Here is a 72,089-nt window from a genome sequence, read left to right on the forward strand (position 1 = left end):
ACTAACTAACCTATAGTTAAACTAACTCGACTGGTACATCTAATCTAACCTAAGTTAGAGTTAACCTAACCTAGGTGTAAACTAATCTAGCTAGGGTTAGTCCTAGGGTCAAGTTAGGTTAGGTTTTTTTTTAAGTGTTTTTTTAAAATAATAATTAATTTTTCTTCTTTAAAAAAAAAATCGTGGGGGGGGGAGAGGCATCGCGCTGCGGCCGACGGGAGGGGGATGGTGGCTGGAGGGGAATGGGGAGGGTGGTGTGGGGGAGGGTGGTGTGGAGAGGATGATGGAGTTTGGGATGAGGGGGAGGGGGATGAAGGGTGGAGGTGAGGTCGCTAGGGGCAAGGGCGCGCAGGCGAGGGAAGGAGGGGCAGTGAGGCGAGTTGCAGTGGCGAGGAGAAGGGTGCGGAGGCGAGGCACGAAGGCAAGGTGGGGAGCGGGGTGGACATTGCACCGCCTTGCCAACGGGCGCTGCTCCCCTTGCTAACAGGTAAGCTTATTAGGTAATTTAGGGTGAGGAGTGGCCGGCGAGGGGGGGTAGAGAGAGAGAGAGAGGAGAGAGAGAGAGAGAGAGAGAGAGAGAGAGAGAGGGGGGGGGGGGGAGGGAAAGAGAGAGAGGGGGGAAAAGAGAGAGAGAGAGAGAGAGAGAGAGAGAGAGAGGGGGGGGGGGAGGGGAAAGAGAGAGGGGGGGAAAAGAGAGAGAGAGAGAGAGAGAGAGAGAGAGAGAGAGAGAGAGAGAGAGATGGAGAGAGAGAAGAGGGAGGGGGAGGGAAAGAGAGAGAGGGGGGGAAGAGAGAGAGAGAGAGAGAGAGAGAGAGAGAGAGAGAGAAGGGGGCGTGGTGGAGATGGGGGGGGGGGGGGTGGAGATGGGAGGGGGGGTGTTGGAGGGTGGAGGGGGTGGTGGAGATGGAGGGGGGGGAGGTGGAGATGGAGGGGGGGGTGGGGGGCATGGAGATGGGAGGGGGGGAGGGAAAGGGGGGGGGGGAGAATGGAGGGAGGGGGGGGGGGGGGGAAGGGGTGGTGGAGATGGAAGGGGGTGGTGGAGATGGAGGGGAGGGTGGTGGAGAGGGGGCTAGTGGAGATGGAGGGGGGGAGGTGGAGATGGAGGGGGGGGTGCGAGGGAGGGGGGGGTGGTGGAGGGGGAGATGGAGGAGGGGGGGGTGGTGGTGGAGTTGGTGGGGGGGGGGGGGGAGTGTAGGGGATGGTGGTGGAGGGGGAAATGGTGGACGGGGAGGGGAAAAAGAAAAAAGAGAAAACTTGATGGACGGAAAACTTTGACGGAAATCCAAAGGGAGCAAGAGATGGTCACCTGAACGCTCTCCAAGTCTTTCTTGATGTAACGGGATTGTTGAGGGCCAATGGACGGTCGGTGGATGGCTAGGTTATTGCTGCGAGATGGGCTCGAAGTAACTCACCATGTGATGATGGGAGGAGGGTGGTGGTCGATGGAGAGGGAGGAGTGTCTTGCATAGGGCTCAGAATGGGGAAGAGGATGGAGGCAAGATGTGAAAGAAAAAGTATGAGAGGCATGGGTGCTCTTTTATAGGAAAGGAGGGGGAGCTGTGGATTTAGTCAAACACATGTGCACCTTTGAATTTGTCCACATTTGAGTAGTCAAATACATGTGGAGCTTTGAATTTGTCCATGTTTGACTAGGGAGGTGGTTTTAATTTTTCTTTTGGGTTATGGCATTTAGAACCTTTAATCATTGATTGCCCATAACTTTTGGTGGTTGTGTCAGAATGTGCTTCCATAAAAAGGAGAAATGTTCAGAATTTCAAGCTCTACACTCTGACAACCATCACATGGTCTGATTTATTCATTAAGGTGTTGTTTTTCCAGAAAACATGCATTTTCCTAAATCAGTAACGAAGAGTTTCAGCTAGGAATTTATTTTTTATTTTTTACTTGAGTTGGAAAATTTTTAGCTCTCGTAGCTCTTGAGTGATATGTTCATGAAAGTTCGAAGTAGTTTGTTTTTTACACATACCTGCGTATGTTTACTCGTCGTAACTTGAGACCCTAGTCTCCTCGACAGCGGTGCCAAATGTTGGCTCTTTTCCATGGCTTTCGTAGGAAGAGCAAGGTATTCTCAATATGCAGGGTTCCGAGGCTTTTTGTCACCTACAGATATATAGGGGTTATCGTTTGTAGTATAGGTGTAGCTTAGGACCTCAAGTCGTATTCCAGTGAGAGACATAGGCTTAAGCGTGGTAAGAAAACATAGTGCATGCATGTGTAAAAGGAATGTGTATCATCATGGTTCAGGTAATGAATGATTTTGCCTTCATTGGGGGTTGTAGGGTTTAGGAGGAGTTTAAGGGTTAGAAGGAGGTTCCGATATTTAGAAGGAGGTTCCAGGTTTAGAAGGAGGTTCCAAGGTTTAGAAGGAGGTTCTAGGTTTAGAAGGAGGTTCTAAGGTTTAGAGAGAGGTTCTAGAGTTGCATGTAGAACTCGCATGTTGTTGCACATTGCATGTAGGAGTTGCATGTAGAACTCGTATGTAGAACATGGATGTAGAACTCGCATGTAGGAGTTGTATGTAGAACTCGCATGTTGCATGTTGCATGTAGGAGTTGCATGTAGAATTTGCATGCAGGAGTTGCATGTAGAACTCGCATGTAGGAGTTGCATGTAGAAGTTGCATGTAGAATTCGCATGTAGGAGTTGCATGTAGGACTCGTATGTAGAACTTGCATGTAGAACTCACATGTAGGAGTTGCATGTAGGAATTGTATGTAGAACTTGCATGTAGAACATGCAAGTTGGATTTCTAAGAGGGATTATTTCCAGCTTTATGCAAGTACAAGCGATGCTTTGTTGATACTCTACACACACATTCTGTTCTACCTAAGTCCATGTTGGCACAGAGACAACACTGCTCCTCGGCTATTGAAAGCAAAGGTTTAGAAAAATGGGTTCAAGAAGGTTAGGTCCAGTTGAGTGGTTCAAGCCTGGGGGATTCCGAAATTCATTCCCGGAATCAATGCCTTTCCGTGGTGGGTACGCCAAAGAAAGCAAGATTGAATTTCCATTCCTTGGATAATTCTCAGTTGTAACACAAGCTAAAAGAGGACTTCTTATCTGTAACCACCCAACCACAACCTCATAGAGTTCTCCTCTTTCTTGTGTGGCTCAACTCTAATGTGAGTTACCTCTTCACCATCCTTTCTTTGTGGAGCCTGCTATCTCTAGAAATCTCCCTTGAACCTACTAGTGCATGCCATTTGGACCCTCTCGATGCCAAGTGTCCTTCCAATTGACCTTAATCTTTAACCTCTCTACATCCCTCTTTTATACTAGATCTATGTCAAGCCCTCTTTGAGAGTGCTCTCAACGGAAGCAAGAATGGAAGAAGAAGAGAGAGAGACAAAGAGCCACACAAGTGGGTGCAGAACCACCCTAATCTTCTTTTTCATTCATTTATATATGTGTTTGAGTATTGTACATAACCGGGGTAAAGGCACAGTGAGCTTTAACCCCCACAACCTCCCACTTAAAGGACAATGTGCCTTTAAGGGAGAACAACCAGTGAGCATACTATCCAATGCCCATCAATACACAACAATACTCAAACCGCTGACTAGGTAGACTCTTCGTTAGCATATCTGCAGGGTTATCATCTGTATGAACCTTGACAAGCTCTATGCGCTTGTCCTCAAGTACCTCCCTGATGAAATGGTACCTGACCTCAATGTGTTTGGTCTTTGCATGAAAGACTGGATTTCGTGCTAGCTGAATAGCACTCATGGAATCACTATGCAATGTCGGTACACCTGTATGAATCCCCAAATCTCCCACTAGCCGATCAAGCCATATAGCCTCCTTGCAACCCTCTATGGCTGCAACATACTCAGCCTCTGTGGTAGACAAAGCAACGCACTTCTGTGCGCGAGACATCCACAACACTGCACCACCTGCAAAGGTGAACACATAACGAGAAGTGGATCTCCTACTATCCACATGCCCTGCATATTCTGAATCTATGTACCCAAGTACACGCATGTCTCCTTTACCAAAGCAGATGCACATCTCCTTGGTACCCTTCATGTACCTCATGATGCACTTAACTGCCTCCCAATGCCTCTTTCCTAGATTAGCCATATACCGGCTAACAACTCCCACTGCAAATGCAATGTCTGGTCTAGTAGCTATCATAGCATACATAAGACTCCCAACCGCTGATGCATAAGGAACCTTGGCCATCATGGCCCTTTCCTCATCTGATTTGGGACTATCTATATGACTCAATTTCACATATGGAGGCAATGGAGTACTCACTGCCTTCCCCCCCTCCATATTGAAATGCTGCAATACTTTTGTAACATACTCTTTTTGTGAAAGCCAAAGGAGTTTCCTACTCCGATCACGTGTGTTGTGTGTACCAAGAATATGACCTACAAGTCCCAAATCCTTCATATCAAAGGCCTCATGCAACTTGGCCTTTAATGCATCTAGCTCATAAGTATTCTTGCTAGCCAATAGCATATCATCCACATATAGTGCCAGGATTATCAGGCTATTATCCTTAGCCCTTTTAGTGTAGAGGCAGTGATCAATTTCACTCCTTCTAAAACCCTGGGACCGAATGAAAGCATCAAACTTCTGGTACCATTCTCTAGGCGCTTGCTTAAGACCATAGAGACTCTTCTTCAGCTCGCAAACTAAATGCTCTTTGCCCTTTTCTTCAAAGCCTTCCGGTTGCACCATGTAAATTTCCTCCTGCAAATCCCCATGCAAGAAAGCTGTCTTGACATCCATCTACATAAGCTCCATATCCTCTGATGCCACTAGTCCAAGCATGCATCTAAGTGTGGTCATCTTCACAACCGGAGAGAATATCTCATCAAATTCCACACCCTTCTCTTGCTTGAACCCTTTAGCAACCAAACGGGCCTTGTACCTAGTCACATCATCACCTGTGACCTTCATTTTGTAGATCCATTTACATGGCAATGCTTTCTTTCCATGTGGCAAAGAAACCAAGTACCAAGTCTTATTCTTCATAAGTGAACTCATCTCTGATTGCATAGCATACTCCCACTTGCATTGATCCTCGCGCATCATAGCCTCTTTATAGCAAGAAGGCTCCCCGCAATCAGTAAGCATCACATAGTCTACCCTTGGAACAAACCTATCAGGCGGTCTAGACACTCTAGATGATCTTCTCAAGGGCATTTCAGCTTGCTGTCCCACCTGCATATATCAGCCACATTTGGCTCATCATTTCCACCAATAGATGATCCATCATCTACCCTTGATTGTATACCTGTGGGAGTACTTGGTGGTACCATTTCTTGCACATTTGGTGCATGGACAGCTTGCTGTCTATCAACATATGCAGGTGGATTCACATCCTGGAAAGTGATTCTCCTCATTTCCACATCCCTCATGGGTGCCTTATGCATCTTTTTCTCATTGAAGACTACATCATGGCTGCATATGATCTTCTTTGCTTCTGGATCCCAGAGACGATAGCCCACCTCTCCACTTTCACCATAACCCAGAAAGATGCATTTCCTAGACTTAGGATCTAGCTTCTTTCGAAGCTCTTTTGGCACATGTGCATATGCCTCACACCCAAATATACACAAATGAGAGAGTAAGAGGGCTTTTTGCCACTCCATGCCTCTTCAGGAATACCACCATCCAAACTCTTACTAGGTGATCTATTGATCACATGCACTGCAGTCTTCATTGCCTCAACCCAAAAACCACCAGAAAGACTTGCATTGGAAAGCATGCATTGCAACCTTTCTTGAATGGTACGGTTCATCTTTTCTACAACTGGATTTTGCTCTAGAGTACGAGGGGATGTGAGCTCCCTCTTAATCCCACGTGTATCACAAAAATGCTGAAAGTCATGAGAGAGATACTTTCCACCATTGTCAGTCCGTAGGCATTTAAGCGTTCTACCTGACTGATTCTCAACCAAGGCCAGCCATTTCTGAAATACCTGGAACACATCACTCTTCCGAGCTATAGCATAAGCCCACACTTTCCTAGTTGCATCATCAATGAATGTCACATAGTATTCAACCCCGCCTAATGACCGTGTAGGCATGGGACCACATATGTCTGAATGCACCAAATCAAGCATTTTAAACTCTTTCTTACCCCTTCTTTTATGGGCTGATTTAGTCTGCTTCCCATAGAGACAATGCTCACAAAATTCAAAATCAGAGAAACTCAAATGCGGTACATAACCCAAACGGCATAAGAGTTTCATTCCATTCTGGCTCATGTGCCCCAACCTGCAATGCCACAAAGAAGTGCTTAGCTGCTCGGTTATTGCAACAACATGATCAAATAGCCCTGATACATGTAAGGGATACAAAGTCCCACACTTGGCACCCCTGGCCAAAAGCATAGAGCCCTTCTGAATTTTCCAACTCTGAAAGCCAAAAGTGGTGTGAAAACCAGCATTATCTAGCTCACCCACTGAAATAAGACTCTTGGTCAGCTTAGGCACATGTCTCACATGTTTCAAAACAAATGCAGACCCATTTGCAAAAGAAAACTTTATGTCACCTGCCCCCACTATGTCACATGCATAGTCATTTCTAAGATGCACACAACCTGTCTTTCCACTGTCATAAGTGGAGAACCATTTCCTATGGGGAGTAACATGGAATGAAGCACCAGAATCCAAAATCCAATCCTGGGAATATGCATCATCTGAAGTGGTAAGCAACTGTGCAAATAAACTAGACATGAACAGAACATCATTGTCACTATCATGTGTGACTGCATTGATCTCCTCAATCTTCACTTTTCCTTTGTCCTCCCTTGGACTCTCTTCCTTTTGATTTGCACCCCAATTTGCATTCTTTTTCTTATCCTTTTGCTCTCTTTTCAGCTTGTAGCAATCCTTTTTCATATGGCCCTTCTTGCCATAGTGGTAACACTCAATGTTCTGTGCCCTGGATTTGCTACGAGACTTCCCTCTTTCTTGAGACTTCCCCCTGAACTGTGATCTGCCCCTTTGCACATTTAAGGCTGCATCCTGCTTGTTGCCATCCATAGACTTCCGTCTAATCTCCTCGGCCAACAAGCTACCCATAACATCATCAAATTTCAATACTCCACCAGGTGCAGAGTTACTGACAGCTGTACGAAAGGTATCCCATGAGGATGGCAATGAACATAAGAGAAATATTACCTTAGTCTCCACATTAAAATTCATTTTCTGATCCTGAAGCTGGCTGAAAATAATATTGAATTCATTCAAGTGAGAAGCAATGGAGACCCCTTCCTTCATCTACAGCTCAAACAACCTCTTCATGAGGTAAACTTTATTAGAGGCAGTTTCCTTCTCATAAGTGGCACACAGTTTCTTCCACAAATCTTCCGTAGTCTACTCATTTACTACTGTGAAATAAACTGACTCTGCAAGATGAAGTCTAATAGTAGACTTTGCTAATGCATCCAACTCATTCCAATCATCCTCAGACATATTTGCAGGCTTAGCTTCAATCCCTGCCAAGGGTTTAATCTGCTTCTTTTGAATAAGCACATCCCTTATTTGTTCTTTCCACAAAGAAAAGTTTGTCCCATCAAACTTTTTAATGTTGAAAAACTCCTTTTCAGACATGGAAGAGGACGCCATGATGCAAATGAAACAAAATCCCAAACGCTAGTGCCTGCAAGAGAGAATCACACCAAATACCAGGTGTACCCAAATGTGTATGCCACAATAGAGTGAAATATCACCAAAACTCAAAGCTCAAAGCATCAAAAGATGCATCTGACTCATGTGCATATACTATGCATCCATATGAGCAAATCTGGCCCAAAAGAAAATGCCAATAAGTGCCAAATGACTCAACCATAAACACCGTCCACTAGCATATGCATCAATAATATCTCATCCAAGAGAGCATAGCACTATCAGTGCATCACCTGCAATGTGTCAAAGCTGTCCCTCAGCATAAAATAGCATCCATGTGCAAAGCGTCCATAAAAATAGCATCCCACAAGGCAATTTGGGCCTATCAGCGCATCCAATAAGGACCGTAATGCATCCAAATGGCCTATAAATCATCCACTGCAACCCAATGCATACCACGAATGAGCGTACACTGCTCAAACTGCAACTAGAGTGATCTGCATAAGGTATGCTCAAGAAATCATAGTCCCACGGTAATGACCGCTATTGAAAATAGAACCTGAGATGCCTCAAAACATGGGCGCCATTGCATAATCGGACTCAGCAAGAAAATCTGCAAATATCTCTCTTCTGTCAGAACTCCAAAATCCCAACCGATGAGTGAGAAATGGGAGTCAACACTTCTCCATTGCCATGTGGCATAAATCTAAGGTTTCAAAACCTTAGAATGAAAAATGCATAACAGAGAGACGAAATCGAATACACAGAGATCTATAACTCTGAAAATCCTCCACCAAATCGCACAAGAACTGACAGGTAGGGGTTTTTGGGCGTCCGAAACGCAATGGGACAGACGGTTTTGGAAACCGTGGTCTCAATCACTGGGTCCAACACACAGACTGAAAAACGTTTTTGGAAACAGAGCTGTTTGTAAACTCCACCGGAGAGCGAATGATGAGCAACATAGAAGTTTTAGGACCTCTTGAGTCCACTGGAACTTACAGATTTGCAAATGGTTGCTCCAAACTTGAGTTCCAACACCCAGGCAAAAAATGCAGAAACTGACACAGTGAGTCAGAAATCCAATGAAATGATCCCAGATTCAAGAATGAAGGTGTTTCCAAGCTTCTGAAGTGAAGTGGACACCAAAAGCAAGCAATAGTTGCCTCTACAAGTCAATACGGAGTCTCTGTCATCGAACGGAACAGGGAAAAGCTCAAAAAACGACTTTTTCTTTGAAACCACTTAACAGGCTCACAAAACCACTTCGCAAAGCCAAAGTGACTTTTCCAAAGGTTCTTCCAAGGTCTCTGCATACTCGGATGCAAGTAAAGTCACCCACAAAGCTTCCCACAGAGCTTCTCCTTCTTCCCACAGAGCTGCCGAGCTTCAAGCATTCACGCACGCTCAGCTAGATCACCCGAGCTCTGATACCAGTTGAGAGTGCTCTCAACGGAAGCAAGAACGGAAGAAGAAGAGAGAGAGACAGAGAACCACACAAGTTTTGGTGGGTGCAGAACCACCCTAATCTTCTTTTTCATTCATTTATATATGTGTTTGAGTATTGTACATAACCGGGGTAAAGGCACAGTGACCTTTAACCCCCACACTCTTGGTTTCCCACCTTCTATCATGGCCTCGGTATTATAGTTAATGTAACAGTTGCATCACTTTTCTCCAAAGGCAATAGCTCGATCTAGGAGTTCTTCATGTGTCTTTGTTGGATTGATAATTTTTGGGGGTTGCAAATCCCTCTATGTGCAAGCCGTAATGAAACAAGCATGCAAGGACTTATCATGTTGGTGTGCTTAGCTAATTGATGAGGGACCACACTCCTAAGGCAAAATCCTGGATGGAAATAATCTTTTTCTACTTCAAGTCTCATCAGTATGCTAGTATGGCCATCAATATGTTGGGAGAAAATGAGAGCATGAACTCGCCTCTAAATTCAAATCTCATCCGCCACCCAGCATGTCACAGTGTGGTGCATCGTGGCCCAAAAAATAGTTCTCTAATTGCATACACCCAATCATGCATCGACCCATTCGGGTAATATGGTCTCTCTATTACATGTGGCTCAACAGCTACATCCCAAGAAATAGCTAGCTAGTGGAATGGCTACTCCTTTTGTTGGCAATGAAATAGAGAAACCTCTCTAGAAGCACCTCGGGTTCATCTATTACACTACAAATGATGCTCTTGAATGCATGGGAACCATCTCTTAACTCTTGAGGGCTTGTCATATGATGTGGATTCGATGAGACATATCATAGAGGATGGTTGAGCTGCTTCACATGTCATTTCATCCATAGAGGATTTCTCGTATATAAGTGTGGATATGATAATATACATCATTGTGGATGATGATTTTCATGTCATCTCATGCATGCAACAAGTCATTCTTAGGGACTTTTACAAGGGTTGTTTCAAATATTCTATTGCTAAGGTTTGGATTAAAAAGACAATATCATATAGGATCTAGAGTTTTCTATGCATGAGTAGTTGTAGTTTGATTGTAGTAACTAGATGCTTGATTGCATGTATCTAGTCCTAAGACACTGCAAATCAAAGATCCGAGATGCGGTGAGAGCTGGTATACAAAGGCCACCACATGTGCATAAGATTGATTGAAGTATTCCAAGAATGATCTATGAGATGACCTTAACAAGTTCAATAAGAAAATGAGTAGTAATAAGGTCTTGGATTGCTTGGATTGAAAAGAAGGGTACTTTTCACCTTGCATGTAGTGACAAGGATTGCATAATATTTTACTATAACATTTTTCTCAATCTATGCATTTGTAATTTTCTTCCCTTTGCACTAAATAATTCACTGTCTCATGAATAACTCTTCTTGATTCTAGCATCATCCATTTCCCAACCAAGGAGGAGTGTCATTTTTTTCCTCATAACAACATGCAAAGTCTTTTTGACGAGTTGTATTTGGAGGAAGTATAGCTTGATTGGGTAACAATGCATAAGGAAAGTCTTCAACCCATGCTTTCTAACCAAGATACTTTTACCTTACAAAATGTTGGTTTGCTTGAGAAGATGTTTCTTTCATGATGTGTGTAGGTTACCCCATCTATTAGAAAGCATGAGCATGACAATCAAGGTGAGTGTGAGGGATGGGGCTCTAGTCATGATGAGGGATTCTTGTAGGACTTTACTATGTATAGTATAGTCTCCTTCTTGATGGTAGTCATATATAAACATTGCTCAATTTCCCTTTTCTTATGGGAGTATGGTTTTGTATTCCTTTTGAAAGGATTTTTTGTGTCCAGCTTAAACATTCATGTGAAAGTACTATTTTATCTCTCTTTTTGAAGTCATTTTTATAATGCATCATGACTTGTACTTTCATACGTATGTACACATTGTAGCATCCTACTTGGGTGCACTCCATCTCACTATTGTGACTTATAGTGGGGGAAAATGGGGATTTATAGGCCCCATTTTCCCCTATTTTTTTGAAAATATATAATACAAAAACCTGATGTTTACAACGATGTGCATACAAACATTAGTTTTGCTAGAAAAAGCCATTAGAAACAAATGATAATGCCATCCTTTTTTAGACTTTTATTGATGTGTATACGCATGGTTTCAAGAACAAATTATTCACAAATTCTATTGAGATATGTGTCAAAAAATGGCCAATATCTCGAAGTGTTTTTAACTCATACTTACCACCAATTGGAAAAGGCATAAAGAATTGTTGGATTCTAATACAGTTAATGATAAGATGCTTTGTTGTTGCAACTCATTGCATGGATTTCTAGGCTAAAGGGTAGTGCTAATGACCTTAAAAGTAAATAATATAGATCCATCTTAGAGTTTTAGTATTTTCCATTCTAAAGTTTAAGCAATTTCAATGATAGGAGCACTAAAAGAACACACGTGTAGTGGAGTCTATGACTTGGTAGGTGTACTTTATGTTATTCTAACTTTATGGGTTCTGTAGCTTTGGGCACATTATATCTTAGTAAGTGTTGAAATGGTCTATAACGTGAAGTCAAATCTAAAGCATGTGTGTAGTAATGCATTGCCATGAGACAATGAGCATGGGCTACTTCTCTCTAGTAAAAAATCATAGGTGATTTTGTATTGTGCTAGGAAAATTTTCATCAATGTATTCATTTTTCAATGGTCTTAAGGAACTACATTTTTTGGGATCCTACAAGGCCATTCTGAATGATACCAAAAGCCATCAACATCTGGTCAATGAGATTTTGGATCTATTCCTAGCATAGATTATTGATATATGAACATTATAGGAGCAACTGTTATCTATGATCTTTAAAAAGATCAACACTGTGTGATTATGGATGAAGATATAATGCAAGTTTCACATTCATTGTGCAAAGAATATGTGCATAAAATGACTTGCCATATGCAGCCTCGGAAGTGGGAACAAAGCATAATTCACACAATCATAGAGTCCAGATGAGTCCTAACCTCCAATTTAGGGGGGGGAGGGAAAAAGGTAGCATCAGATGAGTCCTAACCTCCAATTTAGGATGAGGAAGGAGAGTTTGTATATCTAGTGGGAGAGACAAAACTCAATAATATTGCAACTAAGGAGGAAAGACAAGGGGACTAAGATGATGAGCAGCAGAGCTACTAGAGACCTAGAGTTTTATTGCACTGCTCATTGTATTTGCACGAAGTTTGGATATGTCGTTCTTAATATGAGGTCTTTTAATTCAATATGACATTATTTTTTATGTCAAAATGAAGGTATGAAAGGAGTAGCCTTCTATGCATGCAATGTCAAAAATGGAGATGTTTCGTTGCATCTCTTATAAACATTGCATGAGCATTTTAGAGATTAGTTTTCTATACAAAAGGCACATTGCTAGATGTTTGACTAAGTAGTCCGCATCTTTGAGGTGCATCTAGAATTAAACACAACAAGTCGTTCTCAAAGAGAGCATAGTACAAACTCTTGAAAGAAAGATGTGACATTCCTTGCACTCATTGCATTCAATGGTTTTTGTCTTTGCTTGGTTGTTTCTAAAGACTTTATGAGGCATCTAGCTAGCATTTTTTCAATTACCAATGTGAACATCATCTTTTATTTGAATCCACAAGATGTAGAAGCAACAATATAGCAAACAGGGGAAGAGAAAAAATTGTGAAGAGCAAGTTTGCGAAGTGTGCAATAAGTTACTTTCATGTTAGGTGAGAGTTATCCCTTGAGTTCTAGGAAAGTTCATTATTTAATGTATGCATCTTTCAAGATTGTTGACATGCAATCAGTTACTTTCATGTTGAGTGAGAGTTCTCCCTTGAATTTTGGGAAAGTTTCTTATTTAATGTATCATGTATGCATCTTGCAATGAGCTTGTATAGTAAGTAGCCCATTGTTCGATTATAAAAAGTTCTTGAGAAATAGTAGTAAAGTATATGGAGGGTGGAAGAGATGAAAATTGTGAAGAGCAAAGTAATGAAGATTACAATAATTGGAGATTGTCATGTTAATTCTCTCCTACGGAGGTCACTATATGTAAAACCCTATATATCACAAGCATTCGAGGCAATTTAAAAAATCCCTTATTTGGGAATATTGTATTATGAAAAGACACCCTATTTCCTTAAAATTATTTTTGTGATACCCCTTTATAAATATATTTGGTTAAAAACATGATTTTATAATGTGCCTATGTTGAACTCATGTGATAGTCATATTTTTTATATGCGAACCCCTCGAGATTCCCCCTCCACTTATGGATAATTTTTCCTTTTTGTTATGCATATAGTTGTCATGATTATACAGCTTGACATTTACTTTTATTATGCATGTACTTGTCATGAATAAATTTGTTTTGACATGGACATTGATTAGTAGTTGATTTATTCAATCAAAGCACGTATTGTGAAGACTACAAGCATTGAACATTTCAAAGAATGTTCAATTAAAACACATATTCTTGAAGACTACAAGCATTGAGAGTTTCAAAGGAAACGGATATGCATCATGCAATTTGGCCTTATTTAAATTCATAAACACGAACTTATATAAAATTGTGTAATTCATTATTTCTTCTTAAAATATAAACCAAGTCTGAGAACACATATTGTTTTCCAGCTTTTAACTTTTAAGAATTAGGGAGAGAAATAGTTGTGAACAAAGTTAGTCCCGTTCTTATTAGAGGTTGTGAAGTTTACCCGTATGTTAGGGCTATGTTATATTTAGAATTTTTTGGGGGGAGTCTTGAAACAGGGTAACAAGTAGTTGTTCTCATGTAATATGCAAATGTGTTATCTACATAGAGAGAGAGAGAGAGAGAGAGAGAGAGAGAGAGAAAGAGAGAGAGAGAGAGAGAGGGGGGGGGGAGGGGGGGGTACGGCCGCTTGGCTCTATGGAAATTGGTGGGAGAGCATTAGTCCATGTGAGTACTTTCGTCCAAGTGAGTACTTTCGTGGGGGAGCATTAGTCCAAGTGAGTACTTTCGTAGTGATGGATGGGAAAATTAAATAAAATCTAATGAAGGCAAGGCGAGGGGCTGGAGAGGCTTGAGAATTAATGGCATCCAAGCAAGACACTTTTGATGGGAAAAATCATAAATAACCCTTACTTTTATAATTTTGTAAACTTTAGAGCAGGAGAACCAGAGGACGTTGCAAAACACTGGAGCTTTTTTTTTTGAGGTAGACGGATGTTTATAAAAAATTGGTAAACTATGTACAATGAAATTGTAAATCAAGAGAGACATCATAAAAGCCTTTTGATCTCTGGTTTTCCCCATACACAAACCCATCGCCAACTATGACGGGCCAAGTGCTCGTGGCATACATGCTGACAGGTAGTAGAGAGGACCACCATCCTGAGGGAATCGCATGCACGCAGCCAGCTCAGGTGCGTGAACTCTTGAACCGCTCAAGATGTTGCTTTTGAGCTTTTTCTACTCAGAATCTTAGAGTTTTGTCTAACATCTATGGAATTTCAAATCACAGTGAATTTGAGAGTAGTCACCGTTTCTCAGAGTTTTTCCTGATATCGACAAAATTTCAAAGAATCTCAGAGTTTTGTTTGACATCGATGGAATTTCAAATCACGGCGGTGACGTTTCTCTCAGAGGCACAGACGCACAAAATCCCAAGGGAATCATATGTGGGCAACCAGCACAGCTCAAGTGGAGGGACACCCCAACGACTTGAGCCGCCGCTTCCGAATATTTGTACCGAGGAATCCGGGAGCTCATTTAGACACCAACGGAATATCAAATTGAGGTGGGTTGACAATAGTGGCGGTCTCGCTAAGACTCGTGCACTCTTAAGAAATCCTAGGTGTCACGTGCATTCAAGGTGTATTTTTAAAACCCCTCAGCTAGATTTCTTTCTTGAATAAAACCACCCCTCTTTACTTATGAAGTAACGGATTTTTTTTTTTCTAAAATTGAATTAAAAAAACCCCTCCTATTATTGTAATCTTGCAAAAAAAAAAAATTCTGAAAGTGGGATTCAAATACCCAAATGCACATGGCACGCTAAATTTTCGGGGGTGAACCCTGCGAGTGCTGAGACAACAGGGAGAGAAGTAGAAATTATTATCGTCCACGGGGGGCCGAAAACGACCCATGGGACCCAAAAATTTGGACCATTTCTCGATTTGTGCGTGTCACCCTTGCGCAGGGGCCATGCTAATCTTCTCTATATCATTCCAATTTTATCAGATGTCTCCGAAGAGACATCTGAGCAACAATGACCGAGTCAAAAATTCGAGGATGAGAAGGGAAAGAGAGAGGGAACACAAAACAAGACAAGTGCAAATACAGAAGAGGGGCACCAAGTTGCTTGTATTGGGAGGTAGCTATAGCTACAAGGATGCATGCATTGAATCCTTTGAGAACTTGAACTATGAAGATGAAGATGAATAAAATTTCTTCATTTTCATCATCTTCTTCTTCATGTTCATCTTCATCTTCTTCTTCTTCTTTTTTCAGTTTCTTCATCTTCATCTTCATCTTCTTCTTCTTCCTCGCAGCAGCTTCCTCCACCACCCTTCCTCACCATGGTTTGTCCTCCCCCCTTTCAATCCTTTCGTTCTCCACAACAGCACACACAATCGAGTACTTTCTGCTCATTGCTTTGCCGAATCCATCTTCCTTGCGCAGCAGATCGATACCGCTGCACAGTTTTCGCTGCCGTGACCGTTTCCTTCACTCTAACATTACCTTAAATTGTGGCCTAATTTGTTTGTCGTAATCGGGTTCAATCTCAGATTGCTGTCCGTTACCGGCCGCACCGACTTAATTTGTGTGTCGTAAACAGAAGTTTGCACTCCATATGTTGCTTAATGCCACTTCAAATTCGATGAACGATTTCCATCTGCATATGTGTTTTCCAACTTCTGGTTCTCGACTGAAGCTCCTGCTCCGATCGGGTTGAAATGCAGTGACTGCACTGATTGCTTTGCACACAGCGTGGTCTTCGAATCCTTCGTCATGGGACACCAGCACCGATCCTTGTCAAGATAAATGGGTCGGTGTCGTATGCGACAGCACCAACACACAAGTCACTCAATTGTACAGTTTTGCATCCCTTTCCTTGGCAAGCCTAGCTACTTTCAACTTTGAAGCGCCTGCATTACAAAATTAAAAGGATGATCCTCGATTCCAGCTAAATCGGACGGAAAACTGGATGATTTGACGAGGCAACTGACAATTTTGTCAAATTTTCATCTTTCATGACGGCAGGCTTCTCATTAATCAGGCTCTAAACGGAATTCTTCCTTCTGCGATTGGAAACTTGACCGGTTTGATGGCTTTGTACGGTTCTAGCAACTTGGGTGAAATCTTTGCAGTTATTTAAATATCGCATGCGTTTATGACCTTACGGATTTCCTGAAATCATAGGGACGTGTCATCTAATCCAAAGCTAGGAGGGAGTCTTCCCAATGAGATTGGTAAATTGACGAATCTCATGCAATTGTAAGGCATTCATACTCTGTGTTTTTCCCATAATTCTTCGGCAGGCTCTTTTGCTTCAAAATTGATCTGCAGCAGTCAGGCCTAATTACGTCCTATGATTGTTTAGTCTTGTGCAGTTCTGCAATTTCTCCGGCCCAATTCCATCAGAAATAGGGAATATGACGAACTTACTATTCTTGTACGTATACGTCCCAATCTTCGTGGATGGGCGAATAGATGCTCTCAGGTCTTTGCTGATTCTACGCTAGCCAATACTGGTTTACTGAATGTGCAGTGGCTTGTCTGGGAACTCTTTCACGGGACCTTTACCTGCAAGCATTGGTCTGCTCAAGGAATTGCTTTGGCTTGATGTATCGAACAATCATCTCAGTGGAAGGCTGCCGGATTCAACGTCGAGTGGTAGCGGAAGCGGCTTAGACAATTTAACAAATGCACGACACTTGTGAGTGAATACAATGAATATTGCTGGCTTTGGCAAACGTAAATCGCAATTTTTAGTATGAATACGAACTCGCAGGGATTGGGGGCACGAATTGGTAACTCAGGGTCTGATTGTGTCATGACTGTAAAATGGAAGCCATCTAGAACGTAATTTCTTCTCAGAAAGCATTCCATCTTCCATCTTCAACTCACAGATGCAGCTCGTACACGTGTAAGTGGATCATGGCCTTTTTTCTCTGCATTGCATAGAGTATAGAGCTCAGAGGTGTGACCGTCGAAACATTTTGCGAAAGCTTCAGGTTGCAACGATTAATTTTGGAGGCCAGTTGCAAACCATTGATCGTTTGAATTTGCATGACCAGATTGCTATACAATAATAATTTCACCGGAAGTATTCCTTCTACGATTGGTGATTTGCAATATGTTACAATTGTGTAAGTATATTAATGGTGACTGTACTCTCCTCTTCCTTGAAATGAGATGAGGCAAGAATGCCCCGATTTCTCGGTTCTGTAGTTGTGTTGGTTGAACAATCGTCTAGTCTTCACGGTTTGCTTTCTTTTGGCCAGGCGATTGGATTCCAATGAGCTCAATGGCCCAGTCCCAGAGAGTATCAGTAGCATTCAGAATCTCACCACATTGTAAAGTCTCAAAACTCTCACCAGGGGCATAAGAATACTTTGTCCTCATCTCTAATTACAGTGCTGATCTCAAGCCCTGTACTCTTCGTGTAATGAGAGGCTGACATATCTCTGTTTTCTTCTGTGGGGCAGGCAGCTAAATAACAACGCCCTACGTGGTCACCTCCCAGACCTTTCTAACAATGCGAAGCTGCAAATTCTGTAAGGAGAGTTTTTTTACAAGTAGCGTGTGGAAGACACTGCTTTGCATTATTGTAGATGTTCTGCATTTATATAGTGATTTTGTATTCATTCTAAATTCATGGCTTCGTCCTCATCCAGGGACCTTGGCAATAATCAGTTTGACTCTTCAACGATTCCAGCTTGGATCACAAATTTGACAAGCCTCTACTCGCTGTTAAGACATATGTTTGTTTATTAGCGTATTTGTTTGTGTAGCCATTTACAGGTATGATTTTGCCAATAGGAAAGCAAGATTGCTCTTAATAATTAAAGGTGGGAAGATGTTTCTCTGGTCTTCATTTTGTTTTCAGATCTCTTCAATCTGCAAATTTAACTGGCAAAATACCCGCTGAAATTTTTACACTCTCCCATATCTCCAGCGTGTAAGTTTCTCATGACTTCAATACATCGACTTTCAAATTCGGACGCAAAATGAAGAAGCTGAAAGAAAATGCATATTTGGTTAACTACAGGACACTTGGGTCTAACAGTTTGAATGGCACGTTGAACCTCAACGCATCAAGTCGGACACTTCTTCTGGTGGATGTGACGAACAACGATATATCCAGCCTTGATAAAGGCAATTACGGACACAAATTACTGTGAGAGTTGCGAGACCCCCATTTTCTGTGAATATATGCTGGTAGTTATGTACGATGGTGTCTTTGTTGACAAACTTCTCCGGTGCTTCACATCCAGACTGGATGGGAATCCCTACTGTAACAACAATCCAGTAGTTTGCACGAGTGCTGCACAATCTGGCACAACGCCTGCTGTGCCCCCAGTTGCTTCTGCCTCTGCATCAGCTAATTGCACAAATGGATGCCAAGATGAATATGCAATCAATCCAAAAGCTTCTGGCCCTGGGGATTGCCAATGTGCTCGCCCGGTTGTGGGGAACGTTACGTTTGCTGCAACAAAAGTCCCCCTTCTGGTAGATTCCAACATCTCCATAACGATGGAGCAACTATTCGCAGAGGGGCTGAGCATGATGAACGATGTTGGAAACCTTACATCCCTGGAGACCCAAGTAATGGTGCAGGTCAGTGTTAACACAGTAAACATTTCCATTCAGTTCACAAACTTGCAGGCTTTGAAGAAGTAATTTACATAGGTTTGTAGGCTTTTACAAGTAGTGGTGCAGGTGAGTGTTAATGTATAACATTTCCATTGATACTTTTGCAGGTTTGTATCCAGGTTTTCTTTGTGACACCCAATTTTCCTTTAATCGGGTCAAAACTAAAACTTTTCCATCACCTGACAGGTTTTTCGTGAACAATGCAGGTCGTCTCGAATAGTCAACTAACGGTTTTGGTGTTCCCACCTAGCAGCACAGATGTATGGGATCCCTACGATGCAGCTCTGATATCTGCCTCACTCAAAGATCAGAATCCTGATGTCGGACCATATCTTTGTGACTTTAATGCCCACCCTTACACTTCAGGTTATTCATAAAAAATTTATATACCTTGTCTCATCCATGTGTGCTTTAAACGTACTATCATTTGTTATGATTACACTCTTTTCACATTGGACTATTGATTTGTGGATTGATGGCCGGCCCTTATCTAGTATACCCACACCATACGAGAAGTTTGATGGAGGTATCTTGCTTTCTCCAGTTTTAATTTTTCTACACTGTTAGTAGCTGCTAATGGATCCCATTTCATGATGCAGTGGTTGTTGTAAACAAACTCAGCACAGCTGCAAAGATCGGTATCGGAGTCAGCATATCATTTTTTGTGGGTGCAATCACAGTGTTTGCAATTTATGCTATCAAGCAAAAAAAGAGAGCAGAAAAAGCACAGAAGCAAAATAAACCTTTCAGTAAGTAATCTTGCCATCTATGATCTCACCCGATGATAGTTCTTGGTTTCTTTCTTTAAAATTACTACATATGCATTAGAGCTGATGGGATACCATGGTGGTTATTTCTAGCTGCTTGGATTGCAGCCACCAAAGGGGAGACATCAGATTTTCCTCACTTGAAAGGGGCCTGCTGTTTTTCATTGGATGAACTGAGAAAATGTACCAATAATTTTGGTTTAAACAATGTGATCGGTGAAGGAGGATACGGAAAGGTATCTTTCTGTCCCAAAACTGTGGTTTTGAATCTTTTTCCTAGAGGCTCTTCCTTGATAGTGTAGTTTGTATCAATTTCATGTAGAACATGACTATGAGCATGAGTTCTTAAAATCCTGATGGCATGTTTCTAATGAATAAAGAAATCCAAGCATTCTGTACTTGTCCAAAAGTTTGTCATGCCTTAAGATATGTTTTTATTTTCTGTATAGGTGTACAAAGGGTATCTTCTATTCAGCAAAGAGCAAGTGGCAATAAAAAGGGCAGAAGTGAACTCTTTACAAGATGCAAGAGAGTTCAAAATCAAGATAGAGCTTTTGTCTAGGGTGCACCACAGAAACCTGGTTAGGCTACTTGGTTTTTGTTTTGAGGAAGGAGAGGAGATGCTAGTATATGAGTATATGCCCAATGGGACAATAAGAGAATGCTTATCAGGTATATTTGGAGACATGTGCGAGATTCAATTTGAGCTCAAGTCTGCAAATTCAATTTAAGCTCACATACAAAAGTAATTATGTAGTTAATTACTTGGGATATTCTTGAGTTATCCAGGTCAAACTGGACTCCACATGGACTGGGAAAGAAGGCTTGCAATTGCGCTTGATTGTGCAAGGGGTATTTCGTACTTGCATAATGAAGCTAATCCACCCATCATACATAGAAGCATAAAATCAAGCAACATCCTTCTGGATGACAAACTTGTCGCTAAGGTGACAGATATTGGCCTCTTCAAGCTTGCATCTGTCGAGGATACTGGCACAGATTTCCCTCTGTCGGCACTTGAACTGAGATCAATGGTGGTATGTCAGCTGAGGCATTTAACCAAGCTTCTTTTTACATATGAAAATGATTTTGGATGTTAAAGTCAATGTAGCATCTTGCAAATGTCTCATCTTGCAGGAAGACTAGTTTCAGCTAGACACTTTGCTTTTGTTATGCAATTTAAACAGCAGCTTAATCCTGATGAGAAAATGGCAACATGTTGCACAAACACTCTTGGGTCGACTTGCTTTTGTTAGTGAAATTAGAAGGATCTAATGATGGGATATTGAATACAGGGATACTTGGACCCAGATTACTACATGACCAACCGACTCACTACAAAAAGTGACGTTTATAGTTTTGGTGTGGTACTGTTGGAGCTGGTCACAGGCAGGATGGCATTTCAAGGAGGCAAGCATGTGGTGCGTCAAGTGAGAACAGCTCTTGCCCAAGGCGAAATGGTTTCTGTATTACAATCCATGGTGGATCCCAAGCTCACAGGCTATCCGCCAAAGGCAGTTCAAAGATTTGTAGAACTAGCGCTAAGCTGCGTGGAAGATGATCCAGAATCACGACCTAGCATGACTGAGGTGGTTAAAGACCTTGAATCTCAAGTATTGGATGGGCATTTGCTCTCCATGGATATAGAAATCCAAGAAGATCAGCCCAAATTATATGTGGAGGGGTCAACATATAATGAGATACTACCTTTTGTCAATTCATTCAAGTATAGTACAAGCTATGCTGCCATGCCAAGATGAGGGTGGTTACACACTGAGGGTGCCCGCCAAAGATGTACAGTTCCAAATCTTGGTGGGCAGCCAATCTTTTTGGCTGCGCACGGCTCGCTCAAGCTGGGGTGTCCATGTGGAAACACCCTTGAGCAAAAGTGATATCTCTGGAAGCAAGTCTCATGTCTCTCATGTGCTTTCTTCATGGCCTCGCTCTCTCTCTCTCTCTCTCTCTCTCTCTCTCTCTCTCTCTCTCTCTCCCCCCCCTATATCCCATGGCCAAACTGATCAACCACATTCTTTGATCAGGAGATTGGCAACCACTCGTCTCCTCACCTCTTATACCCCACTAAACATGGATCCTATATGGGAGCTTATGCATTCAATGCCACGAAATGACTAGCTTCTTTGCCCAACTTTTTCAAAAGGCCACACTTCGGCTTCGGAGCTAGTGAGGCTGCAAGGAACACATTGACCTTAAGCAAATTGAGACAGGTGAGCATTGATCACAAGAATATCAAGTCCATCTCTCACCTTAGCACCTGGGATCTCTCATTTTTTACTAACTACACTTAAGTTGTCTCATGACCTTTTTGGTCATTCAATAATAACAATAATCTCAATCTCTCTCTCTCTCTCTCTCTCTCTCTCTCACACACACACACACACACACACAAATTGTGTAACACACACACACATATGCCCGCGTGTGCGCATAGACACATCCACACTTTTTTAATAGCAAAGACACTATTTACAGTATTGAAAAGGAACGAATACAATAAGAGAAACCCTCATTGTGAGGGATCAAGAAGTATGAAAGTCAAAAACAGTACACAACCACATAAACTGATTCTGATCAATATGACCTAATTGCAAACAATCATGTTGAGATTGTTGCAAAGAATGCCTAAAGCAAGAGAAAGTGTGAAAATTCTCATTCCACGATTCCGACACAACCAAATAGTCCAGAGAGCCTACAATCTGATCCAATGAAAAAGTGTTCAATGGCACATATTGCCTTGTAACTTCACAAACAATTAGGCTAACTTGCTCAATCATTCACTGCAAAAACGAGTTGAAGAACCTCTCAAAAACTGACAAGCAATGAGGCATTGCCAAAGCAGATGGGCATTGTGTTAAGATGGAAACCACAAGATGGGAAAATAGAAGCTGCTATATCTTGTCTTGTAAGAAATTCACACATCGCCATAAGAACACCTTGCGCTTAAGAGGAAACTTTCTTCCAAACAATGGAAAGTTGATGTAGCCACCAAGGAAGAGGCTTATCCATATGCCACACTCGATTAGCATGATGATACACCCAATGTGAAGAAAGGGTTGAGAGATAGATATCATAGCATCTAATACCAATTGGGCTATGTGTACTTAAGTGGAGTAGGCTGTTTAAGGTTTTCGTTGTGTGCTAGGCTTGTGACATATGTGGTGCTATGTGGCAACTAATTTTAATCACCTCCTTGCATGTGAGACACTTGGAGGGCGGGTGCCTAGTACATGAGAGTGGATTCTTCCTCTTACATATTTAAGGTCAATGTGCGAGAAATCTTTCTTAGTGATCAAAGGTCAATGTGTGAGAAATCTTTCTTAGTGATCAATATTGTTGCGTTGCTTTGTGACAACTTTCTCTCATGCTTATTCCACATTTGGCTTAGTCTCTCCGTAAATTTTATCATGTATCATGGCCTCCGTAAAATTTTATCATGTATCATAGCATTTTTTAGGTTCTTTCAGCCTTTTCGAGGTTAACTCCTCTAGTGCTCTTCTCCATTGTTTTGCAATACTGCAGGTCTGTCATCTGTCCAAAATTTGGTACCCATTTCCTTCTCTTCCTAGCCTCCTCCTGCAAGCTTCTTGGCGCATTTTGCTCAGCGTTTGTATACTCCCTATCGCGAGTGTTTTAACTACCTTTGGCAACATATAGCAATAGCGTGAACATCCTAGCCTCGTAGCTAAGTAGCCTAGAGCAACAAAGCTCAGCAAGCGCAACAGAATGAAAGTGTTAGCAATTTCCTAGAACAAGCAGGCAAAGTTAGTAGCGAAGTAGAACAAAAACAACAGAGGCTAGCGCAACAGAGGACGTCTTACTCTGCTGCAACAAACAACGGCAGTAGCAAACAAGAGATGTGACGCAGCTAGCAGCCAAAGTAGAGCAGACTAGCAAAGTGAGACACAACAATCAACATAGAAGCAAAACTAAATTAGTAGCATAAGTAGCAGGAGAGTAGTTACAAGCAAAAAGTGTAAGCAGCCACAAGCAGCTGATGACCAACACAAGAAACTCATCATTGTTTAGGAAGCATTTCTACACTGAGATTGTCTGCGATTTTTGAAGATGCAAGTCCTCAACTATCTTTGATACAAATTTCGATGTCAGGCTTTGACATTGTATCTGTGATCGAGAAGATGAGCTAATGCCAAGAAGATGTTTCTATTGGGAAGGTAGTGATTCAAAGAAGGTTAAGTCTACATCAAAGCTATCAAGTGTCCCTTCAAGAAGGAGATCCATACTCCTAGATGTGTTCCTAATTCGAATAAAAAATGGACTTGTAGAATGCCATTAATAAATCACATTAGCCATGACTCAAAAGAAGAGGAGCATCCAATGATGCTAAGTTGAAAATTTGCTAAATCATTGAAAGCCTTATATGAGAGTTATATTAGATCATCATCAAACTTTGAAAAATAAAAGAGGAATTTATTATATAAAATATCAAAGACTCTAAAGTTAGCAACACCTCACTTCAAAAATCAAGAAACTTTACATAGAAAAACATTTCAAAGTAGAGTCAAAGTCTGCAACAGCAAGTATTATTTGTGAGACTCAAAATGGAAGAAAAGAGTGTATTCCAAAGAAGTATATATTGATTTTTTTTAAAAAGTCAATTGCAAAATATACAAAATTGATTACAAAGTATGTCAAATCTAAAAAGCCACTGCTATAGTAAATACTTTATCAACTTTGCAAAATAAGATCTCGAAATTTGCATTAACTGCAAAAGCAACTTTCTTGAACAAAAAATACTTCCCAAAAACTACAAAGAGTGTTCCTCCTAAAAAACTTTGTTGTATTCTACAAGAGGTGAATGTTATCCACTTCTTAAGTACCTATTTTAGGCTAGTAGTGAAACAATGTGACCGTGATGTTGATTGAAAATGTGCCAACTTTTTTGAAAGCTCCGAGTGTCACCTTTGCATTCAAAGATCTTTTGGAGTACTATAAAAGAAAGGGTTCATCAAGAGCAAGGATTTTGTCAACTTTGATTCCTTGGAGCAGAACATTTGATTGAGAGGAATCACATATTATGATTTTTCCTTGTAAACTTGGGAATTATGTGATTGCACTATGCTGATTACAATGGTGAGACAAAAATGTTTTTTCCCCTACTAGCTCACCTTTTCACTTTTACAATTTTTGCAAATAGACTCAATCTTAATGCTATTTAAATTCACTATTTCAAGTGTCCCAAATACCTACAAACATTCAATGATCAGCTGCTAGTAATATGAGATTACAACAAATCAAAAGGATATGCAATGTTATGCTCTAAAAGGTTTACCTTTTCCCATAACCTAGCTTTGAAATCTGCTTAGACAATGCTTCCATAAGCTGCTATTCCAATTGAATAGTGGGAAGAGTTGTTAAGATTATTCCATCCATCATAGAGAGGTTGCTACTCTTTTGATTCCACACTCTAAAGCGATATACATTGCTGAGCCCTTTTTGCTTAAATTCATTCACTATGCGATGATACTTATAACATCTCTCTAGCACATCAAAGGGCCCTAACTATTCAAAATGAAGTTTGCTAAGAAGATAATTACAAAAAGCACATCAAAGGGCCCTAACTATTCAAAATGAAGTTTGCTAAGAAAAAAGAGAAGCTAAAGTCGATGGATTTACTATTGCTTGATCTATTGAGACGGTTCCAGCAATGATTGTAAGCTGTTCAAGTTGGCTTCCAGTAGCCTTGGACATAGTATCAATGGAGACTACCACAAAAGTAATCGTTGTAATCTCAATGGCATTTGGGACTATTGAGACTTCCAACAAAAATTCATTTATGGTTTTTTCTATTAGGAACCTTATTTGGCATGGAAAAAGTTCATTCTTTATAATTGTTGTAGTGGCATCCACATGCAAAGACAAATTGCACATCCCATCGTTGTTATGGTTTTTGGCTCTTACGACATCCCCTTCTATGTATAAATGAGCATCAACCTCTATGGCATGTGCAAATCTTGGTAGGAACACTTCAAAAACCACTATGGTGATAGTTTCTTCTTCCCTCCAACCAGTACTATCAGCCTTTAACAGCCTCGGCAAGGACCCTTTGAAGCACGTATTGTGCCATATTTAACCAATATTTTACCTTCAAATGCAAATCTGAGTGCACTCTCACACAATTGGTTTATTTCCAAAACCAGGAAAGCTTCAACACATTGTAGAGGTTGGATGAATTCAATAACAACCGTGTCATCAGAATTTTGATTGAATTCCCATTCATAAGGTGCAATAAAAGATTCTCTACTGCAATTGTCAATCCTTGAACAGACTTAAAGACTTAGCCACAAATAATGAAATCTTTATTAATATTTAAATTATAATTTCAATCGAAATTGCAAGACTAACCTTCCTTAATTGAAGCAAGTCTTTCTTTGTATCCAGTAGCATTTTTGAGAGATTTTTTTATAGCCTGGGTACACTGTGGATGCTTATTTGAAGTTTGTTGCTTCAAATCATGCTTTTGAGGAGTTCTGGGTGAACTAGACTCGCCTCCTGAGGTTATGATATATGATCTAAAGCATCAAATGCTTTACATTACTCCTAGATTGTGCGCTAGTAAGGCCCTTGTCAGAATCTAAGAGAAAGAAAGAAAGTGTTGCCATGCAATATTTCAGATTTTGTAGATTGAGACTAGTTTCGATCTAAGCAATTCAAAGTAAGAGTCGTTCACATTTCAGGTAGGATACCATAAATTATATCCATAGGTTGGACATCATCAAAGATCTCAGCATTTTTTGCTACCATATTAGCATGATGACTTTGGTGCTCCATAGAATAAAAACAAGCCCACAATCACTTCTCTCTCTATCTTTGAAATCTCAGAAATTTGACTCATTCTTGGAACTTATTTTTCTCTGCCTTGAGAAAAAAAACATTTGCTCTACATGATAAAATCCTTATCATTTTGGAAACCCAACAAAATTTTCCAGCTTTTCCAAAGTAGTTTCTCATTGCAGTTGAAATTTATAAAGTTGTAGTTAAAACAATCTCTAATCTTCCTCTTTAAGTTCCTTTCTACAAAAATGCATTCTTCTTTAAAAGTTACTTCCTTAGCTTTGAAATTCCAAAGACAATAGGGAACACAATACTTTGTTTTCTCCACACAACTTCTTAGAATAGTAGACCATTTTTTTTCAATGGAAAGAAGTGAAGCTTACAATGAAACATATTTCTAAAGGCAGAGATACTTTTTTTTTCCAATGAAGCAGTTTCCCAAAAGATTGAAATAAATGCAATAGCTATTTCTTCCTCTTGCAAACAATTTATAAAATTTGGAAATACAAGGGTTTCGTCTACATTTCTAAGCTTCCTCATGTAGTTATTTATGTTCTCCACACTACTTAGAAAAGTAGAAGCAGAGATACTTTTTTTTTTCCAACAAAAAGAAGGAGCTAACAAAAAAAAAGCTTTCAAAAAGTAGAGATACTTTTTCTTCTCAACAATCAAATTTTCCAAAAGCTCAAAATAAACACAGTAGTTATTCTTCTTACTACAAACACTTCATGAAATTTTGAAATGCAAGAGAAAATATTAGCTGTCAATCTAGACCTTAGTCATAAAGCAAAGACTTTTTTTCTCCAATGAAGCATCTTTCCAAAAGGTCGAAATGCACCAACTATTCCTTCCTACTGCAAACACCTTATGAAGTGTACTTCACAACAAATACCTTCTACTTGAAGCATCACCAAATAAGTTCTACTTCAAGCCTCTTAAGTTAAATAGAGAAAATTCAAAGAATCAATGAAGACCATGCTGCTTGTTCTATTGGGACAACGAGAAAATGAGAAATCCCAGGCGATCGATCGATCAAAAATAGTCATGGTAGTGGCCATGGATCTGCTTCATGTGGTAGAGACAACGAGGATGCCCACTAAAGATCCGATTCTTCAAGGAGGTCCAAAAGATACACACAATGAGAAAGCATGAGAGAAGATCTAGAAGTTTGTTATGGATGAAAGATTTGCGAATCACATGTAATAGACAGAGTACCGAATTTTTTTGCATAGAGTAACAGCACATGGAAGATACTTGAACCAAAAAGCATATACAAAAGATTTTTTGATGCAACAACACTGTCTCACATTTAGACACACATGCAAGGATGCAACCACATACACCAAAATTGTAGATACAAGGACTAGAATTGCAAGAGGCACATATAAACAACCTTGAATGAAGGCATAGAGAAAGGGAGAGGGGACACCTTTGTCCCTCGCCTTCATGTGGAGCGAGCCACATGGCGTATACTAAGCTCGGGCAACTATTGCGGGTTGTTATCATTTTGCAAAAATTTTGATCTAACAGCTGAGATCTATTTTCTAGTGACCCCAGACCCCAGTCCTTGATGGGAAAGGAACAAAGGAGGGAAGTATAGGGAGGAGGGGAGCGCACTAAAAGATAGGTGGGGAAGCTCATGGAGCTACCCCACCTCCATAATAGTGAAGAGGAAGGGCAACTTGAAATGATAACCCTCTAAGGTTATGCTTCCATCATGTACCTTAAAAGTGAACCCTAAGACCTAGCCCTCTCTTCACACCTCACCCTTAGATTATGCAACCCTTAAATCCCCTCTTATGTTACCCTTCTATCATAGCATTCTTTAAGACCCTTACACAATTCCCATCATAAGAGAACTCAAAACAAATGCTAAGGCTTTACCTTTGGCATGCCAAAACATTGATGCTAGAGCGACTTTTGAAGTGCTCCAGAATGAGCGATCTAGTGTCGTGCAAAAGTAATCAAGGGTGTCTGCTTTGGTCTTTCATTGGCATGATGGCAACTAACGAACTATTATTCCTTTTGTAGTACCTCAAGTACTTTTCCCCTTATTTTGAATACCTGAGACTAGTGCTCATCCCTAAACTGCAAGAGCCCCAGACCTTAGCATTCTAGATGATCACGAGAGAGAATGACACCATCGGGCTTTCGAGTTCTTGTAATTGTGTTTCCACGGTGCTCTTCTTCCTTCGTAGACAAGCATTCTGAATTGGGGCGTCATCGCTCTCATCTATGCTAGTGTGGTGGTGGTAGGAGTTGACAGTATATGAAGAGGGGAGAGGAAGAGAAGAGTGGAGATGAGGAGAGAGGGCACAGCTAGAGAGCACACCACAAATGACTAACTGTATACTAGATTTATTGAAAATGTAGAATATATACAAACCCATTTAGGGTTAGGGGCTAGGGCATCTAACCCTTTCCTTTATAGCACTCTATTGGGTTAGTGTTGTGCACATATGATCACATGATGTTGAGCGTGAACTTTCAACACCTTCCCTCAAGATCAACATCATGAAGTAGGCCTTCCCTCAAGATGATGATTCTAGGGAATCGAAGAAGGAATGAGCATTACATTCCATCACACCCCTTTAATGGGAATGTCCTTCGCGTCAAACCCAGAGCTAGTCGGTGTTTCTCAAAAAGCTCTTTACCGAGTGGTTTTGTAAAGATGTCTGCAAGATTCTCTTTGCTATCAATGATGTTGCCAAGTCACACTCTTTCTCTGATGAAGTGCTCTCTGACATCAATGTGCTTTATCCTGGAGTGGTATACTGGATTCTATGCCAATGCTTGAGCCGATTGGTTATCATAGTATATTGTAGTTGGCTTTGACTCATCAAAGTAATCTATTTCTGATAATAGTATTCTGAGCCATATAGCCTCACATGCACCTCTAGTAGTGCTCTATATTCTGCTTCAATTCTGCTTCAATTGAAGAAAAAAAAACAGCTGGCTATTTGTTCGACAACCATGATATAGCACCTTGACCAAGGAAAAATGCATATCCGTGTGTCGATCTCTTGGTCTCATGATCTCCAGCATATTCATTGTCATAGTATCCATGCAACCGTGGATGACTTCCTCTGTTCTATCCCAAACTGTCTTGTACCTCTTACGTATCTCAAGACTCTTTTGGCTGCATTCCATTGAGACTGTTTTGGATTTACCATAAACTGTGCAAGTGAACTTACTGCATAACAAATATCTAGCCGTACGATAGTTAGATATATAAGAGATCTAATGAGCTGCTTGTAGTATTTGTCATTAACTGTAGGCTTTTTTGAATCTTTAGTAAGTTTGAAACTCTGTTCCATGGGAGTGGCTGCAATTTTGCAATCTACCATATGAAACTTCTTCAGGAGACTGTCAACATACTTGAGTTGACTCATGAAGGTGCTGTCTGAATCTCTCCAAAACTCAATTCCAAGACAATAGTGCATAAGTCCAAGATCTTTCATGTTGAACTCTGCAGATAAGTTTTGTTTTAGCTTTTTGATGAAGCTATCCTTGCTTCTTGTCACAATCAGATCATCTACATACAAAAGGGCAGTAATAATGTCTTCCCCTTGAACTTTGTAGTAGAGAGTATGATGTGCATTGGACTTCATGTATCCCAGATTAGCAAAATACTTATCGATTCTATTGTACCAACTTCTGGGTACTTGTTTTAAGCCGTAGAGACTTTTCTTGAGATGGAAAACCTTATTCTCCTTTCGCGGTTCAACATAGCCTGTTGGTTGTTGCATGTAGACTTCCTGGTCTAGGTAACCATTGAGAAATGCATTCTTGACATCGAGCTGATATACATTCCATTTGCTGAGTGTCACTAGTGATATCAAGAAACATATGGAATCCATCTTTGCTATTGGAGCATAAGTCTCATCATAACCTTGACCATATTGATGTGCGAATCCTTTTGCAACTAGTCTAGCTTTGTATCTTTGAATACTTCCATCTGGATTGTACTTCACTTTGTATACCCATTTGTTTGCTATGGCCTTCTTTCTTGGTGAAAGGTCACATAATTCCCAAGTATTATTCTTGTACAAAGCATCCATTTCTTCATTCATAGCAGTTTGCCATTTTGGCTTGTCTACTGCGTCTTGGAAGTACACTGGCTCTTTTGTAGCCATGATGGTAGTCATAAGAGCATAGTTGGTGGTTTCAACGTGAATTGCTTTGCCTTTCTGAGCATATTCAATCTCGTTGGAGGTTTGCTTTCCCTAGTAGACCGTCTGAGCTGCTGCAGCTCTGCTTGGGGTGTTGCTGGCAATTCTTGCTCTTCTTCATCAATCTTTTCTGTAGATGACTAAGTAATTGGTGTGCCTATCTCCTGTGTATTTGAGGTTTTCCATTCTGATTCCTCATCGAAGATTATATCTTTGGAGATAATGACCTTGGGATTAATAGGAACATACAACTTGTATGCTTTGCTTTCTTCACTGTAGCCAACCATGATGCATTTACGTGACTTCACATCCAATTTCCTACGATGATCATCATGTATGTGGGAATATGCTATGCAACCAAATATGCGGAAATGCCCAATGTGTGGTTTGTGTCCAGTGAATGCTTTATAAGGTGTCATACCTTGAATCGGTTTGGTCGAGAGCCAATTTAAGCAAGTACTTTGCAGTGGCTATTGCTTCTGTACTGATTCAGAAGATATGCTTCTTACTAAGCATGGCTAGCACTTTCTACTAAAGTACCATTCTTCCTTTCCGCTCTTGCATTTTGCTGAGGAGTATTTGCACAAGTGAATTGTCTTTGAATGCCGTGATTTTTGCAAAATTTCATGAATGCTAAAGACATGTATTCACCTCCTCTATCTGATCTTATGACTTTGATCTTTCTGCCTATCTGGTTTTCTACCATGGCTTTGAATTCTTGAAATCTAGAAAACACTTTAGATTTCTCTTTCAAAAAGTAGACCCAACAATATCTATTGTAGTCGTCGATGAAAGTCAAGTATTAAAGTGAACCATTGATGATGTAGGTCCGGGCATAACCCCATACATCTGTGTGTATTAGATCAAGAATACCTCTTGTGGGGGTTAAAGGTCACTTTGCCTTTACCCCGGTTATGTACAATACTCAAACACATATATAAATGAATGAAAAAGAAGATTAGGGTGTTCTGCACCCACCAAAACTTGTGTGGCTCTTTGTTTCTCTCTCTCCCTCTTCCGTTCTTGCTTCCGTTGAGAGCACTCTCAACTGGTATCAGAGCTCGGGTGATCTAGCTGAGCGTGCGTGAATGCCTGGAAGCTCAGCAACTCTGTGGGAGGAAGGAGAAGCTCTGTGGGAAGCTTTGTGGTGACTTTACTTACATCCGAGTGTGCAGAGACCTTGGAGGAACCTTTGGAAAAATCACTTTGGTTTTGCGAAGTGGTTTTGAGAGCCTGTTAAGTGTTTTCAAAGAAAAAGTCGTTTTTTGAGCTTTTCCCTGTTCTGTTCGATGACAGAGACTCCGTATTGACTTGTAGAGGCAACTATTACTTACTTTTGGTGTCCACTTCACTTCAGGAGCTTAGAAACACCTTCATTCTTGAATCTGGGATCATTTCATTGGATTTCTGACTCACTGTGTCAGTTTCTGTGTTTTTCTGCCCGGGTGTTGGAACTCAAGTTTGGAGCAACCATTTGCAGATCTGTCAGTTCTAGTGGACTCAGGAGGTCCTAAAACTTCTATGTTGCTCATCATTTGCACTCTGGTGGAGTTTACAAACAGGTCTGTTTCCAAATACATTTTTCAGTCCATGTGTTGGACCCAGTGATTGAGACCACGATTTCCAAAACCGTCTGTCCCATTGCGTTTCGATGCCCAAAAACCCCTACCTATCAGTTCTTACGTGATTCGGTGGAGGATTTTCAGAGTTATAGATCTCTGTGTATTCGATTTCATCTCTCTGTTATCCATTTTTCATTCTAAGGTTTTGAAACCTTAGATTTATGCCACATGGCAGTGGATAAGTGTTGACTCCCATTTCTCACTCATCGGTTGGGATTTTGGAGTTCCGGCAGAAGAGAGATATTTGTAGATTTTCTTGCTGAGTCCGATTATGCAATGGCACCTATGTTTTGAGGCATCTCAGGTTCTATTTTCAGTAGCGGTCATTACCGTGGGACTATGATTTCTTGAGCATACCTTATGCAGATCACTCTGGTTGTAGTTGTGCACTCATTTGTGGTGTGCATTGAGTTGCAGTGGATGATTTACAGGCCATTTGGATGCATTGCGGTGCTTATTGGATGCGCTGATAGGCCCAAATTGCCTTGTGGGATGCTATTTTTATGGACGCTTTGCACATGGATGCTATTTTATACTGAGGGACAGCTTTGACACATTGCAGGTGATGCACTGATAATGCTATGCTCTCTTGGATGAGATATTATTAATGCATATGCCAGTGGATGGTGTTTATGCTTGAGTCATTTGGCACTTATTGGCATTTTGGATTGCCATTACAGTTGGCATTTTCTATTGGGCCAGATTTGCTCATATGGATGCATAGTATATGCACATGAGTCAGATGCTTTGAGACATGAGTTTTGGTGATATTTCACTCTATTGTGGCATACACATTTGGGTGCACCTGGTATTTGGTGTGATTCTCTCTTGTAGGCACTAGCATTTGGGATTTTTGCTTCATTTGCATCATGGCATCCTCTTCCATGTCTGAAAAGGAGTTTTTTAGCATTAAAAAGTTTGATGGGACAAACTTTTCTTTGTGGAAAGAACAAATAAGGGATGTGCTTATTCAAAAGAAGCAGATTAAACCCTTGGTAGGGATTGAAGCTAAGCCTGCAAATATGTCTGAGGATGATTGGAATGAGTTGGATGCATTAGCAAGATCTACTATTAGACTTCATCTTGCAGAGTCAGTTTATTTCACAGTAGTAAATGAGTAGACTATGGAAGATTTGTGGAAAAAACTGTGTGCCACTTATGAAAAGGAAACTGCCTCTAATAAAGTTTACCTCATGAAGAGATTGTTTGAGCTGCAGATGAAGGAAGGGGTCTCCATTGCTTCTCACTTGAATGAATTCAATATTATTTTCAGCCAGCTTCAGGCTCAGAAGATGAATTTTGATGCGGAGACTAAGGCAATATTTCTCTTATGTTCATTGCCATCCTCATGGGATACCTTCCATACAGTTGTCAGTAACTCTGCACCTGGTGGAGTACTGAAATTTGATGATGTTGTGGGTAGCTTGTTGGCCGAGGAGATTAGAAGGAAGTCTATGGATAGCAACAAGCAGGATGTAGCCTTAAATGTGCAAAGGGGCAGATCACAGTTTAGGGGGAAGTCCCAAGAAAGAGGGAAGTCTCGTAGCAAATCCAGGGCATGGAACATTGAGTGTTACCACTGTGGCAAGAAGGGCCATATGAAAAAAGATTGCTACAAGCTGAAAAGAGAGCAAAAGGATAAGAAAAATAATGCAAATTGGGGTGCAAATCAAAAGGAAGAGAGTCCAAGGGAGGACAAAGGAAAAGTGAAGATTGAGGAGATTAATGCAGTCACACATGATAGTGACAATGACGTTCTCTTCATGTCTAGTTTATATGTAGAGTTGCTTACCACTTCAAATGATGCATATTCCTAGGATTGGATTTTGGATTCTGGTGCTTCATTCCATGTTACTCCCCATAGGGAATGGTTCTCCACTTATGATAGTGGAAAGACAGGTTGTGTGCATCTTGGAAATGACTATGCATGTGACATAGTGGGAGTAGGTGACATAAAGTTTTCTTTTGCAAATGGGCTTGCATTTATTTTGAAACATGTGAGACATGTGCCTAAGTTGACCAAGAGTCTTATTTCAGTGGGTCAGCTAGATGATGCTGGTTTTCACACCACTTTTGGCTTTCACAGTTGGAAAATTCAGAAGGGCTCTATGCTTTTGGCCAGGGGTGCCAAGTGTGGGACTTCGTATCCCTTACATGTATCAGGGGTATTTGATCATGTTGTTGCAATAACCGAGTAGCCAAGCACTTCTTTATGGCATTGCAGGTTGGGGCACATGAGCCAGAATGGAATGAAACTCTTATGCCGTTTGGGTTATGTACCGCATTTGAGTTTCTCTGATTTTGAATTTTGTGAGCACTGTCTCTATGGGAAGCAGACTAAATCAGCCCATAAAAGAAGGGGAAATAAAGAGTTTGAAAAGCTTGATTTGGTGCATTCAGACGTATGTGGTCCCATGCCTACACGATCATTACGCGGGGCTGAATACTATGTGACATTCATTGATGATGCAACTAGGAAAGTGTGGGCTTATGCTATAGCTCGGAAGAGTGATGTGTTCCAGGTATTTCAGAAATGGCTGGCCTTGGTTGAGAATCAGTCAGGTAGAATGCTTAAATGCCTACGGACTGACAATGGTGGAGAGTATATCTCTCATGACTTTCTGCATTTCTATGATACACGTTGGATTAAGAGGGAGCTCACATCCCCTCATACTCCAAAGCAAAATCCAGTTGCAGAAAAGATGAACCATAGCATTCAAGAAAGGTTGCAATGCATGCTTTCCAATGCAAGTCGTTTTGATGGTTTTTGGGCTGAGGCAATGAAGACTGTAGTGCATGTGATCAATAGATCACCTAGTAAGAGTTTGGATGGTGGTATTCTTGAAGAGGCATGGAGCTTGTGGTTCTTGCCAACAAATAAAATTTATAAAGTTAATCACGGCTAATACACCCTCTTCCATTCTTTCAAGGCCTTGGGAACATAATTTTGGGCTTCCCACAATTAAGATGTGACATGACTACATTTATGTGGCAGTGGAGAAATTTTTAAAAATGGCCATTTCCATCCCCACAACCAAGCAATGTGATGCAATCACAATAGCCCATCTTTTCTTCCAACATGTCTAGATACATTTTAGGCTTCCCTCTTTTATTGTTTTTTACAAAGATTAACGTACCTCTCCACATTTTGGACCAAATTATGGTAGTCTATGGACTTAAACTCTATGGACTTAAGCATTCCATAGCTTGGAATTCTTCCATTGATGGCCAAATTGAGGTAGGTATAAGGTCTTGGTTTAGCTCAACAGACTCTATTTTCAATACAAGCTCAAGAGTTGGGACTCATTTCTTTGTTAACAATCATCGTGATTATGATCTTTCACATGTATCCATAGGAAAGAGTCCATTTGACGTTTTGCCATGGTTTCCAATATCTCTTCCCATGGTCTTAGTTTTGCAAGCTCATCACTTCAAAGCCTCTCCTTCAAGAGATATTTCTAAGGCAGAGAATTTTCTTAAACACCTTTAGGATCTCCATAATTTGGTACATACCTTGGAGCAAGATCAAGACCAACACAAGCATTAGGTTGACAAGCATAGACAACCACATAGTTTTGAAGAAGGTGACATGCCTAGCTACACTTACCTAAAGAGAGATTGTAGCATTGTCCCCATGTTAAGGTACAACCTTTGAAATGTGTTCCTTTCAAGTTTTTGAAGCTAGTACATGAAATTTCCTACATGACCTTCCCTTGGGCCTATTTCTTCATCCTATCTTCAATGTGAATTTTCTAAAGATGTATTCTCCATCTCTCCTATCTAATTATTTGCTTCCAATTTAGGCCTCTCTTCCCTCTACTGTAATACCATCATTTTTAGAATCCCATTCCAAAGGGCACCTTGGCCCGACTTGGAGAGAAAAACTACCAAAAGAGCCGAAAGGAGTTGTACTTTGCGGCAAAAAAGGATATATTTCTGCCAAGGCTACTTGGGTGGATTTGGCAACTCTTACCTCCAAATTCCCACACTTGCTTCAAACTATGTTCATGTGATTGATCTCCATTGCGTCCGTGCTCTCTTACACTATCGTGTTCTAGCATGCCCTTACCCTTGCACTCCCTACCCTTGTACTCCCTCCTCCTTCCCCATCTCCTCCTCCCTCCTCCCTCCTCCACCCTCCTCCACCCTCCTCCCCCCCCTCCTCCTCCTCCTCCATCTCCTTCTCCTCCTCCCTCCTCCTCCCTCCTCCCTCCTCCTCCACCCTCCTCGTCGTCCCTCCTCTCTCCTCCTCCACCCTCCTCCCTCTTCCTCCTCCTTCCTTGTTCCTTCTCCTCAACCCTTACCCCTCAAATCCATGAAGGAGACTAGCTCTCCACTTCTCAACCTTGGACTCCTCCTAAACCCTGCAACCCCCTCTAAACCCTGGAACTCCTAGATAGCTCTCTCAAGCCTATCCCCTTTTGGAACCCTAAAATCCCCTTCTAAACCCTTGAACTCATGTGGAGGCAAGAGCCTCCATCAATCATTATGATCAAGCCCTCTTTCTCACCCACGCACGCATGAGATCTGCTTTCCATGCTTTAGCCTACACTTCTCACCAAACAATGACCCGAGGACCTATGCTACACTTGTGAACACCTATGCTACAATGAGCAATGAAACGACTGTAGGTGACCAACACACTCAGAACCTACACTTGGGAAAAATAGAGACAATAGTGTGTGTGTGTGTGTGTGTTCCCTCTACTAATTCAATGAATCTACATCTCCACTATTCCACATTCTTAGTCATACCTATTCAAGGCCCTTGGCAACTGTTGCTTCATCAAGACTATTTTCACAATTAAGTTAATGCTTAAAGGTGCAACAAAAAGAATCAGCATGCAAAGAGAAATCCACTTGATTCGTCTAGCTACAATTTCATTTAAGAATCCAAGGGATCAAGTTTTTGTCAATTCCTACAATGGTAAAACCCTAAGACAATTTCTGAATTGAGCAAGCTTTAAGGTAGTTCACTTTCTAGTTCTAACCGAGACGTTCATGCAAGTGTGTATAATAGGGTTGAGAGTATTGTGTCTCTCATCACAAGTCACCCAAGTGTCTTCTTCAAGATTTCCAACATCCTTTACCCCCAATGCCATGTCCAAGATCCTACTTGCAAATCCAATGGAGAAGTGTGCCAACTCACCTAGCACCATCACAACAAGACAAAAGTTAGAACCATTCATCCATGTTGTGGAAGCCAGGTTTCAAAGCTGGTGCATAGTTGTTATCCATGTCACACCATCTAGATAAACAAAATTCAAACCCTGACATGTTTAATTAAAGGGCAGAGTATAAGAAGACCAACAAAAAAGCAGATGGTAATCAATTTTACAAAGGATTCCCTTCTCACGTAGTGAAAGACATTTCCGGACAGCCATATTGCAAGCTGCATATCTTTCGATACATAAAGAATCGCATTCTGACTTGAACAGAGAAATCAAAGGTGTTTATGAAAGAAGAACTATAAGAATAGTATTGAATTGTCCAAAGCATATGTGTCGACTAACTTCACAAAAGGCGAATGAGGAACTTCAAAAGAACATGAAGGATGCGCCTTATGCAGAGCAACTGAAGTAGCTACGGAGTCAATGGGTTGCATTTGGGAGACTAGAGAAGCCTAAAGCTGGAGCTGCCAAAGGACGCCAATCACGAAAAGAATGGGATGTAAGCATTTCTTCTATAATTATGTTTTTAAAAGTTGATATATTAGTGATATTATTTATTAACTGTACAATATTGGTTTTAAAACCAATCTCGAGAGAAGTATGTGATTCCATGTTGTTGTTTCTACTTTCTCTTCCCTGTGTAAGCTCGGTTTTACAACTGATCTTGAGAGCACTGTGTCATATATGCTATATTGGTGTTGTTATGCATGACTTTATTGATACTATGCATTTGTCTTTTGGAAAGAATTTCAACCAAAAATATGTTCGTATGATTATATGTTCAGATGACCTCTTTCAAGGATGGATAGATATCATGCATAGATACGTTAAGGGAAATTTGCCAAATCAAAAGCATCAAGTATCAGTCCAAGAGATGAGCACAACACAAATTCCTACTTTTGGTAAAGTGGGAGAAATCAGTCAAGCAAAGGGCACTAAAAGACTAGGACCGACAATGTTCCGTTGTTTGTTGGGCATGGAGGACTCTATGATATCCACTTTGCAGCATGAAATCTTAGAGAAAAATGTGATTTTATCTAGTTCCAAGGCATCAAGCATCAAAACCATGGATGAAGGATGTTGGGAAATGAAAAGTGACAAAGACCTTCAGCCAAAGATTGCTACTTTCCTCAAGGCAAAGTCACAAGACAATGTAGGTAAGAGTTGGGAGGAGATGAAACTATTTTATGACATCACCGATGATAGGTATCAGACTATATTTGGATATTGCAACGACTAGTTGAAAGACCACTTAAATCCTAGTAAGACGATAGATGCAATGCTACCTTAGACTGCTTTGACATTCCTTAGTTAGATTCATAACTCTAAATTTGGTACTCTAGTGAAAGTGTGAAAGAAATGCCATGGAAGACCATAAATGTGGGAGGCAAGTTAGAGGGACTAGAGAGTGTGAACAGATACACAGAAGAATGATGAATTGGAGTAGTTGTTCTTGATACACAGGCACTGCTAGAGCAAGAGTGAAACGTGTCTTTCTTTGAAAGATTCTTTGTAATGCTAAATGAAATAACACATAAAGCACCTAAATATGGATTACTTGCCTTTGTTTCAGTAAAAAATGTATCATATTTGTTGGAAGCAATCAAAGGCTTACAATTGCAATTCAACTATCAAGTGGGTGCGTATGACACAGAGTCTTCCCAAGATTCTTTATTTAAAACTCTTGGAGATTTGGTTGTTTTTGGTGTGGTTTACAAAGAATCTTGTGATGCAATGATAAATCAATTAAAGAAGAATTTGACCAAGCCATCAGTATGTTTTGGATTATATGACTAGGATTCCAAGAACGGTGAAGATACTGATGAGGAGGAATCCCCCAAGCATTTGCAGAATGCAAACCTTATCTTTTCTTTCATTGAGTACTTCTGTCGACCAAATCAATGTGTTGTTGATGCCTTCATAGAGGGAATTGCCGCCATAGAGTCATTGAAGATAAAGAGACACTTGCATTTGTAGCCAAGAATCAAGATGAGATTGAAGTGAATGGCAGGTGCTTAGATCTAATCTCTGCATCTAAAGAGTTGAGAGTATGGGCAAACCTAGACTTTGAGGATGAAACTATAGAAAACCAAAAGGAATCGCATGGTGCAGACATGCAGACTTCAACTCAACAACAATTGGTAGGACCGGCGGGTGTATAGGACCAATAAACCCATGAGGATATTGAGAAAATGGCCCAGTAGATATTTGCATCCAAAAATGCAGGCCAGAAGTCATAAATCTTCACCGATTATAGAGGCATTTATGTAAATATATCTTTTGGATTGTAGTGCATCTTTGAAACTGATTAATGCTTCCAAAATTGAATTGTTCATGTAGATTTTGTAATTGCTATATTATTAGGTAAATAAGAACGATTATTGAATTTAGTCTATCAAAACGATGAGAGGATATGATCGGTTTTGAATCTGATCTTGGATTTCAGCATGAGAGGCTAAGAATAGTTTTAAAACCGATCTTATGAAGTTCCACACAAAGAGCATGAGAGTAAGATGAAAGACTAATATCAATTTTATAATCGATCTTAACATCTCCCACTTGGTGGACTATGAGATGTTGAGATCAGTTGTAAAGCCGATCTGTTGTTTGGAAATATAACATACAATTCACTTTTGATTTGTGTATGGAACTGTAATGTCGGATTTGCATTTGGATTATGATCAATGCTTTTTTAACTTAATAGATACAAATTGTATCCTCTGATGATGAGACCCTTGTGAGGATTGGAGATATAATCTAATACACCAAAATACTTAGGTTACCATTGTCAATGTAAATGAGAGAATATAATGTAGATTTAAGCTCACATTTTTAAATGTAATCATGGACAAAATTCATTGAATACTAACTTCACACCTTGATAATTTTGCATGCCATGATATAGATGGAAATCCCTTGCATATAGAAATACCATATAGGGGGAAATCAGATGAGTTAATGGAACATATTCAATGTTCTCCATTTATGAGAACAAAGAAATTACTTGTACTTGACCTGAATGGAATTTTGCTCCTCAAGTCCAATAAACCTTCCGATAAACACAAAAGAATTGAAGTTGTAATTTTGCATGAGGAAGTGCATTCGAGGTTTGCAAAACACTCAGGTCTCCAAATCCTTGCTCCTACTCTGAGTCTCTTTCTACGTTAGCATTAAACACTTACTTTCAAAATTGCACAACCCTTTTACGTTGTGCTTAAGGAAATCCATTATATATATCTACCAAAAGCTGAGGTCACTAGCAAAACTTATGCAAGCTATTCTTCTCAAAAAGGCTCACAAGGCTTGATGCAGGGATCGAAAAGTCTCATAGGCATTCATGTAGAATGACAACTACTATTTAGAAGGCCCTCTTTTGCAAGCCTTGAGGCCATAGCCAGGGAGGATTTAATATCAAATGCACCATAGTAGTAGGATCACATGACGTAACCTTGAGATATGACGATTTGCCACACCAAAGTAGAAAAACTAAAGTGTGATGAAAGGTTCTCACTGATGCTCGTTGTTCACTTTCCTTTTGAGTGATCAAACTTCCCCTAGGTTGAACTAGAGAACTGATGGCGTATATTATGCACCTTGTTACCATAGTGTCATCACTGGCTCAGTTCTTTGCACTAGGTTAGCACAATAATTCTTGGTGTTGGTACATAGTTTGGAACTGGTAATACTTTTTTATTCAAAATCCATATGACAATTTCAATTGTGGGAAGAGACAAAGTAGAAAATTTTGCGTCAGTACCAAAATGATTTTTGTCTTTTTACTCATTTACCTACCCCGCCCCTCCGTATGATTCTCCCATTCACAACAGTTAGGATAAAACAAATGATTGAAGAAGGGTCTGACAAAATATGAAGAGGGGAGAGGAGAAGGGTGGAGATGAGTAGAGAGCACACAGCTAGAGAGTATACCACATACCAGTGAAATTGTTCATAGGGACAACACCTGTCCCTTGGACTAGATTTGGTGTATTATCTCTTGTGTAGATTATATTTTTATGACCTTCTAATGGTTTCATCTCTGTGAACCATTCCTGATGATTTGTCATGTGAGATGATGCACCATTGTCGATATACCAAGGATCCTCTACTGCTTGGTCAACTTGATAGCTAAAATCCTCTTTGGGATTGTAATCAGTTCTTGGGTACACTGTATAAGCCTGTTGCATTTCCTTACTTGCAAGAAACATATTCCCATGTTCATTTGCAAAATGATTATGACTAGAATGTCCACCACGATGATTTCCTCTACTGTGGAAATTTCCTCGATTACTGCTAGATTGACTGCCTTGGTCGTACTGCTTCCTGTGGCAATCTCTTTCATAGTGTCCAAACTTATGACAGTAGTTGCACTGGATGTTTGACACGTTGGTGGATGCATTCCATCATCCTTGAAATCTTCCTTGGTTGGAATGATTTCCTCTTATGTGCTTGAATGGCCTGTGAGTCCTGAGTTCTTTACCAAGTAGGACTGACTGAAGTTCTTCCATTATCGGTATTTATTGTTGAATGGCAATACTCTAGACTAGATTCTTGTATCCCTCTCCTAGTCCATTCAGGATGAACCATTTCTATGGGGTTCATAGTCTCTCCTACTGCTGCAAGTTGATTGTTGTAGTCTTTTATCCAGAGTACATAAGCATGACCGGTTTTGCTGTTGTGAAAACTCTAGTTGATTTGGTTTCTCAGTGTGAGAATCGTGGAAGTGTTCTTTGACTCGTAGAGAGCTGCAAACATATCCCATGCTTCTTTCGATGTCTTGACTATGTTGAGCTATCCTAGCATCACATCTTGCACATTCTGCTTGATCAGATGATAGGTGTACTTGTCTTTCTTATCCCATTCTACCTGAGCTTGGGCAATAGCAGGATCTGCTACAAGTGCGGAAACTATTTGTGTAGCTATAGATCCATTGTAGATCCCACTACTGGTGCTATGACAATAGGTAGAGCCAAGCTACTGGTGGCTGGCATCCAAAGGTCTAGCTATAGAACCATCGACATACTCCCACTTGTCTTGAAGTACAAGAATGGTCTCCATTTGGTATTTCCATGTACCATAATTGGAGTTGTCTAGCTTAGCAAATGCCTCCAGTTTGAGGTTGCTTGTCATAGACATGGTGTAAGAAATGTACTCAAAGTGTCGTAAAAATCTCTATATCAATCAACTGCAAAACACTGACGGTGGCAAGTGAAATCTGTGAACTGTCAATGAAGATAGAACTGCAATATATAAAATTCGATCTATGTTACAAGGCTTGAGTGGAGGCCAGGCTAGTTGATGGAGGTCACATTGCTTTTGGTCCCTATAAAAGCTTTGTAGTTGGCGTATGAGGCAGCTCAAAGATGCAGTTAGTTGGAGGCACCCGTGTGTGGAAGCTTGCTTTGCATGCAGATTTCTCTCAAAACTCATAATTCTCTTTCTCTCAATAGAAACACCTCTCTCTCTCTCTCAGAGTGTATTGTTTCTCTCTTGAAACTCAAAATTCTCTTTCTCTCAACAAGAAACACTCTCAATCTCTCTTAGAACTGAAGGATGGATAATGAGAAACTCTCTCTCTCTCGCAACTGAGATCTTTCAAAGGACTGGACTCTTAATGAACGGAAGTGGACACAATTTCTTCCAAAATGAACGAAAATTTTCTCTCACTCTACGGAAGTGAAAGGAACACTCAATCTCTCTCGATCTCTCAATCTCTCAATCACACTCTCACAAGAATGATGGTGCCTCAACGGAAGGCAGAACCATGCTCTAATACCATGACAAAATATGAAGAGTGGAGAGGAGAAGAGTGGAGATGAGTAGAGAGGGCATAGCTAGAGAGCACAGCACAAATGACTAACTGTACACTAGATTTAGTTGAAAATGTAGAATATATACAAACCCATTTAGGGTTAGGTTTAGGGGATCTAACCCTTTCCTTTATAGCACTCTATTGGGTTAGTGCTATGCACATATGATCACATGATGGTGCTATGCACATGTGATCACATGATGTTGAGCATGAAATCTCAATAGGATCTTACACACAAATGCCTGATTGAAGTATTGGCTGATGCACAGCTCAATGTTCTTATAAAAGTCCTCTTATAAGGGTCTCTTCCTATAAAGAGATGTTCTTCCATCATGGTGTGGATTCTCTTGCTTATTAACAACTTAGATCATGATGCTTGAATACAAGGAGAGAGTAACCGTGATTACATGCTTGGGAACATTTTAAGCACTCATTTTGATCTTTGTATCTTAAGCTTCCTCCTTATTTGCTTGTAAGACGATCTACCTTTCCTTGGTCTAGTCTTTGCAGGGATTAAAACGTTGCTCAACATGCATGGACTAAGTTCTATTTATCCTACTTGTTTAGTTATCTTCAACCTACAAAGTTCGGGTTGCCCAAGCTTCCCATTGATTGGTTTGGCTAGTGGTAGATAGGACAAGGTAATGTCGTGCTAAAAATGATGAGAATCTTTGGCTCACATCCTACCATGAACCTTCTTACTACATGGTCTTTCCACCTCTTGGGTACTTAGGATTATGTTGTTATAAATGATGCCAAGAGTAGAGAGATACTCCTTCATATGCATGGGAAGTAAGATGGAAAGAAATTTTGGTACTCTCCCTTGCAATTTTATCATTGGAAGCTTTGCATTTCATGGGATTCCTTAAGAAGATATGTGATTGCAATACTCGAAACTTTAGGTAAGTTGCGGTTCAGTTGAGTTCCATAAGATGATACATCAAGCATTGCATTTTGCTGTTATTTATGCTTACCAATGTGCACAAGGCTTGTGGGCCACCTGATATTGTTCTTGCCCACACTTGAGCTCATGGTTGGGCATGACTAGCCCATTGACTTGCCTTATACAAGGATATGTAGCTTGCAATATGGTTGTTCACAAATTTCTATCACTACATACTATGTGAGAAGGGAATCCTTTGTAAAATTGCTTACCATTTTCTTATTTTTTGGTCTTCCTATACTCTACCCTTTAATTAAACATGCCAAGGTTTAAATTTTGGTTATTTAGATGGATTGACATGTATAACAACTGTGCGCTGGCTTTGAATCCAGGATACCACAACATGGATGAATGGTTCTAGCTTTTGTCTTGTTGTGATGGTGCCAGGTGAGTTGGCACACTTCTCCATCAAATTTGCAAGTAGGATCTTGCACATAACATTGTAGTAAAGGATGTTGGCAACCTTGAAGAAGACACTTGGGTGACTTATGTTGAGGGATACAATACTCTCAACCCTATTGTACACACTTGCATGAATGTATCGGTTAGAACTAGAAGGATGTTGGCAACCTTGCAGAAGACACTTGGGTGACTTATGATGAGAGACACAATACTCTCAACCTTGTTGTACACACTTGCATAAACGTATCGGTCAGAATTAAAAAGTGAACTACCTTAAAGCTTGCTCAGTTAAAAAATTGTCTTAGGGATTTACCATTGTACGAATTTAAAAAAACTGAATCCCTTGAATTCTTTAATGAAATTGTAGCTAGAAGAATCAAGTGGATTTCTCTTTGCATGGTGATTCTTTTTGTTGCAACTTAATCATTAACTTAATTGTGAACATAGTCTTGATGAAGCAACGGTTGCCAAGGGCCTTGAAAACCTTTGACTAAGAATGTGGAATAGTGGAGATGTAGATTCATTGAAGTAGTAGTAGGTAACACACACACTTGCAAGCTTGTTTGGATTTCAAAGATTATAACTTGATGAGTTTGCATGTCTCTCCTATAGGACCCTTCTTGGTCTGAGGACCTTGCCAAACTTGGCTACGAGGATCCATTACCACCCCCTATTTGGCATACCAGGCTATCATGATGTTCGATGGAAAAGTCCATTAAGATATAATAAGCATGACCCACCAAAAACTTGGGACAATTCAAAGTCTTTTTTAATCGTAGCCTCGTCCATTTGGTCATAGGACCTTCACTTCATATAGGGTGTGGAAGGACCACTAGGTTCATCTAATGGACTACGAGGAGTCACGGCACTATACATTGACCATTAGGTTCATCTAATGGTGGGGATGCTATGCAAGGGGGTGCATATCAATATTGGACCACCATGCCCACATGCCATTGGATATTTATAAGGAATAAAACAGAGCTACAAGGGATAATATGGAGTATTTGTTTTTAAGAAAGTACAAGGGACCTGGATAGAGTCTCCCAGATATACACTTGGACCTTGAATGGTACACTTCAATGCAACAAATGGTACACTTCCCCTCACTTCCAAGATACACACTCAAATGGCTTTTGCATAGCTCAAAAAAGCCTAAAACTTTTTACATTTGTCATAGATTGAGGAGCTCATCCTTGGTGGATCGAGTCATCTTGACGAGCTAAAGCCCATGACCAAGTGGGGAGCTATATGAGATTCATGGATATTGAAGACCGTCCTAGGAGACCTAGGGTAAAGGACTATGAAAAACTCGAGGAATTGAAGTGGTAGTTTTGTATGAGGCAGTGGATTGGAGGTTTGCAAAATGCTTAGGTCTCGAATCCTTGCTCCTACTCTGAGTCTCTTTCTACGTTAGCATTCAACACTTACTTTTAGAATTGTGAACCCTTTCTCAAACACTTGAAGCTACATTGTGCTTGGGCAATCCATTATATAGATCTACCAAAAGCTCAGGTCTTGCAAGTCACTAGCACAACTTATGCATGCTATTCTTCTCAAAAAGGTTCATAGGGCTTGATGCAAGGATTGAAAAGTCTCACATGCATTGATGTAGAATGAAAACTAGTATTTATAAGGCACTCTTTTGCAAGCCTTGAGGCCATAGTGAGGAGGGAGTGCATATTTAATGCACCAGAGTAGTAGGATTGCATGATGCACCCTTGAGATATGATGATTTGCCACACCAAAGCAGAAAAACTACACTGTGATCAAAGGTTCTCACCGATGCCCATTGTTCACCTTTCCTTTTGAGTGACCACACACACACACACACACTTCTCCCCTTGGGGACCCCTATGATCCTAGGGTGTGCAAGGACCACTAGGTTCATCTAATGGACTGTCGGGAGTCATGCAACTATACATCGACTATTAGGTTCATCTAATGGTGGGGGATGCTATGAAAGGGGGTGCATATTGATATTGGACCACCATGCCGACGTGCCATTGCATATTTATGAGGAATTAAATAGATCTACAAGGGACAATATGGAGTATTTCTTTTGAAGAAAGTATAAGGGACCTGGATACAACCTCCTGGATATACACTTGGATGCAGCAAATGGTACACTTCCAAGACACGCACTCAAGTGGCTTCATGGATTATTTTTTAATCTTAGTTTTGCTAAGAAGCTAAAGTATTATATTGGCATCAAAATTTTATATGCCTTAATAAAAGTAAATGTTTGAAACATTCACCAAGATTTGAAACTTTAATGCAAAAAAATTTAAAGTTTTGCCAGGATTTACATTTTTCCTTCGTAATTCAAAAGAAAATATGTTTTAAGGGTATAATTAGGTCCATAGAACCCCAAGATCAGCATAGAATGGCATTTGCCATAGAATGGGGGTTCTATTATTCAATGGTGATGATCTTCGGACTCACTAATGTGCCCATAATGTTCCAACGGCTAATGATCACTGCGTTCAAGGAATGCTTGAGGGAGTTTTTAGAAGTTTTCCTAGATGATCTATGTGTTCACTCTAATTGGGATGATCATCTTAAGTATTTGAGATTGGTGTTTGAAAGATGCCGTTTCTATAGAATCACCATCTAAAAAAATCACATGCATCAAAATATGAGTTTATGAACTTTTGGTTGACTTGTTGCACCAAATTTAAAGTAATGTCTCCCATAATATGGAGTGAGAAGACACTATCTATTTTGGCAAAAAAAAGGAAAATTTTAACATCTTCTACCTTTTAATTGCACTCAAGGGGTCACTCTTCATAAACCCATAAAGCATGTGTTAAAAATTACCCCATATTCTTGTATTTTTACATTTTCTCATGTAATTTGTTAAACCCTAGTATGTGTTTACATTTTCAAGCTTAAAATTGAGACACCTCTTCATAAATCTACATATATAAATTATATTAAGTTGTTGTTTTATAAATATCCTCATGCACATATATGACATGTAAGTACCCCCACTATAAAAATACCCCTCAATGCCATAAAGTGCTATGCTACATGTTTATGAGTGACCCCCCTGGGTAATTGCCAAACCCAAATGGAACACTTAGATTCTTTGCTTGCTTGATTTTCCTACCACTGCAACAAATTCTCGCTCGCTTCTTTATGCTCGCTTGCTTTTTTAGACTCGCTCGCTTTTTCTCACTCGTTTTATCAATTGCCTCCCCTTGAGACATCATTGATGCTCACAATAACAAAGCCAATTGTTGTACGCTCAATCAAACTGCTAGTTGTGCTCAAGGGAGAAGAGATTTCTATAAGAAATTAGCTCACACTTTTTGCAAGAAAGAAATAGATGTTACATGGGAATGGTTAATATTTGAATATCATTGTTGTGGCATCAATGTGAAAAGAAAATGGAGATGTTGTGTCAATATTTTCAATCTTTTCCTTGACAATAAGCCCTTCTACTCATATGTATGCATTCACCTCAATTGTATCTAAAATCTTGTAATCAAATTTTTAGAGATCACAAGTATGACACTTTGTTCAACAACTTGACACTGAGGTCAATCTATAGGAGCTTTGGCCAAGGCCCTCTTAGTGCATGATATGTGCCACATTTAAGTAGAACCTTTTCTTTGAAGAAAACAGGAGGAAAACCTAAGGGAGTTCTTAGAAAATATTTAAATGCTTAGGATTGGCAAGGAATCAATGCATTCTACCACCTCTTTTGATGGTGGAAAGTTCTACTGGATTCTTCTTAGCTTCTACAAAAATATAATTATTTAAAGGAGTCTACTCATAGAGCAGGAAATCTCAAAGAAAGACTAAGCAATTATAAGCAAAGAATATTGGATGAACTGAGTCTATGCCTAGTAAGTCTCTCTTTATAAGCTACAGCAAGCTTTAAAACTCTTTTAAGCCTAAAGTGTGTAGTATTTCTCTTGAAACATCTCCATTTCAAAGGTGTTTTCTCAAGTGTAATCGGGAATCAAACAATCTTCTTAGAGTCAAACCCATCCAATGTACCCAGATTGATTATAGTCAATCTCTTAGCTTCTATTTTTTTAAGATCTAGACAACCAAGGAATTCGATAAGATTTTTGAGGTAAGATTTCCAAGCACATACTTGTTTTCAATTTCACTAAAAGTGTTTGATAGAAATAGGTTTGAAATAGATCTATGCGTTGCCATAGGTAACATCCATAGATTGGACCTCCTCATCACACACATTGAAATTCTATCCTAGAAGAAAGCCTTGATGCTTTTGTTGCTTCATACGGATAGGAGTGGAAGAATGTTTTTTTTTCAAAAGCTACTGGAAAGAAAACAAGGCTATTTCTCAGAAATGAACTTGCGTTCAAACTTGAAATGGAAAGCAAATAGACTTCACATCTTTTTCTCAAAGCTAGAATCATGAAATTAGATCAAAAGATCACTGAAAACGTTCAGTAGAGCCATATCTCAGGCTCCAAGGTGCAACTTATTTGAATTGAGAGAAGCTTTCTAATGACTATATCGCAAATCTATTTAGGACCCTAAGACATGACTAGATAGATTGCCCAAAAAGCTTAGTTTTCCATCATGAAAATCTAAGCATTTCTGATGAGCATACCATAAATCTATCCATAAACCCAAAGGCCATGCCAAAGAATGACCAAAAGAATTGACAATAATGAGATATCAAAATTCATCATTTCATTTTCAAAACTCAAAGGATCCAGCTTTTGAAATTAGTATGCTATCCACAAACAAACATCCAACTCCAAGCCAGAGAGCAAAAGAGTATTGAGAATTGCAATCTTCCAACTTCCACATGCTACGATGTTAAGATTTACCAGAATGTAAGATATGCTTGCAATAGCTAGGAACATCATAGTAGTAGCCATGCAAACTCACAACCCAACATGAAGACACAATTAAGCCTTTTGTTAAATCAATTCAATCGCTATTGCTTTCAAAGTGCACCAAGAAGAAATGTTTGAGCTCATTACCAATCTTTGAGAGAATAGTACACAGATTCATTTAGCCTCACATTACATGATTCTAAATATAGTACTTAAAACAATCAAATAATTCTTCCAAGTGCACCAACAAAAGGATGCACCAATGAGCTCACATTGGATGGTCACAATGGGATAGTGGCCCGGCCTACTCCTTTGGCAGATGGAGTAGATGATCCATGGAGGAAAAGGCAAGGCTTGGAGCCATAGAGCATATGCAAGGGGTAGGGCAGTGGATGAGGGAGATTGACCTAGCCATCCTTGAGTCTTGTTGGGAGGGACTCCTCATGTGGATAGACAACAGATGGTTGGCTTATTTTTCTCAAAGTGGGGCCCCCTTGAGGATGATGATTTAGTGAGGTAGCACATAGCCTGGTTTCTTCTAGGTGGGGCCTGGAGGCCTACTTTAGGCACTCACTAAGAGGGACCCTGAGATGGATGGGAGTCTGGATGGTATTCATTGGCAGATGATTAGAGTTGTGGACCAATTAGGGAAGGAGTGGCACATTGATTCTCCTAGCATCGCAAAGCAGGATGCCCCTAGATGGCACCTCTGGCTTTGGGAAGGTAGGCCCTTGAGGGGGTCCAATGGGATCTGAGAGAGTGGTTTTGGCCTTTCAATATCGGCCTCACCGAGCAAGTGGATGTGGGAGGGATGAGGTGCCCTTCTTTTCCTATACCAGTTTGATTGGTAGGAGGCTTCAGATGGACTCTTTGACTTGGACCCAACAAACCCATATAAGCTGAGGGACCCTTAGGGCTGCACATACAGCTCTATGAAGGGGAACCCTCCTTCACAAGGACTTCTGAGCCTTGAGTACCTAGGTATTGGCCTCCTAGTCTTGAAGGATATAGGGTCGATCAGTTGAACTTTGCAGATAACACCTTCCCAATATCAATGGCCCCTCATCCCAATCTGTTTGCAACTTGGGGAGGAGCTCCTTCAATCACCTCCTTCCCCACAGCCTTGGGGTGCCAACTCCCTTTAGTAAGAAAACCTATAAAATCTTGAGTATGAGATGAATTTACCAATATGCCACAAGTAGAAATTATTCAAATTAACATGGTTGTGTTCTACACTAAAAGAGCTTCAAATATGTCTTTACACCTTGAAATTTGGGTAACACATGAAAAAGATACATTAATTTGAATAATTAATGTATTTTAGTGTATTTTTTATTTTACCCCCCTCATCCAAAAGACCCCCCCCCTTGGGCCTCACATATAATGAAAAATATGTACAAATCTTAAAATATTGCATATTTTTCAAGGTATATACCTTATATTTTGTGGGAGGGGGGACATGTAATTTTCATATTTTTCCCTTGCATATTCAAAAATTTTAAAGGAAATCCATGCATATTATATATGGACCTTGTCCTCCCATACCCTAGATTTTGGACAAGGGTAGTAACATATTACATATTGAGTTGGTGCCCCAGGCCCACAACTTCATCCTATGGACCAGTTCCAAACATGAATATACATGTACCAAGTCCCATACCGGTAAGACCTATAGACCTGAGCCCCCATCTTGTATGCTAGGTCCAATTCCCATGAGGCCAAGATAGTCCATTCTGATCCCTATCATGCCGACAAACTTTTATGATCGACCCCAAGGACCACCTGATTTTGGCACTGTGCCAATACCCCAAGCACCTCTGCCTGTGCCATAGACGCGATACTCACTGATGAGGTGCTGAGGATCCTAGTGCAAGTGCTAGGAAGGGGAGCGATGTGCCAATAATTATGGGGAGGGATACTAATGCCTCACATAGACACCTGGTCATAATCTCTAAGCTCATCACTAACTTTGTAGGAGAAGGAGATCTGATCTTCCACATCAAAAGGTTTGAGCAAATCTACAAAACTTTTGGAAACATTGGTGACCCAAACAAAGTGAGCGCGTTCAGGCTTAGACTTGATGGCAAGGTAGGCCAGTGGTATAGAGCCCTAGGTCATGAAGAAAAGATCAACTAGGAGACTCTATGAAAGGCATTCATAGTGGGTTTCTCTCCCACAGGCCCAAAGTGGCGCCCGATCAACCAACTATACGAAGTTAAGCAAAAAGAGCACAAAACACTTTGGGAATATATTGCCAAGATCAAACATCTAAATGCCCATTGTGACCACATGATAGGATGAGTGATGAGCATTCTATGCCTTGATTCCTCATTGGATTAACAAATGCTAAGTTACGTGATCATCTATTCACCTTGAATTCCACATCGTTTAAGTTATGTAGCAAGACTGCCATGCTCTTGGATGATAACATGAAGGAAGTCACTGGTTGCTCCCTCAGTAGTATCTCATTTCGGTAAAAGCATTAGCTTTGTGGAGGGCAAGGAAGTTGCCTAAGTTACTAAGGCCATAAACATTGATGATGTAGCCATAAACCTTCTGAATCCAGTAGCCCAATAGCTCAAGGGTGGATTGGGTAGGGAAGGCCCGAGTAATCCGCACTTGTTCCCACGGCGAGACAATGTGTGGTGTGGGATATGCACAACAACCACCCAACAAATGAGTGCCCTCGCCTAAGGTCCAAGCCATCACTCTTCTGTGCTCATTCTACTAGGTGAGGAAATCATGAAACTTCACATTGCCATTACCCTAAGCCAATGCCCCCTCCCATGTACCAACAATGTCAACCATTGTCCTTAGCAATGCCACCTAATCTTTATAATTAGGGACATTTAGCCTTACAAGGAGCCCCCAAGTCCAATGTGAGCTCAAAAATTGCCATCGCTGCCACTAGTCCTTGGACCACACCCCCACTGCCCCGAATTACTGCCATAAACCAGGTTATCATTGAGGAGCCACCAAGTGAGTGGGAGGACACTGACTGCATCTTACCAGTGCCCGCATCGTCTCCCTATGAAAGTCTTATGTATCAACCCAATTAGATAAGCCATTATGTGATGCAAGATGAGTAGTACATTTTGGTGTATCAAACGGGTCCTGAAATGCAACGAGCTAGGGACATGAACACTATGAATCACAGCCTAACCATCTAGTGTTATACTTGCCAAGGTGTGCACCACGCTAGTGAGTGTCCCTATAAAACCATTGCTAATCAGGCCATAGCTTGCTAGGGGACTACCCATACAAGGATGATCGGGCTGCCGACCACCAATTTGAATACCCCATTGTGCTTGGGTTGTGGGGTGGATCATCTCTATAAAGATTTCCCTATAAGAAGGACTATTAGACTAGTTATCGACCCAAAAGCCAGTATCAACTTACTACATATCAAAAGGGGTCAAGTATACTCAATGCCATTGAATGTGATTACAAGGGCCAAGGCCAAAGTGTGAAATTAGCCAATGGTGTGACTGCCCAACCATTGGGGGTTCTAAGGGATATAAATATCAAAATCTTTGGTCTCACCTACCGAGTTTGGTTTGTGGTGATGGATTTCTATAGACAAATGGATGGCTATGATCTCATCCTAGGCAGACCCTTCATGTGCGCTGTTGGCCTAGTACATGATTGGGCCTCCAATCCTATTATCTATAGATTTGGAAGGCACACCCTATGATTGAAAATTTGTTTGCAGTTGAGTCATATATAACTCAGAGAACCACCCCTGTAGATGTGTTCTAGGCTTGCATTGAAGAAGATAAAGGTGGGGATCTAGATGAGCACTGGTACGCTCCACTGCCAGAGCCTGAGTTCTCCCAAAATTGGATGCATGTCTTGGAAACCATAGACACGGTCGAAAAGATAGGGACCAATATGGCATCATCTGATCCTAAGGGGCCGGGCATGGTGGTAGCCCTTAATATGATAAATGTCTTAAGAGCCCCCATAAAAGACTAGGGGCCAAGGAAAGTCAAAATGGACCTTCATTGGCTGAGATATGTTGGTGCCCTTATGGCACATCATGAATTCTCATCAAAGTGGGGACCCTGATTGAATAGGCTAAAGGTCCCCCTAGGTTTCCTTAAAATGGAAGAGGCCCCCCCTACAGAAATTCCATCTACAGAGAATAAACCACCCCACAAAACCAAATCCTCAAAAGCCGAGGACCCTAAGACATCCTACAAGTGGAAGCAAATTGTCCTAAAAGCTATAGAGGAGTACAAGGATGAGGAAGTGACTAACCTACGATAGGTTTCCAAACAATTTAAAGCCTACATGGTACAAGATTGTAGGATATTGCTAGAACAAGCTAAGAGGACTGCCAAGCTTGGAGACCAAAATGGATATGAGGGTCCCGCAAAGGTCAAGGGAGTGAACCTGGCCAATCTAGGAGAAGACCCTAAGCCGGTATACGTAGCTGATGACCTAACTTCCAAGGAGGAATAGGCCCTTCTTGCCTTGTTGTATGAATTTCAATATTGTTCTTCTTGGAAGTACATAGACATGAAGGGCGTGCTGTTGGAAGTAGTGTAGCATACCATCCCTATAATGGACAACATTAGACTGGTATGGCAGTGACCCTACCCCATGAACCCAAAATATGTGATGATCATCAGGAGAGGAAATACAAAAGCAGATCGATGTTGGGTTCATATATGAGATCGAGCATAAAGATTGGGTTTTTCCCATTGTTCTAGTGCTAAAGAGTATGCGTTGATCTCAAGAAGGTAAATGCTACAACCCATAAGGATCATTACCCACTGCCCTTCACAGAGCATGTCTTGGAAAGGGTCGTAGGCAAAGAAGATTATAGCTTTGTGAGAGGCACAAGAAGAATATCCAAAGAAACATTTGGATGCAAGATTCCCCGAGATTCAGGATTTATTCCCACCAAACACAAATCACAAAGTGGGGGGATATGCCATGATATGATTCTGGATCCCATATGCAAAGAGGCAGCTAAGTTTTTGGCTGACACTTTCAATCATACAGTAGTGAGAAAAAATTACATGTCAGTAAAAACTCTTACACTCCTTTGCAGAGAAAAACTATAAGACTGGGCTCAACACATATCCTTGCTACTAACCAATAGATCCACTACACATAATGGGAGCAAAAGCTACCTTGCCCATCTATTGGCCATTATAATTGGGTTTGCAATCGAGCAAGAGGAAGACTCTACACCTCTCAACACAAGATATAGAGGACTTTGAAATATTGATATAATTGCCAGAATGGGAATTTGAGCCTCCACCTACTCTCAATGTGGATAACATGGATGGGTGGCAATCCGAACGGATTCCAGAGAATGACAATGTGGAACTCTGCCAAAGAGTCTTGCAACTCAATTCAGTATTGCTACTGCAACAGAAGGACTCGAGCATGGAAATCCAAGAGGAGACCATGCGACATAATGACTTTGCAAGTGAGACAAATAGCATGCCTCTTTAAGAACCACAAGTCACCAACGTTGACGACTCCATGATTCTAGAGTCACAACCCCCAAATGTCTCTAGTGGCACCATACAACAGGCTGCTATTCAAGAAATAGATCAAAATTCCACATGGTCACATGGGAGTAAACTGTACGTCCAATACAAGCAAGGCCTTAGCACATTCCAGATCATATAGCATCATAGTCAACAATTACAACAATGGTCACAATTATTTGCTACCATGGCGTTAGATGAGTAGGAAAGAGAAATGGAAAGACATATGCTCCCATCACTCCAAACCAAGTTGCAAAATGCCGAGACTGAAATTCATAAGCTCAAGGAAAGCATGGTAGAGAAAATGAAGCAACAGCTCCTTGCACAAAATTCTCTAGCAAAAAGTAGAAAGGATGCCCTACAAGCCATAGTTTCTCTTCAAGAAAAACACCTATAGCTATCTGATGCCTTGAATAGAAAGGAAGAGGTTGAGTTATCCCTCTCCCAAATGCAAGTCACTTGTGATGATCTCAACAAGGAAATGGTGCATTTAAATGAAATATTACTACTTAAAGAGGACCATCTCCATGCCACAATAGACATAAACAATGAGTTGCAGAATAGCCTCAAAGGAGGAAAACATCAAATTCAAGCACTAGAGAAGGAATGCATGGCATCAAGGGAGACACATGTGAACACCAAAATAGAACTGGAAACTCAAGAGCAAAAGATACTCCAACTCCACGTGCTTAATGATCAATTGCCAGGGCATCCAAAAGCGGCTCAACAATTCAATAGTTTAAAGCTTGCATACACCTCAACACTGGGTAAGTATAAAGAAAAGTGCACAGAATGTCAAAGTCAAAAGGTAATAATTTCCAAGTTGGAACTTCAACTCCAAGCTGATGATGATGCGGAGGGGTCAACACAAGATCTTTTTCTACAGGGCATCACTACATTATACTAAGAGCTTATTGCAATCCTCCAGCAAGAGGATCACCTTGAAGGAAAAATATGCATACTGTGGAAACACTTGCAAATCGAGATGTTATATGCAGTATCTAGTCTTGATTGGACTAGGCTAATAGGCACAAAGAATCTTCGAGATCTATGCCAGTAGATGGATAAAGATAAGAAGAGCATCTTCTGTCTCTCAATGCATGCAAATCTCATATACAGTTAAAGGCTGATGCAATACTACTACATGAATGCTTGATGGCAAGCCCCCCTCTTCGGGTAGAAGTTGGCCTCCTACCCTTACTACAACAATCACCAGCAACTTATATAACTCCTGGAAAAATCCTACACTAAAGCTGACAATGTCTACCAGAAGCGGCAAAGATCTACCAGAGGAATATGTGGTCTACCTTCAATTTGATCTGCCTTATATTGCCACTACCTATTCTCATCTTCTCACATCCCTCCCTAACTCCAGTATATCCTCCATACCTTTCCAAAAATCCATGCTAACCCATATTCCTTGCCATGCCTCTCAACACTACTGCCTAATCCAAGAATCTAACTATCCACAATTACAACTAACACACTATTCAAAATTTTTGGACTTGTGTAAAGTCCAATTTGAGAAATGGACTAAAAAACAATCCAAAATTTTTGAATATACTAGTAATGTTGTTTTTTAAACTAGATTTGACAACTCAAAACAAAAGATTTGGTGATTAAGTACTAAGAAGATCAATGCATAACCAAATCTCTTACAAAGGTGGTCTACATAAACATCTTCATAGCTTCTTATGAATTGAGCTACTATCACCTAAGAACATCAATAGATGACCAATTCTCTGAAAAAGGTGGTGTAAATAAACACCTTTATGTATAAGTAGTGTGCACACACCTTTATGACCATTTCTTTTAGAAAGGTGGTGTACATAAACCCCTTAGAAAGGTAGTGTACATAAATCCTTTTATGTGTAAGTGATGTACATATACACCTCACTTGGTATTAAAAAACACCCTTAACTATAAAAATACATTGACATAAAGTTTAAAATACATTATTAAGTATAAAATGGACCTCATAAATAATCTTTATACACAATAATGAGAGTAAAGAAATCAAAAAAGTAGTCAACTTTTTATTAGATATTTGCTTTACATAGAAGTTCAAAACTTGCGAAGTTCAAAACTTGTGATTACAAAGCCATTAGCCATCATGTTCCTCAACACCAATGTCCTCAATGCCAAGCCCTTGAGTACTAGGGTCCTGACTAATAGGTTGCTCCAAGATAGTACCAATGTCCTCAATACGCCCTTGACTACCAAGGTCCTGACTAATAGGCTGCTCTAAGACTGGAGTCTCAATAGCAAGGTCCTCAGTAGTTTGCTCTTTAGTTCCAAGCGTCTGACTAGTAGGCTACTCTGGAGTCTGTAAGGTCATGGTTGAAGAACCATCTATGCCTCCTAGTAACTCCTCCTGGTCATGCTTTGCCTCGTCCATACCTTCTTTGGGTAAGGCTTCCTTGCTTGATCCACTTGCATGTCCTTCACCCAAGATCAAGGGTGCCTTCCTCACTTTTAATTTCAAGGGAAGTGTTTCCACCTCTTTAGCCTTACCTTTTCCTATGACGTGCTATACTACTACTTCTTGCTCTGCCACGGGCCTTCTCATATGATGAGTGGAACCTCCTTGACTCTAGTTGACAATTAAACACCCTTATTCTTTGTGCGGATTTCTTCTTGGTGTAAGTCATTGGATTTAGAGCTTTCATCCTCATCATCACCTGAGCTAGAATCATCACCCTCAAACTCACTACCCTCATCTTTGACATTTTCCTCACTACCCTCTTCTTTGACATTTTCCTCTTCAAAGAAGGTAGTGCAACTGTAATATGTGTCAAAGAACTCAATCTGATGGGGGGTATCAACAATGACATTTACATTTCTACCTTGATGTAGCAATTTCTCAGCAGCAGCAAAACCCATTTGATACAATGCTACTTCCCACCCATCATTCAATAAATTCTTTGTCATCTCTAGTATCACATCAGGATGCATCGGCTTTCTGTAATCCACCATTGTTGCATCAAGCTTAACCTTATTGTCCTCAAAGTAATGAAGCTCGAGATCCCTTAAAGGAATTTTGATTAGATTGCCACCACCACCCCTGGATAAGAAGCACATCAAGAAAGGCTGCAAGACTTGAATGGTAGTGCCTTCCAAGACAATCAATGCTTTCATAGCTACTCTTAGGTGGTCAGGTTTGATTTACAAAACATATGGGCAAGGTTGACAAGGTTTTTGTTTCTCAATACATTCCATTGATGTCACCTTTTGGCTCATGGCTTGATGACGATGCTATGTAGTTGACCTACTGGTTCTTCAATCTGCAATCTTCTTCCTTTGTAGCTTCATGCATGATGCTTTGTTCTTCTATGTGCCTTGATGCTTTACGTGCGGATGCCATGCTCTGTGCTATGGTCATCTCATGCACTTGTGCTTTCGGCATGCTTTTTGCATTCATGCGTCGCTTTTCCATTTGTTGCAAAGGTCTTACCAATTGATTTCTTTCAATATTGGTAGTGTTTAATTTCTAACAATGATTTTGAACTGACAGGCGCATAGAGCTCAAAAAGGCTATCACTTTTCCTTTTTGGAGCATGCGCAAATTCCTCCTGGATTGCAAGTTACACCTTGTTGAAGTTTTTGTGAAGAAGGGGAGCCAATTGATGATGTGGCAGAGGCTTTTCACATGTAGCTTGCAAGACTGTGCTTAGGTGGCACTATGCCACATGGCAATCTCTTAACTGAACTGAATTAACCCACGTTTAAGCAAGCTTAACCACAGTTACTTGACCACATCCTTATCTGCCACGTGGCTTTTTGTGGAGAACCTTGGAGGAAAGACTTTGAAGAACTCTGAAACGAAGGGTCAAAGTGGCTGCGTTGGAATTGCACATCTTGCAAAGTCTGCATTGTCTGAAGTTGAGCATGAAGGTCATCGCCCATGAGACTACTAGAGAGGCTGGGCATCGGTCATAGGCATGGAAGGAGCAACGGTTTGTGTGGCTGAGTCGGCTGTGGAGATGAGGCTATGGTTCATGCATTGCATGGGGCTGACTGGTTTGTGGGTGCACATGGGCTGAGGTCTGTTGTAGCTGGAGGAGAGGGCTGAAGCTTCCCGGTCGACCGTTGAGAGCATGGGAGCTATGGAATCGGTACATGGAGGCACTTGAAATTTGGGGCTGCAAAAGGTGAGCGATTTTTTAGTGGGCTTCCATCGCATATTCCATGTAGAAAAGTCTAAGCTAGCGGGCGGAGATCTGGATTAGAATGGCGATTCCAGCTTGATGAAGCATGTTAATGGTCTTCATGTGGATCAGACTAGTGATCGTCCTAGCAGAACTTGGGAATGGCTCATTGAGGCTAGCTGTGTAGCCCGTGTGTTGCTTGTTGTTGATGAGCTTGGGCACTGGAGTCTCGTTGGTTGGATTAGCTTTGGCTGAAGTCACTGTAGTCCACTGTAATAGAGCTAGAGAGTCGTTGAAGCATGCACCTTGATGAAACTTTCCCATGAGCTACTATTGGCTAGTGCATTGCTTGCTGGCATTGTTGGAGGAGTCCAACCGAGTCGAGGGAGCTTTGTGCTATGCTGCAATAGAGGTTGCTAGGTACTGTAGAGTTAATCTCTCTGGCTTTTTCTTGGTTACAACAGCCTTGAAGAGTCCCTAAGAGAGATTCTCTCCAAACACAATTCTCTCAAAGACTAAGACCTATATCTCTCTCGAAAACATATATCCTCTCAAGATACCTAACAAGAAGAGTCTCTAAATGACTGGAAATGCATGATGGAATTTGTCTAGGTAGAAGAGAACTCTCAATCTAAAAGTAAAGACTAGAGAAAACATGGTCTCCTAAGGCATGTCTACAACTAATCTAGGAGACTATACCTAAGCTCTGATACCATGTGAAAGTGCGAATCGTGCTCTCCTAATGCAACATGGAATTAGCAAAATATCAAGGGGGATCAAACCATAGAAGAGACTCCATGAGAGACATATGGTAGGAAATACTCAATCTATTGCAAAATGTGCTTGTGTTCTCAATAATATATGATAGGCCTCTTATATAGAGAGTGCCCTTTGAATAGTCAACCATGTGGGATCCTCTCATCCACATGTCTCCTTGTGGATATCCCAATCCACATCTCCACATCATGTAAGGAGTTATTTTGGCTCTCTTTCTGGGAATAGGTGTGGAACTTGAATCTGCTCCACAATCACTCCTTCTTGTTCCTGTAGTTGTAGCAATTGATGGTGTAGGTATAGTTAGAGATATTGTAGTTACTACCACAGATATTGTAGTTACTCTTGCCAGAGATATCGTAGTTATCACCACAGATATTGGCAGTACAACTTGAGGACTACATGTTATAGATGGCATACTTACTACTGCTGAAGGTAAAACACCACCACTTGGAAATGCATCCCACATTTTCTTCAATGCTTCCAAGGCACTAACTAATTCTTGGGATCCCTCAATTGAATCTCGTAAGGGCTTCAAGAAGTGCTCGTGTGTAACTCGTAACTTGTAGACCACATCGTCATTCTTCCCTTTGCACACAACTTCTATCAAATTACTTTCTTTAATGTTGATAGTTGAGACCATGCCACCATTTCTTACTGCCTTTGAGAATATTTCACGCTTGACACATTCTCAACAGTGATCAGCAAAAAATACTTTGATTTGCGCTCCATAAAATACCAAGCATGTTTAAGATATTTGAGAGACACGTTGGAACCAAAACTCGAAGCCATAGTTTTCTGCAAAGCAATCAAAAATAAAAAATGAGAATTATAATGATTTTCAAACTCAAAATATTACAAAAATTGCTAATTAAATATTTAAATATTAAAAATTAAAAATTAATTGAAATTTCAAAAGTTCAAATATATTTTAAAAAATATATTTTATTGCAATTTCAAAAGTTCAAATATATTTTTCAAAAAATATATTTATATTTCTAGATACTTTTTTTTATCTAATAGTTATAAAATATTTTGAATTAAATTATTTATGTAAAAAACTATTAGATTAAAAAATTAATTTGAATTTTCTAAAATTTTATTTAATTTTTTTAGCATTTTATTTTATTTATTTAAATTTATTTATTTATATATCTATATATTTAAGATTTTATTTAATTTTTAAAAAACTTTAAATTTATTTATTTATTTAATTTTAATATAATTTATTTTATTTTTTAAATTAAATGATTTTTTTAAAATTAAATTAAATTATTTTATTTTATTTAAATTTATTTATTTAAAATTTAATTTTGTTTTATTTTTTTGGTCATTTTTTAATTAAAAATTTTAATTTTTTTAATTTTAATTAATTAATTTATTTATTTTATTTTATTTTATAAATTTATTTAAATTAATTTAAAATTTAATTTGTTTTATTTTTTTGTCGTTTTTTAAAAAAAAAAGGGAGGCCCAAAGGGCCCCCACTTAAGGGAGGGTTAATCCCCTCCCCTAAGGCCCCAAGGGCCCTCCTGTTGTGCGCGTAACAGGGGGCCCTTGGAACCTTAGAGGAGGGGATTAACCCCCCTAACCTGTTGCACGCACAATAGGTTGGCCCGCGAGGGCCGGCCTGTTGCACACGCAATAGGTTGGGGGGGTTAATCCCCCCTCCTCCCTCCTCTCCTCCCTGCCTCATCGCTTCCCCACCTCCCCCCTCCCGTCTCCTTGCCTTCGCCTCCCCCCTCCCTGCCTTCACCTCCCCCCTCCCCGCCTTCGCCTCCCCCCTCGTGCCTTGCCCAACCTGCCTTTGCCTCCCATCTCTTGCCACCTCCCACGTCCATCCTCTCCTCTACCTCCTTGCATTCGCCTCTACCTCTCCTCCCCTAAACCGGGCCCCATCGCCTCCTTGCTCCCCACAAAAAAAAAGGCCCTCCACCTCTTCGCTCCCTTAAAAAAAAAGGACAAAAAAAAAGGATCGAAGGGGAAGGGGAGGGAGGGAGAGGATTCGTTATTGCAGGGGGCAAGCAGGAGAAGAGGGAAGGGGGAAGTGGGAGGAGAGGGAAAGGGAGGGGAGGGAGTAAGGGAGGAGAGGGGAAGGGAGGGGGAGGAGAGGGAAAGGGAGGGGAAGGGGGAAGCGGGAGGAGAGGGGAAGGGAGGGGAGCGGGAGGAGAGGGGAGGGAAGCAGGAGGAGAGGGAAAGGGAGGGGAGGGAGGAGAGGGGAAGGGAAGGAGGGAGTACCTGGGTGGGGAGGTGGTAGAGAAGTTCGAGGATAGTGAGAGAGAATGAGGAGAAGTAGAGTTTTAACGGAAATGGGTAGCTTTTAGGTCAAGTCAGCTTTTTTAGGTGGGTCAGCTTTTTTAGTTTTTTAGGTTTTTTTAGTTCTTTTAGGTTCACTATAAGTAGAACGTTCTCCATTCTCTCTTTCATTCAAAGTTTATTCTTTCATACTCCATGCTTCTCTCCTCTCATCAACCTGTTGCAGGATTCTCAAAATTTTCAAAATGTTGCAAGTGGTGACTTCATTTCCAACGTATTGCGTACGCAAGAACTTCTAAGAATCAAGTTTTTGTAAATTTGAATTTTTTTTTCAAATCTGATTCTTTTCTAACCCGAAAGGATTCACGCCGTCCATGGCTAGCCCAAGATGTAAGTTGCGTGGCTCTCTCGCAAAGTCCGGCCACTGATTATCTATGTGCTTCCAAGCTGCACAATCTGCGGGAATCCCCAATGTGTGATCAGTGGACTGATGAGATGCATGCCATGTCATCAACTCCGCTATGGATTTGCATCGAAACATGTGTTGTATTCTTGCAATGATGGGAAAGTGTCTTAAGACCTTTACCGGTATCCGCTCACCCTGCAAGTCATCTCTATATCGTTGTTCCCCACACTTTGGACAACTAGCCAAATCTCCATGCTCACGACGAAAGAGAATACAATCATTACGGCAAGCATGGATGGTATCATAATCCATACCCACCATTGTTAGCATCTTTTTCGCTTCATCTCTTGATGCGGGCATGGTATTTGGTGCAGGCAACATCTTCTGGAGAAAACCTGTTGTGTACGCAACAACTTCAAAAAACCATCTTTTGCATTAAATATTTTTTCCCACAAATTTCCCTCTTTACCTCAAACTCTCACAACCTATTGTCACAAATTTCTCTCAAACTCAAACTCTCCCAGCCTATTGGGCATGCAATAATTTTTTTAATAAACAAATTAGAAAACAATCTATTACAAATTTCTCTCTCAATCTCAAAACCACTGAAACCTCCCTACCTATTGCATATGCAATAACTTCAAAACAAAATTTAACCATAAAGCTCTCCAAAAACTCTTCTCATGACACTTTATTAATATGAGAAATCCATTTATAATATTTTTACTCCATAATATAATAAATTTTTATTAACTAATGTTAAAAATAATTTTGCTAAAAATATATATTGTTAATCTATAAATATTATATAAATACATTAATTAAAAAATATAACAATGAAAATATTTTTGAAAGGGAGGTCTTCTAGGATATGTGCTTTATATAATACTTATTCTTCAAACAATGAAGAATTAGTGAATGTATTTGTAAGGTAGTTCTTAATATGAAAAATCTCTACAATATTAAATTTTAATTTTAATAAAAATATACATTATTAACTTAAAAACCAATATAAATATAATGTAATTATTGTATAAATTTAAATAATTATCTATATAAATTATTAATATTATACATTAATAACATTTAAAATTATGTATAGTATATAGTAATAACCTTTAAATTTTAAAAAGTAGTCAATCAAAGAATTGAATTAATTTAAAAAATAAGGAAAATTAAATTTTACACACATGGAAGAAAAGCATGTATAATACTTGTTAGTCGAAGAATGAAGAATTAGATAATGTATTTGTAAGGTAGGCATTTAAAACCATAGAATCTGAAAGACGTTTAGCATACTTGCTTATCTTTGTTATAGTATGTAATACTTTGCAAAAGCCTTAAACTTTGTTTAAGGCTTTACACAAAACTACAATATCATTGAATCCATATCATTTTTCTACTTTAATAACCACCAGATATCCATGGTATGAACCCTGTTGGAGAAGTGAAAGAAAAGCATGAAGCTGAACACAAAACAAAAGAATGCTATTAGAATGAAGAAGGGTGAGGTCCATATGTAGGCAGCTCTACATGAGCCACCAAGCTCCACAATCATCTCCTCAATCAGCTACTAGAATCTCTCAATCAACCTATGTGGCATCTACCACCACCTAACAGTGCTTATGGGCACCTAACTGTGCCTCTAGCACACACACACCCAAGGTGTGCCTGGGGCATACACCTTGAGATATCCCAACAAATCCATGGTATGGAATACATATTTCTTCTAAATATTTCTTATCACATACTTCTTCATTTCTTAGATATCCATGGTATGAATCCATGATATGGAATACATTTTTCTTCTAAATATTTCTTATCACATACTTCTTCATTTCTTCTGATACACCATGTAGCATGAATGTAAGAAAATATGAATCGGTGTGCTTTTAGCCTATGTGCTTGTCCCTAATCAGTAGGATACTGTGACTAGGTAGACTTATAATTACTTAAAGTAAAGCCTTTGCAAAGGATTGTACCTAGTATTGGATATAAACAAAACACTTTGGAAAGCATATAATATATTGTTTATATATATCTAAACTAAATACTTTGGAATGTATATTTTATATAGTCTATATACCTTAAATCTTACACCGTAAATCTTAAATCCTAAAGTTTCCTAAATTCTAGGTTATATAATATAAGCTCTTAAACTTATATAACAGTTCTAATCCCTAAACCCTAACCCCTATAGCTTAAATTCTAGAGAAATTCTAAAACCTAATTTCTAGATCCTAAACCCTAGATTCTAGACTCTAAGCTCATGACCTTATATACTAAACCCTAAACTCTAAAACCTAAACCCTAAATTCTAAACCTTAAAATAATAATCATAAACCCTAAACCCTAAATGCTAAATCCTAAATCCTTAACCATAAACCCTAAAACCATAATCATAAACCCAAAATACTAATCCTAAGCCCTAAATCCTTAACCCTAGATACTAAACCCTAAACCCTAACCCTAAAGTACAATCAAAATTTGCTGATTTTTAGATACTAAACCCTAAAGTACAATCAAAATTTGCTGATTTTTTTCAATTTGTGCAATAGGTTTGATATATCCCCCAACCTATTGCAAGTGGAATAGATTAATAGTGCACCCAACCTATTGCAAAAATCAAGGAATTTTCTTGATTTGTGTAACAGGTTGGATATACCCTTGAGCAACAAGTTGGGGGCGCACGTTGGGGGGTATATCCAACCTGTTGCACAAATCAAGAAAATTCTTGATTTGTGCAACAAATTGGATATATGTGACCCCCAACCTGTTGCTTGAGCAACAGGTTAAAATTCTTGATTTGTGCAATAGGTTGGATATATGTGACCCCCAATCTTTTGCTCAAGCAACAGGTTGAGGGATATATCCAACCTGTTGCACAAATCAAAAAAATTCATTAAATTTTGCTTGTATTTTAGGGTTTAGGGTTTAAGATTTAGGATTTAGGATTTAGGGTTTAGGATTTAGAGTTTTGGGTTTAGGATTTACTATTTAGGAGTTTAGGATTTAGGGTTTAGGGTTTAGGGATTAAATGTTTAAAGTTTAGGATTTATAGTGGTTAAGATGTTTTGGTATTAATTGTTTAAAGTTTAGGATGTAGGGTTCAAGTTTAATGCCTTCTCTGCTAGTTTTAATATAAAAGTTATTAAGTAATAATAAGCTCAATGATTATTTATTGTGTCTTTTTTTGAGTTGCTAATCTATTTTTGTACATAAAATAGGTATTCACCCTAATAGAGGGTATGGATGTGGTGTTATATAAGAAGAATGAAGTGGTGGCTTTTGGATGAATTCATAGTCTTAATCCTATGAATGTGCGTCATTTCCAATGTTGTGGTGAGAGAAGATGTGTAGTGATAATCACCAATGTTGTAAATCTTGAAGTACATTTAAAATATCCACATGGAGACTTTGAAACATTGGGAGATATCTTACAATGTGACATATTTGATATGCAAGCACATAGAACACTTTGGGACCAAGGAGGGATCAAGACGAAATTGTTCCAAAGACATACTTTCAATATATCAAGAAAACTTATTTTGAGGGGGAAAAAGTAGAGATGTTATCTTACTCTGAAGAAGTTTTAGCAATTGGCAACTTTAAGGGCTATGCTCAGAGTTTTCTCTATATAGTGGAGATAATTAAGTTGATGTGCAAGTGTCATTCAAAATGCAATGGATAGTACTTCACATCTAGATGTCCATAATACTACATCTCATCTACAAGTTCATAGTACTTGTAAATGGGGTTTAGCTTTCTTGAAATCAAGTTTACCCAAAACAAGCCCAAAACAGTTTCCTTCAATGTCATGGAAGACACAACAGAATTACTAATGATGCCTTGGCAATGAAATAGGTGTTGAGATATCGAGCTCCACTCGTGATATGCTAGGGTGACCGTTGTGCATTTATGTCACCGACTTGTTAGCTGCAGATGCGGTTGGTACACCACCCATGAATAATAGTTGGATGACAGCTATCCTTATGCCACCTTAGTTAGCTGAGTTTGGTTTGAGACCCACATATAGGGTTCTTCTATTTCTTTGTACTAGAGTTCTTTTGGCTTTCACAACTAAGAAGAGGAAAACTGTTTTCAGCCTCCACCTTTGTGTGTATTCCCCCATTGTGTATGTGAGAAAGCCGCAAGTGAGAGTCCTTCCTTCTCTCCCACTATCTTCATATGGTATCAGAGCCTGGTTCGTGGTAAGGAGCTCAAGAAAGCAAACCAATTTTGTGGTGTCCTGGTAAGAGGACCAATGTTGCTTTCCTTTTTCGAGTTTGGGAGTAAATCTCTATAGGTAGCACAGCCGGAAAGTACAAGAGTGCATTGTCTCAGATTGAGATGCCCTTTGCAGTGTGGCGAGAGGGTAATATATGCTACGGCAAGGGGTGAAGCCCTCCGTGACTTTATTTTTCTGATTCGAGGTTATTTCGGGGCCCGTTTTTGAGGCAGAAGTACTCCGCAAGCATTGAGAAAAAGGCCCTGTTTTTGCTGTGCGACCATTACTCTGTAGGTCGATGAAAAGTTGCCTCTGGTAGACGTGCGCAAAATAGGCTCACTTCTAGGTGCTCTTAAAACATACTTGGTCTTCCTTACTCCAGGTGTAACAATAGAAGGAATACCCAACTCATCATCAATGCTCTGTTCTGAGCCACTAGATTCACCATCCACATAAGAGTGACCTGCATTCACATCAAACATGGGTTGATCTACCTTCTCTTTTCCTTTTCGTGATACCTGCATACCACTATCTGCATTGCTTTGAGGAGATTCTCCTAATCTCAATCTGCCTGTCCATGGTGAAGTATGTGAACCACTGCTAGAGGACACTGCAGGTCCACTAATACTTTGTGATTGCTACAATGAATTCTATGTAGCATTACCATTTTGTGCATCTACATCATCAATCACATTTACTGGTTTATACCAGCTGCTCATCTCATAAAAAACAACATCTCTGCTCACCAAAAACTTATGAGTAGAAGGGTTATGACATCTATACCCTTTCTACTGCAGAGAATAACCAATCAAGATGCACTTCTCAGCTTTTGGATCCAACTTGGACCTCAACTAATCTAGCACGTGAACATAGGCAATGCAACCAAAAATTTTTGAATGAGAAATATCTGGTTTCCTACCAATATACATCTCCTCTGGTGTTGTGCCATGTATTGCTATAGTGGGAGTCCTATTCATTATGTAAACTACTGTAGCAACTGCTTCAGCCCAATAATAATTTGGTAGGTCTTTTTCATTTAGCATGGCTCGAGATAGCTCTCCAATATGCCTGTTTTTCCTTTCTGCAAGTCCATTTTGCTGTGGGGTATGACTGCATGAATATTGCTGCTTTATGCCATGCTCCCACAGGAACCTTGAAAACTCATTTGAGAGGTACTCTCCCCCTCCATCTGACCTTAGGCATTTTATTTGTAGGCCTGTTTCTTTTTCAACCATAGCTTTAAAAGCTTTGAAATGCCCAAACACTTCACTTTTCTTTTTCATAAAATGCACCCAAACTTTTCTGCTGTCGTCATACAGCAATTTGTAGCATCTCTAATTAGTAGAAGTAGCATTACTAATTAGTAGTATTACTGGGCAGGACTAGCAGCACAATATACTCCACTTTTTAGTAGCACTATGTAGTAGCATCAACTAGTAGCACTAGTAGCACCAACTACCAGTTCTAACCACTCATGACATTAGAACTATGATGTTTACATCTGAAGTGGCATGCTACTGTATATGGCTTCATGCACCTCGTCTGACATGAAGAACAGCTTGTCACCATCCATAAGTTCCACTATGGGAAACTTTATAGCTCTGATAAGGTGAGAATATAAAAAAACCTCAGGTTCATTATCAAGAAGGTAGTAATAGTTATCCATCTTCTTTCCATAGTACAACCCCTTCACTACAAAACCACCAGATGAAATGATGTTTCCCCATCCATCTTTCAAATTTCGATACATAAGCTCCTTCTTGGTAGTGCACCATAGGACATAGAAATCTACACACTCATCATTTTCAACCTCTGCATTGACTGCCAAAATGTCTCTAACATAGGGAGCATCACTCAGTGTATCATGATGTCCTTCATATGCAGGATCATCACAAGGTTTTTCTTCAGCTTCCATGTCCTCTCCAGGGACAATCAGTTGATATTCCCAGCCTGTCACATACACTTTATTGCAACATCTATTCCAAGAACTTGAAATGCAAGCACAACAATAGCATGACAACTTTCATGTTCTGAGCTCTGTGCATTTGTGCTCTGAGAATCCAGAGACTGAGTGCAGTGATCACACCAGGGGAATAGGAGCACAGTCCCATGCTACTGATCTATCCACTTCTCCTAGCTTCACCTCCTAGAAAACAACCTTCTTATATTCCTTTCTTTTAATGGATAGGAGGCTTGAGTCCCACTTGAGAGATCTGAACGCAGAAGACTCACCACATCAGCAGCATAAGTAAGCTTCTCTAAATTTTCCTTCAATTGCTCGTGTGTCAAGGCTCTTTTCACAACAGCTCCTACTCCATCATGCTCACCCTTTCCATGTCCACAGCCAAAGAAATTCCATGTCATCTTCAGGTTAGTTAAGGAAGGATACCTTGCAACAAAGAAAGTAGGCTGTCTCGCTTTAAACTGGGAAGCTGCACCATCTGACCAAACCCAATGCTGCTTTAGTGCTAAATCTTGTTGTGCCAACCAATTTTGATGTAGCATAAAACAATGCTGAACAAACAGAGTATCATGCACCTTGTCATTAGATATGTAGAAATGGATGGTTTTTTGAACGTCACCTCTTGTCCAAACATATGTTATTTCACCAAGAATAGTGACTTGGTTTGAGTGCCAGTGAATAGATTGTATCTCATTTTGTTCCTTAAAGGTGTAATTTTCTACAAAATCCACCACAGACACAACAACATCTTTAGGAAATCTTTGTAGACACTCTTTAAATTGTTCAACTTTGCCACTTCTATATAAAGTTGTGCTTAATGAACTTCTTCATGCAATTCCGAGACATCCATAATAAGGCACTGTAGGTCATTTTCTTGAATGTGAGCACCTTTCTTCTTTTTTTCGAGTTTTTTTCTCCCCCTATTTTCCAACAGTTATGTCTAGATCCTCAAAAACCTTAACAGAAACATGGTGGGTAGAGTTAGCCTTCTCTTGTGGGCAGGCCAGAAATGTTTTTTGCCCACAACTAGGGGGCATTCCAAGTGATAATACATTCTTCCTGAAGGCTTCTGACACAACACACTTTCCCAAAAGCATGTAGCGCCAGTGTATGTATGATTAGAAGCTTTACAAACATCTCTATTATTGTCCCTTGCACATATTTCACAATTGCAATAACAATGTGTTCCATGCAGACCGATGTTGGGACGACACATGATATTGATGGAGTCTTTTAAGAAGGCCATTTGGACATGTTGAATGCAGCAACATGTATATTTGCCCTTTAATTTATGGACAAAAAATGGTTTTAATCATTCAAATGAGCGTTGTTGCATTGTGATGTCTGGATAATTCTTCTTGAAGTCTATAAATAACTCAACTTGCACATGAAAACATCCAATGTAATCAGAAATTTTATCTACTACAAAGTGATCAGATTAGGATCAGGCATCAACAAGTATTAAGAAGCACTAATAGGTACTAATTAGTAGGTTTTTGAACTAAAAGGCACTAATAAGCACTAACAAGCACTAACAAGCACTAAGTGGGGCACTAACAAGCAACACTAGCGGGCAACACTAACAGGCACTAACATGTACTGATAGGCAACAACAAGCAACACTAGATAGCATTAAACTAACAAGCATGAAATAGCATGTCATTAAGTAGTACTAATTAGCAGGTTATTGAATTAACAGGCACTAACAAGCACTAAGTGGGGCAATAACAAGCAACACTAGTAGGCAACACTAACAGGCATTATCAGGCACTAACAGGCAAAAACAAGCAACACTAGATAGCATTAAACTAACAAGCACGAAGTAGCATGTCATTAAGTAGTACTAACTAGCAGGTTATTGAACAAACATGCACCAACAACCACTAGCAGGTACTAAGGAGTAGTTTACTAAACTAACAAGGCACTAACAAGTATTAACAAGTACTAATTAGCACCAACAAGTATTAACACGTACTAATTAGTAGGTTACTGAACTAACAGGCATTAACAAGCACTAATTAGCACCAAAAAGTATTAACAGGTACTAATTAGCAGGTTACTAAACTAATAGACACTAACAAGCACTAACAGGCACTAACAAGCACTAAAAGCACTATGTGATAGTAAGTGGAAGTAACATGAAATATGTAGCACAAACAAGCACTACCAAGCACCAACAACTTATATGTGGCATTAGCAAGTACTAACAAGCACTAATAACCACTATTAAGCAATAATAGGAACTACATTGTTGCAATAAACAAGCAGTACTTAAAGCACTAATCAGCACTATCAAGCACTATGTCATAGTAACCAGACTAACTAGAACAAGCAATTAGTAACACTAACAAGCAATGTCTCCTACTAAGTAGAAGTAACACGTATGAATATGCCATAACTAGCATACTTAGCAAGTACTCTATCACAATAAGTACCACTAACAAGCAAATATGGCACTAACACTTTCTCCCTATCCGTTTGCGGTATACATCCTTCTTATTGGGTGACACATGAGTTTGCATTGACCAAAAGGAGAACACCAAGTCCTTCACTTCTTGGGTGATGATGCTATTACGTGCTTGTCATCAACGGTGGACAAGGGGAGATTTTCATCCTCCTTTAAAAGGAGTCTAGATTTGGCTACATAAAAATTCCTCCTATGAGTGTTTAAAACTCTTGAAGTTGCTGAAATGTTTAGATTGGGAGCCCCTTTTGTCCCATCATTCACTAACATCATCAAACTAGACCTTTTGAAAAATAGTTCATCTGATGACTTTAATCACTTCACCGTTTCGAGGGTATTGCAAACACCACATAGGAGAGCTGCATGAACACTAGATTCATCTCTTGTTTCTTGTAGTAGTTGAGCTACTCTTAGGGCAGGATGTGCCTGTAATCTATCCAATATGTCTCTCTTTGCTCCACTGTCCATTCCAGCTATTTGTTGAGCAAAAAACATTGCCACATCGTGACAAACTTTTTTCCTCTTTCTTTCATCAGTAGTGCGATTGGACTCTTGAAGCCTTGCTTTGTTGCATTGTTCCCTTTTTCTTCTCAGTTCATATTCCCTTATAACTGTGCACTGGTCTCGAGCACAATGGGTGCACGTTGAGGATGGAGGGATGGAGCATCTGTATAAATCATTGTAGCTTCTTAAAATCATGTGCATGCCCTCCATGTTAAAGAAAGTATGTCTGAACAGTCCAACACAACAACAATTGAGCAAGAGGATCACTGAACAGATCGTATAACAATGTGTTTATAGAGAAATAAAACAATTGAAGAGCATGAGAGAGAGAGTGTGTGCTACGATTGCTTAAGAGCATCAATCAAGAGACACCTGATAGGAACTAAACCCACAAC

The 72,089-nt window shown here is 40.0% G+C and overlaps 1 protein-coding gene and 1 non-coding gene across 2 annotated transcripts; one reads left to right on the forward strand and one right to left on the reverse strand.

Annotated features, from left to right (window-relative positions):
* Positions 1 to 15,197: 15,197 nt before the first annotated feature.
* On the reverse strand, positions 15,198 to 15,300 carry LOC147887291 (U6 spliceosomal RNA). The gene has a single exon (XR_015543267.1). It is a non-coding gene; the product is annotated as a U6 spliceosomal RNA (small nuclear RNA).
* Positions 15,301 to 15,468: 168 nt separating this feature from the next.
* LOC147887292 (leucine-rich repeat receptor protein kinase HPCA1-like) lies at positions 15,469 to 21,915 on the forward strand. The gene is made up of 20 exons (XM_087394268.1): positions 15,469 to 15,625; positions 16,007 to 16,136; positions 16,308 to 16,379; positions 16,467 to 16,541; positions 16,648 to 16,719; positions 16,816 to 16,983; positions 17,119 to 17,193; positions 17,345 to 17,416; positions 17,552 to 17,623; positions 17,756 to 17,824; positions 17,945 to 18,019; positions 18,157 to 18,228; positions 18,319 to 18,447; positions 18,545 to 18,887; positions 19,130 to 19,289; positions 19,523 to 19,672; positions 19,784 to 19,926; positions 20,140 to 20,362; positions 20,480 to 20,727; positions 20,986 to 21,915. The coding sequence occupies exons 1-20, from the start codon at positions 15,469 to 15,471 to the stop codon at positions 21,448 to 21,450; spliced, it is 2,970 nt and encodes a 989-aa protein (XP_087250394.1). The 3' UTR covers positions 21,451 to 21,915.
* The last annotated feature ends 50,174 nt before the right edge of the window (positions 21,916 to 72,089 follow it).

This window comes from Dipteris shenzhenensis, chromosome 23 (assembly GCF_047967505.1).
Source record: "Dipteris shenzhenensis isolate YYH24624 ecotype China chromosome 23, Dip_SZ_1.0, whole genome shotgun sequence".
Lineage (NCBI taxonomy): Eukaryota > Viridiplantae > Streptophyta > Polypodiopsida > Gleicheniales > Dipteridaceae > Dipteris > Dipteris shenzhenensis.

What these genes read in the sequence shown, in the direction of transcription:
- LOC147887292 (XM_087394268.1), top strand. Translation starts at nt 15,469, where the DNA reads ATGAAGATGAAGATGAATAAAATTTCTTCATTTTCATCATCTTCTTCT. An exon ending in TTGACCGGTTTGATGGCTTT is followed by an intron (nt 16,380 to 16,466) that starts GTACGGTTCTAG and finishes CTGAAATCATAG; the next exon opens with GGACGTGTCATCTAATCCAA. An exon ending in TTGAACTGAGATCAATGGTG is followed by an intron (nt 20,728 to 20,985) that starts GTATGTCAGCTG and finishes TATTGAATACAG; the next exon opens with GGATACTTGGACCCAGATTA.